This window comes from Perissodus microlepis, chromosome 7 (assembly GCF_051167445.1).
Source record: "Perissodus microlepis isolate ML-2025 ecotype Zambia chromosome 7, ASM5116744v1, whole genome shotgun sequence".
Classification (NCBI taxonomy): Eukaryota; Metazoa; Chordata; class Actinopteri; order Cichliformes; family Cichlidae; genus Perissodus; species Perissodus microlepis.
The window spans coordinates 13,296,800-13,368,888 of NC_140467.1; the positions used below are offsets into that span (position 1 = coordinate 13,296,800).

The 72,089-nt window shown below is 42.5% G+C and overlaps 1 protein-coding gene across 1 annotated transcript; it reads left to right on the plus strand.

The window, feature by feature from the left end:
- The first annotated feature begins 5,520 nt into the window (after positions 1 to 5,520).
- On the plus strand, positions 5,521 to 24,138 carry tle3a (TLE family member 3, transcriptional corepressor a). The gene is made up of 20 exons (XM_084933543.1): positions 5,521 to 6,204; positions 6,778 to 6,963; positions 7,526 to 7,626; positions 7,867 to 7,930; positions 9,268 to 9,312; positions 13,486 to 13,548; positions 13,782 to 13,856; positions 17,000 to 17,221; positions 19,154 to 19,276; positions 19,474 to 19,524; positions 19,603 to 19,755; positions 20,223 to 20,355; positions 20,467 to 20,642; positions 20,770 to 20,843; positions 20,932 to 21,181; positions 21,423 to 21,670; positions 21,766 to 21,913; positions 22,008 to 22,158; positions 22,362 to 22,438; positions 22,748 to 24,138. Exons 2-20 carry the CDS (start codon positions 6,940 to 6,942, stop codon positions 22,853 to 22,855), a joined length of 2,286 nt encoding a protein of 761 aa, XP_084789669.1. The 5' UTR covers positions 5,521 to 6,204; positions 6,778 to 6,939; the 3' UTR covers positions 22,856 to 24,138.
- The last annotated feature ends 47,951 nt before the right edge of the window (positions 24,139 to 72,089 follow it).

The window sequence follows — 72,089 nt, forward strand, 5'->3', positions numbered from 1 at the left end:
AGGAAGCAAGCGCAGTGATGAAGGTGCAGGGAGAACATGCAAACTTCACACAGAAAGAAAGATTCAAACAGTGCGATGCATCGTTATGCGGCTCAGGCCATTTTCTTATCAACAGTATTAGCATGACAAATTCTGCAATTCTGTAAGTCTGAGTTACCTCCAACTTCTGACAGGTGGCTGAAGGAATTAGGAAATGTGCTACACCTAGAGAAAAGATACACTGTGTCAAATAAACCAGGTTTATTTCAGAAAATCTTCTCACCAGTCACCAGTCTGATTGGAAAAACTGGCATGAAGCTTTATTGGTGTTACAGACTAACAATGTCATATTGTAATCTGAACCTTAACTTGGGTAAGTATGTAACAAAAACAAAAAGAAAAGCTCCAACTGTCCAGGATGTCTGACCCTAGAACCTTCTTGTTGTGAGGTGACAGTGCTAACCAGCACCCGGCAGGTTTGTTTTAGGAGCCAATAGCATTTAGTGTTTCTTGTTATAAACTATGCAGTGATATGAGGCCTGTAAAGATATGAATATTAGAAAGTAGGAGGATAGGAACTCTGAAATAAAGTGCAAAGGCCTTAGTGATTTTTTTTTTAAAAAACTACATTTTTTCTTTCTTTTTTTGCCACCGCTGACTGTGATATAGGCTGGAAAGGTGCTACTGTTCTGACCTGTCCCGCACAGCATAGCTCATCATGCCGGTCGACTGCTGGGAGCTGCTCTGCTGGACTCGTGAGCAGGGGTTCCAGCTGGAGGAGCGCTCTGATCTGCTGTCAGACAGCAGCCTTACTCTCCTCTATCCTGATAACTTCCTCAGCTCTCTATTATTCTTCTAGACCCAGTTGAGCTGGGCTTTTTTTCTCTCTCTCTCCCTATCCCTCCACTCTATCTCCCTTTTCCAACTTAATAATGGAATCAAGCGCCCCTCCAGAGCAAGCAGCAATGCTGGCCCCTGGTGAAGGAATCATTTTCAGTGAGCATGTGTCAGTCAGCAGGTATAGGAGCACTTGTGGAGTCAATTTGGCATGGAGGAGTAGAGCTATAATACTGTGTGCCAGAGAATATGAAAAGCTCCTCAGTGAGGCAGAAGTGGTGAAATGCAGTATATTATGACAGAAGCTTGCGGTCTCATAAGAAGATTTCTGAGATACTACACAGCTCACATTCTCATTATGGAGCTAGTTAAAGTGGTCTGCTTACTATTCATTACCCTCGGTGATAAATTCAGCTGTGCTTCATAACATCTCTCACTGCTGAGGTGTTGCCCTTCGTACATCACCATTTTATATAAGTGAATGTAATGTTCAGACGCCTCTTGCATGGCCTGTTACCTTGACAACATTTTTTTTTTCAAGACAGTCACGTGAAGTCATTCCCATGCCATGTGAATGTAATCATGACCCATAACTGAATTTAGCCCCCCACCAAAAAAAATTAATCTTATTAACAATTTAGAAAACTGGATTAGAGTAACAAAATCTTTGTTGTACAGCTCAAGGTCCTCTCAATCAACTGGTACAGCTTGATCCTCTGATCAGTTTAATGTTGACTTTGCCAAGTATTTACGTCTGGATCGTAGTGCACACACAGAAGCAGACTGTCAGCTGGGAATAATTCAATATGTAGACTGGCTGCCTGCAACTAGCTGTAATGTGCAGTTGGTTATGAAAATAGAAGTGATGCAGCTAAAAATGTCCCGGGCTGAGGCTCTGTTGAACAAGCACTCGCTTCAGTCATTCTGATTCTTGATTATACTGAGTTAAGAGTGGGAGTGGAAAAAAAAAGTTTAGAAAGGCTACTGTCTGCAAACATCACCTCTCTGAGAATAGGCTGCTGTATTTAAGTGGATAAGAATATAGCTGGCAGTCCTCCAGCTTGGCACTATGTTGTGGACATAGCAACCAGAAAACAACAGCAGTGCATACATGAGGCTGCAAGAGGATGGAGCTTTCAACCATGAGCGCAGGTTCAACACTGAAGCATTTGGAACACGGAGCACGGACTTCTGAAGCTTTCCTCTGCGTTAGCTCAGGTCCCAAGCACGCCCAGTGAATAATCAGTGTCCTCACAACATATGACACAACTTTAATTGAAAACAAGTGAGTCATGGTTGCAACTGAGATGAATAGATTAACAAACATCAATAAATTGTGAAGACAGATTTATTGTTACCCTCAGGCTGTTTTTTAAGTGCACTGTGGCTCTCTGGGTGTGAACAATGTCCCATCAATTCCCTCAACTACTTTTCTGACAGTCTGACAAAGCCAAATGAAAACACATTGCTGTGGTTTGGTTTCACATACTTATTTTTGGACTATATTTAATATGCATGATGTTAGCAGTTTAAAACATTAAGGTGTTGTCTAGAAACAAAAAGGTTTTACTTGCACAAAGTGAATGTGAAAGAAGTCGCTCTAAAATTGAAGGATCCTGTTATCACGTAATAACCTTGGCGGATGAGCTGCATACATATCGTTTAATAATGATAATCGTTTGCTCTACACTGTCTAATTTTAGTGTGTTAATAACGTGTGAATTTTAAAGAGATTTTTATTAAGTTGTGTTAAGGAGGGGGAAAAAACTCCAACAGTAAAATATGTTTGGCAATTTCTTTTCAGTTGTCTGCTCTAACAGGAAATTAGTGTGAAGCTGATCCTCCTGGAAAAGAGCAACGGCCTTGATGCTATAAGGGGATTTGTTATATTGACCTATCTTTGCAGAATAAAAGAAAGGCTAGGAGACAGATTTACATTTCCCCCATCACTGAAGAACTTACTTCATTTGTATCCAGATTTGAAAACCCAATAGAAATGAAAGTATGCTCTTAAAGAAAAATATGTTCAGTCCACAGATGTTTCAAACTACAAGTGGGTCCACAGTTTAATGCATTTGCTCAGAGAGCTGACTTTTTAAACTGCTGGTTGTGTGTGCATTGTTGTTGCTTTGTGTGCTTATCATTGAGAGTTGTTGATTGCAGGGAATATTAATTTCGGAGTATTGCTTGGTTATGTCCCACCCCTCCCGAGCCGAGGGCTATGTACAGCACCGGATTCCTGCCAAAAGCCTCTTTTTGTTTTGAGACACATTTCATGTCTGCATTTTTCTCCTTTGATAAGACTTTCATCCTGTTTTCATTGATTACTGTCTGATGAGTCATCCTGATAATACAGTGCAGCCAATTCATCTCTCCACCACACACTGTAGGCTCTTTGTTGCATGGAATGCGTGTGTGCGTGTTTTTCTGAATTTCTGCCTCCTGCCTGTGAATGACGTGGTTGCGATACATAGCGCGTGCGTGTGTTTGTTTGTGAACGTGCGGTATGTACGTCTGCGTATCTCCATACAAACAACATGCCAGTTCCCTGAAGTGTAAGCCACTGCAACAAACACCCAGCATTTGCAGTATCAGGGCCCACATTTTCTGCTCCGTGAACAGGAAAGCGAGCTTCCACAAGAGAGAAAAATGGCCAAGTCGCTTATTAACTGCAAGTCGCATTAATGAGCCAAGACTGTGTAATCTACAAATACATCCAATATAGGTTTATGATAAATAGTTCCACTGTAATGTCGATCTTTGCCTCGTTCTCTGGCTGCAAATGGCGTGATTTCAACCTCTGTGCTCAACCATATTTTCCACACAAAAATCCAAGCAGAGTGTGACAGGCATAGCTACCTTTGAACAATATGACCCCAAGGAAATTGTTCTGTGGAAGAAGCAAAATATTTGCTCACTGGCTGTATCTGAGCTATGTGGAAAGTGAGTCGCTAGTAAGTTCAAAGTGGCTGGAGTGAGGACAATCCCCGCTCTGTCAAGAATTAGAGCCACCTCTGCAAATAGGCCCGTGTGTAATGCCTCAGGGTGGGAGTTTCACCGAGGCTGGGGTTTCCATGTAAATAAACAGTGTGGGGGTCTTGGTGGGTGGAGAGCCCCCACCACCACCACCGTTCTCCCTGGGGTTTGGGCCCAGCCTTTTGTTGCCTTTAATCCAAGCACTCTCTATTGAAAAGCATGAGGGGGTGCCTGGGTGAGATTAGCCCGCCAGCTCTTGTGAGTGCTTGAGTTTCTCACAGACTGCCCCCATACTTTTGGAAATAACACAGTTATCCCACATCCTCAAGGAGGCTGACAAGAATGACAAGTAAGACGACTGCTGGGCAATCTCAGACCTTAAGGTGACATAATGACCTCAGCTTTCCCCAAAGTGAAGCATGGCTGGTTGTATTTAAGTCACTTACTGCAAGGCTTTACCAGACTTGTTATAACCATAATTTAACTCCCCACTATTATACACAATTACATCTTGAATATGTGTGAAGATTTCACACGCATCTGTTGCTAATTTAGCATCTTTAAATGCATGTAGCACTTTAGAAAGATCAGAGATAATGTGATTTTCATTTGCAGCTGTATGGATGTGGTGTTGCCTCTTTTGTTTCACAACCGAGAAACACACACAGTTAGTAGCTACTTGTGTATCCATCATATACACAAGCAGTCAAGTATCACATTTCTGCCTTGTGAAGGCAAAACACATATCTATACAACACAACTTTAATATCATGTCTAATGTTAGAACAAGTGGATTGGCCTCTGTGATAAAGGTAAACAAGAGCCTTTTGTCTGCTAGTTACATAGGCCCATATGTAAAGGAAAACTACAGGTTGTAATGTTACAACTGTTTGCATGCTTCCTTTCTTCCTTTGTTTAATGTAGGCTCTCATTACCACGTGGTGGTAACAGATTGTTTGAACTGGAGAGAAAAGCCATTCGAAGCTAATTAAGCAGCCATTCCAGGCTCTATTCACAGGCAGAGGACCGAGGAGCACAGGCATTTGTCAGCGCTTGACCCCGCGTGGTATTGATTGACAACGCTGCCGCGTGAATGACAGGCTCGGCGCCGGCGGGCCAATAGGAAGCCGGCGAGTAAGTGCGCCGCGCGGCCATTGGACGAGAGGCCTTAAAGCCGCAGAGGAGTCCCACGTGGGGGCAGAGCCGAACCTTCAAAACAAGGCGCAGAGGCAGCGCTCAGACATGGCTGATGTTCATATCACACAAAGGCAATCATCTCCTCTTCCCCCGCTGAGCAACTATCATCCAAATGCTGATAGGTAGACGAGCGGGTATGTTGTTCAAGAATCTCAAAACACTTACGAGAAATTATATGGAGACGCTCCCGTGGCTTCAATTTTGGTGGGTGTCGTCGATCGATTGGTCATTATATTGTGCCCTTCACGCTTTGCGTGTAGGAAGAGGTGGTGATAGTGGTGGTGGCGAGAGGGAGGGGGGGTTAAACCCGGATATTTCTGGTTTTGCCCGCTACTTTGTATATTTCGTGTTAGCATTTCTTCGTATTTTGTAACCACGTTTTACAAGAAGCACTCCCCTCATCCGTTTTTCTGAGTGTGGGGATAAAAATTCACCGGACACCCCCACCCCTCCTCCTCCCCCGTCCCGCTGGTGGTCTTACCCCCTCAAAAAAAAATTCATCATCTTATGTCGGAGGCGCGCACACACAGTGAGGGGGGGAAAGGAAAACACCCTAATGAAGCGCGGATGTGGAATTTGTGCTGTCTCTGTCAAATTTGGATATCATAGTCGGCACATCAATGCCTGCTGTTGTTGCTGTTGTACACGGTGGGACGGACGGATGATGCCTTGTGGATCCGCGGGATGATGTCATGTACCGTTGCACCCCACGTGGGGGCCGTCGCTCTCCGATAGGCAGATGTGGCCGTATTCCTTCCGAGTAATGCGATTGGACAGATAGGCGCTTTCACGGCAGTTCAGCCCTGCTGCCTGTGTGTGGCAACCGGGGTAAGCTGGACAACTGGGGGAAACGCGAGATTGTGGAGAGTACCATGTTACGCTTTTAAAGAATCTCCAACCTCTTCGAGTCGGAAGACAGATTTTGGAAGCATATTTATTTATTTTTTTCTTCTTTGTGGGATTAACCAGCCGCAGAAGGCGCACATTCCTCGGAGGTTCGCGGTTGAAGAATAAAGTATAGTTTAATCGAGCCCGACCGCACTAAAAATTTTTCTCCCAGCCTGGCTGGGTGCGTTCTGGAGAGAGCGAGAGGATGCTTGACGAAAACTGCGTCTACCAGGCTTACATTAGGAGGGATTAAACGCATGAATTATAGCCTGCTCAGTATTTTCTTCGGGAGCAGAAGTCGGACGGACGCTTCGGACTCACGCACGGGTACGTATTTACAAGAGCTGTTGATTTCTTTCTTAGTTTTTTTTTCTAATTTTTGGGCGTACGCTCGACCCCGCTTCCACGACTCTGAGCGGGAGTCAAACAGTAGGTGCAAGCCAGCGGCTGTCGCTTGTGGCCTGCCTGTAGACGTCCTACGGACCGGGGGAGGGGGCGGTGGTGGTCATTTCACAAACAGCAGTCAGTTTCCATTCTTTCTTTTTTTTTCTTTTATTATTATTATTTTTATTAAAGAACGAAACGGATCTGAGCATTAAAATTGCACGGCGGATAAGTGGCTTCTCCAACCTCGTCTACGTGTTGGCATCATGTTAAACTGCACGTTGAGATTTGTTAGGATATCGAGTCTGACCACTGACCGAATAAGGTCATCAAGAAGACAGAAGCGCTCGACTGTTGTGCTGCTTCTCTGACTCGGCTCGAACTGCTGCGGTAACTGGGACTAGTGTGCTGTGGTGACTACTTACTTATTGGAAAACAGTGTAAAGTGTATGTGTGTGTTTTTTTTCTATTTTATTTTTACGGTTATAGATTAAACCGCGTCATTTCTCAACACAGGATTTTCACGACCTCCCTCCCCCCCTCTCCTCATCCCCTGCCTCCCCCCTCCCTCACTCCCCTCGGCCCTGTCTGCTGAGACTGGTGTGGCTGTGAGCAAATTTCACCCGTTTTGCCAAAGGATCTGTACACTGGAGGGATAAACAAAGGATACATTTCAAGATGTATCCACAAGGCCGACATCCGGTAAGACTCGCTTCACCTATACTTAGAGAAGATTGCATATTTATTACAAAACACTGGTGCTGGTGTATGGTTCCTGCCTGTGCCGTGTCCTCCCCCACGTTCTCCTGAAACATGCCCTGCAAAGCGTTTTCCGCTCTTAATGCAGGTCATCAGATTTCTGTATGGGTTTCATTACAGTGCATTTATGCTTCATCGGAATATGCAGTCAGTACTAAATGGATGCAGATTGTTTGTATGCCTGGAGATATTTACTCAGCCAGACACTTGCATATGACTGTGTCTGAACGTGAAGACAGGTGGTGGTAGTGGTGGTGGTGATTTGAATTTCTTTTTTGAAATTACATTTCATATTTGGTGTGAAAGCTAATGTGTTATTACCCCCTGGAGGTGTGAATCAGACCCACCTTGTGGTAATGTCTTCCCGCAGAGGAGATGTTAGCCTAAAAGCCTGAGTCTAAATGTGTGAACTGTTCAGCTCTCCTTAGCAGGTCACAATGCAGAATAAAACTTTCTCTGTCTCTCTCTTTTTTTTTTTTTTACAACCACTTTTCTTTTCTTTCAGGCTCCACATCAGCCTGGCCAGCCTGGCTTCAAATTCACCGTAGCAGAGTCTTGTGACAGGATTAAAGATGAATTTCAATTCCTGCAAGCCCAGTATCACAGGTAATGATTATACTCAAAGAATGACAGTGTCAACATTTACTCTATTGGATTTTGAGGTTAAGGCTAATATTTGACTGTTGACTTCTGTAGGAGCATATATATATATATATATATATGTGTGTGTTTTTTTTTTTTTTAAAAGCAGCCCCGTTTTTATCCTGTGCACATCTCTGTTAAGTGTGACTGAGTGATTGAAGTGCCACAGACGCTTGAAAATGACACCTGGTCTCCTATTTTAAGTCTTAAGGTGGAGTATGACAAACTGGCCAATGAGAAGACAGAGATGCAGCGCCACTATGTCATGGTAAGATTGTGTTACAATTGAAAGCAATTATGGTTTCCAGATTGCACGGCTTGTTGAAGATCTAGTTGGGGTGGAGTGAGACGGGGCTATTGTGATCACCTATGTGGTTGTTAGGGCGGGCTGAGTGGCAGGTACAGGCCTGTGAAAGCCCCCCCCCCCCCCCCCCCCCCCCGGGGGTTGATGTAGCAGGTTGTTACAGAGGAGCGCTTCCTGACAGGCGGCCGGCAGTGGGCTGCCGCTCCATTATAGCATGCCCCTGATCTCCAAGGGTCGGCTGCAGTGTTGCCCTCTGTGTGTGCTGATCTGATTATTCTCCTAGGAGACTCCACGCTCAGACATATGCATGGCCATAAATTAGGTGTGAGCTGAGGGCGGAGGCCCAGAGCAGCGTGTGGGGAAAATACACCACAGTAAACAAAATGGAGGACGTGGAGCACACTGCAGTCTCCTTTATACTCAGCTTCTTTGTAAACCTTAATCATTAGCTTGCTTTTTTTTTTTTTTTTTAAAGCAGCCTTTTAGAAAAACATAGGTGTGCCCCTGACGCAAAAATTAGCTCAGACATGACACACTAAGAAGGCTATCCCAGGTAAACACACCGGGAATTATTTAAACCAATGCATGCAGCCTTAAATTAAACTTTTTTTTTTGCTCAGAGGAAAACAGCATGTCGGCCTGACAAGCAGGAGGTTAGGTAAACATGTTGGGAAGTATCCCACAGCCAGTGCTCGGTGTCAGGTTACGCCATGGCTGTGGGGCTCTGATCTCAGACAGAATGGCTCTCTTGTTTGAGAGTAATTTTCGAAGAAGCTAATGGACTGAATAATGCATTGGCCTCATCAAATAGACGCTGACTGGAAAGCCATTTCTGCTCCGGCTGCCACTTGTGGGCTCGGCGGATTACATTTCAGCCAGACAGACTGACCTGGCTGGAAATAAGTGTTGAGCAACCGCGTTATTCTAAGTAAACAAACATCCCAGGGATCTGAGGGCTTAAGCTGATCAATAACTCTAACCCTCTCTTTTCTGCCCACACTGCAAACAGCGAAGCATTGATTTATTGGCTATTCACTCTGAGCTGCTCAAAGAAATCCTTTTGTTATCTGATCTTATAACGTATCTCCTTTTCCTGTAAAAACACTTTTTATATAGGCTTTATAGCGTTCAAACCCTGACCGTGATGTAATCAGCGCAGCGATAATTACATTGAGGTTGCGCCAGTCTCATGAGTGTAGAGCGCAAAAACACTCGCCTGTTGTTACACGTAATAAATATCATCAGATCTTGTAACTGCGCTGACGTCACTAACCACAATTAAATCCCTGCTTTCGTTTCAGTATTACGAGATGTCCTATGGGCTGAACATAGAGATGCACAAGCAGGTACGTATCACAGTGCTGCTCATATTTTTCAGCTCATTGGTTTTCCACGGTGTCAGGGGATGTCAGATCCAGGCAGAGCCACTTACAGGCTGTGAGCTGAACTGAGCATCAGTAATGGTCTGAAAACAGGCAGATCCACTGCACACAAACAACAACACAACCCCAAACTTGTGCCACAGCTTGTACAAGTGCTGTGAGCCGTTATTGGAAATTTGCATATGGTGTGCATCCGGGATTTGACTCAGCTTTCCGATAAGATTAAAGGTAGACTTTGGCAGGCTTAGCCTTTTGACTTAATGATTAAAAAGAGAGGCCCTCTGATAGGTCAGTATTTCTTTTTTTCAGGATGAAGTAATTACACCAGCAGAGCAAATGTCCTTTAGTCACTTCATTGTGGTCTTATCTTTATCAGAAGATCCTATCTTGTATGTCTCCGCAGATAAATCGCACTGAAGTGATAGAGATTGTGTGAATGAGTGACATTGTCTATGTTCCCCCCCCCCCCCCCCCCGCGACTGCCTGGCTTGGTTATAATGACAGCGTTGGCGGCACGGTGGGTTGGCGTGTTAGGGCGATCCATCAGTGTCTGTGCTGTGTGTCACACTTCCACATGTCTGTCAGGGCTCAGGCCCTTCTGATAGCTTCTGTCAGGCACTTATCGCCAACCAGAGGAGAGAGGTGGGGGGGATGGGATCAGGAGACAAGTTGGAAAATAGAGCTGGAGGCGGGGCAACAGCCCAGCTCTGTGTAAACAGGTTAATCGACTGATCCATTTTAGCGCCTGACTTTTATCAGGAACCTCAACAGAGCTGATGGAAGCGCTTGAATAATTCATCAGTGGGGCCCTAACCTGCTGAATGGCGTGTTTGTGAGCAAACAGTGTGGGCCCCGTCCATGCAGCTCCCCCAGCTTACAGCTCAGGCAGGGGAGGAGGAGAAGATGGGGAGCGGTTAACAGGCAGGGTTGGGATGGATTATTGGATGCACACAGGCATATTATTTTCCTGCCAGGAGATTTATTCCATGGTGAGGAAATTCATTCCTCTAACTGTGCCTTTTTCATTACTGTGCAGGGACATAATTCACATTTCAGAATGCGTACACGGGCAAAGCTTAGACTGACGGTGGTGTTATCTGATCCCTCTCTATCAGCCATGTCAGTTTGCCGATGCAAACTGCTAATTTCTGCTGCATGATGTCAGCTGGTAATTATCTTCATATGGTGCTTGTTTTCCAAGAGCTGCATGGGGTTTGGGGCTTGTATGGTGCTAAGATTCAGTCAGATTAGGTCGTTACCTACGGCCGTAACGCAGCCATGTCTGCAGGAATCATTTGCTAAGTAGCAAAGTATCTGCCGTGGCGAGCGCCAAAGCAAACTTGGTCAGCCAACAGGCTGTCTGCAGTCTTCATACAAAAGAGGCGTGCAGTGAAAAGTGGTTGGAGGAACTGTGGCTCTCCAAGCCATCAGTACTTCCATATCCCCAATCTGTCATGTGGGACTGGACTGCAGTGTAATAATTTCAGGGTGTGAACTGTTGGGTGTCAGTTTCACTTACATAAGCAGAAAAGTTACTTGACTGTACTTTAAGATGTGGCGTAACAACGACGGTTATGTTCTTATGCTGTTTTTGTTAGAATAAGTTTATTGTTTTTTAGATTGTGTCATGCTTTGTTTAGAAAAAAAAACACAGCTCAACTGCTGCAGCTGACAAGACTAATCACAGTAATGACTCACGTATTCATTTATGCAGCTTTTCAGCATTTTTCAAATCAATACCAATAACTTTAAATGCCAATTAGAAACTAATTCTGGACTCACTACACTTCTTTATCAAAGACTGGTTTAGTGGAAGCATCATTTTTTGGCTTAAACAAACTCTGATGTTTTTCTTCTTACTCTGAAAACCTGACATGAGGCAACGCTGTCAAAATTGCCGAGCCTCTAAATGTGACTAGTCAAGTATTGTTTATAGATGGATCATGTGACCAGAGCCACCACTTGTTTTCGCTCTACATTTAATACTCATCAGTGTCTCGAGTCCATTTTCCCATTGCTGATAGCAACAGGCGAATACCTCTCTGCACACCATTGACAAGCCAGCCCGAGAGTGCTCTTAAAGTGGTGCTACACAGGTCCGAGTACCTGTAATTGTGTAGCGGCAGTGCAAAGCCAGCCTCTCAAGGGCCAAGCTGTCATCTGCTTAAAGTGACAACAGCCCAATTTTTATCTGCCGGCAGGGGGGAAAAAAAAGAAATCCTCCCAGCTCTGCACCGTATCTATTTTGACAGCAGTGGCGAGTTGAGTTGTTGCCTTTTCCGTGTATTTGCATGTTGTGCTGTGAGAGTGTAGAGACTGCCAGTTGTTTAGGGCAGAGTGGATCAGCCACCTCCTGACCTTTCCCAGCCAGCTGTCACCATGACACTAAGCTACAGAGGAATGGGCCGTGCGCTCAAGGCCTTTCTGCAAATCCTGTCAAATGTCCGACTGCTATTTACATGGCTTATCTGAACAAACATGGATTATACGGGTCCTGTCGCTTTTCGACCATTTCTTTGGGGCTCCTTCAGCTCTTTCTAGAACACTTACTGCGTTGCATTAATACCAGCGCTCGTAAAACATTTATCTTTATTACCTGTAGGTCACATTTATTGTGTGCCAAAGGGGACTGCGGTTCAGTCTCTTTCTTTTTTCTTTTTTCTTTTTTTTTTTGTCTGCGGGCAATAATCAAGTTATAGTCAGCGTTATCTTTTGGACTATTGTACTTCCTGTGACACATGCTGCCATATATTTGTTTGGCATTATTGCATCTGATCCGCGGCTTCATCTGATATTGCATCTTCAGCTTGTTATTGGTTGTCCTGCTGGCTTGACTGGCTAAGTGGCTATCCATGTTGCAGCTTGGGTCAGCAGGTCTCGTTCTGTTGGACATTACTCTCCAATCTCTCTGGCTCTGCTTAGAGGTAATATGTCTGGCTGCCAAAACTGCCTGGCATTTCTGCCATGTGTAATAAATAAGCTAGCGGTCTGCAAAGTACATTGTGTGTGCTGCTGCTCCAAATGAAAAATCAGAGAAAATCCCTGTGATGTGTTTGTGTTCTGCAGTGGCCCTGGGTTGAACTGCGGCTCATAAATTCCAAAGATGATGTAGCTTTGGCACTGTTATTTTTCTGCTCCCAGTGCAGAGCTTGAACCTGAAAGTCTCATCTCCTTTCCCTGGAAGGAGAAAGAGAGGCAGAGCCGGCCGGCTGTGCAGTGTTTTTACAGGAGACTGGAGGGGGTGGGGGGCGTGGAGCATAGCCCCCCCGCCCCCGATCTTTCCCCGCACACCTCCTCCTACTGCTCTTTTTATCCACCATTCATTTGGTACGTTCATGTGATCGACAGGCTGAAAATTCAATTTAATGACCTGCCTCCAAGCACGTAATATGATTTTAAAGCCTGTTACGGTCAAGCAGAGGTGCCATTTGCATAATGATCCCAGCAAGATAGGGCTGCAGCCGTTGCCATGGCAGTTGGTAGACAAGCAGAAGAATGGAGGCAGGGCGTCGTGGATGTTGGGAGGCTATGAGGGTGGTGGGCTGGGTGCTTGATTGCAGTGAGAAACGGCTTGGGCTTTATTCCTGAAAAGCTGTAGCTTTAGCAAACGCCACTTACGACACAGGCTGCTTGCTTAATGGTATTGATCGAAGGTGTCTCCCCTACAATGTTATTACTGTTTGTCTTTGCATGCTCTGTAGTCCTAATTGTTAATGTAAATTCCCCACACCGTTACATGTAAGTAAACAATGCGCTGTAGTTAGTAGGCCTTCCTTCCTGGGGTGTGGTTGTATGGTTTAACTCTGAGGTTAACTGCAGGACAGCACATTCGCAGATCAGGGGAAGAAGGGCAGAGTGAGAGAGGATCCTCTCAACACAGCAGCACTCTGCCTGCTCATATCCGTTTAGCATGGAGTGCACTCTTAGCACAGCTGTGCTCCATCCCCCTGGGCTCTCCTAATGTTTTAAATATTTCAAATGTCAATATCACGCTGTTTAGAGGATGTTGAGTCAAGCAGTTCTGATTGCCGCAGTAATTGACTTAATCGGTGTAAACATTAAAGGCGGGGTTATATGAAGTCACTGTCTCTTTCATACTTTACCGTCTCATTTTGCTCCTCTTTCTTTGTTTTCCAGACGGAGATTGCCAAACGGCTCAACGCAATTTTAGCTCAAATTATGCCTTTCCTGTCACAAGAGGTGAGTTTTGAGCCCGGTTTCCAAATGGTGTCACAGTTTACTACTAAAGCAACACCACTTATTGTTGCCTGTACCCTTAAGATAATACTCCTTGCATTTGGGAATAATTGTGGTTAAGAGCATTTTATCTCACCTTTATAATTCTAGTGTTGCTTTGGAAAAAAACTGTGAAATTCATAGATGAGCAAGTGTGGATGTGTGATAAATAATCTTTTGCAAATGTCTGTCCACAGCACCAACAGCAGGTTGCTCAGGCAGTAGAGAGGGCTAAGCAGGTGACTATGACTGAGCTGAATGCCATCATCGGGGTACGTGGACTTCCCAATCTGCCTCTCACCGTGTGTATACCCCCTTTTATTCCTTTATTTGACCTTGGGTAGGGGCAAACCTTCACATCAAATTCATATACCGAGTAGTCTGAACTGTTGAGTGAACACATTGTAATACACCACTTATAGTGCAGATTTGCCTCTTTTGAAATCAAATGTGTCATCACTATTTTTTTTTTCATTTCATGACTTATTTTTCACTATTAAATTCAAACTAAACTATGAATATTGGCAACTACACCCCAAAAACAAACCAAAAAAAAGACTCATGCATTGCTTTAGCTTTGGCCTCGGTGGCATCTTCAATGCCTTGTTGTGTGTTGATAAATGCGAGCCTGAGAGCTCTCGAGATCCCCCTTCGCAGCTCGTATTGCTTTAATTGGCTAAGGTTTTAATGAGGAGCCTCATCTCTCACAGTTGACCTGGATTGCTGTGGGAATTAAAAGGCTGAGGGTGAACTAAACACAGCCAGCACTGCAAGCTAACTGAGACAGCACAGACAGTCGTCAGCCATCACGGCTCCGCTGCACAGTTCTTTTCACGCCACGGCAGCGAGCGGTAATCCGCTGCATTCATCGCGGCTTCCAAACGCCATCTGCTCCTCATTGATCAGCTGTGCTGACCCTGGCATGCTATAATGAAAGTGATTGGTTTCACCTGCGATAGAAAGCTCAAACTGTCTGTGATCTTGTGACTACTGTAGACTCTCCGGCATGCACAGAAGACTACCCTAAAGGCTCACTTGATGACTGGAAGCACATATTGGAATTCAATTAATAACCCCCTTGGTGACCTTTTGTTCCTGGATAATTGCTCCCTAGAATTTGCCTGAGTGGGTGTCTTGAGGTGATGGAAAACTGTTTGTTACTCCTCTGTTGGACTGAAACGGATGCTTTATTACAGTTTTTGGAAGAGCAGCTGCTGCAGTAGAAGCAGTAGTTCCTAAGAATAGGAGATTTCACTAGTGGGGTTTTTTGTGTTCTATATGATTTTCACATTTGGAGCATCACACTACTAGGATGTTATACATTTGAATTTGTATTTTTCATCATCTGACTGTGCCTTGTTGGGCTTTCAAAGCATTAAGAAAACATTTTATGAGCTATCTGACAAGCTCAGAGTTTTAGTTTGTGGTCTTTTGTGGGAACCAGGAGAGTTTTTATGAAACAGTAAGGCTGCCACCCGGGTCACTCAGGTCACTCACGTAGGAGGAGGAGGAAATGTAGCCACTGTATGTTTTACGAATACCTTGCCATTAGTTATTCATTAAGAAGAAGCTCTGTAGGCATGCCAAAATCCTCATGTATTTTGTAAAGCAAGGTGAAAGAGCGTGCCAGGTAGACAGGCAGCATCCAGGAGCCAGCTGCATGTCTTATTGATGGAGCTGAGGGCCATTAATAGAATGAAACTGGGGCAGCTGCATGTGTTGAGATGAACCTGACAAGCAGCGTCTTCTGGCAGATTAGAAAATACCCAAAATATCCGCATCATAAACAAGGCATTTTAAACGAGCCCACATTTCTCTTTAGCTACACTCAGTTAGAGGAAAAAGGAGCAAAGAGTAGGTCTTTATCTTAGAATATTAAATTAGAGAAAATAGGCCAGACCCCTTTCTTTATTTATTATTGTCTTCATTTATGGCCCCTGTAATGAGGGCTGTTGCTGATCAGCCATGCTTATTACCCATCAGTGCCTCATTAAACACAATGAGCAAGGATGGCTCTCCCCTGCCAATGAACTGGCTCCTTAATTTCCCTCATGGACACAATATTATAACACACTCGCTCTCTTAGGCTCCCGGACAGACACGGAGAGAGAGAGAGCTCCCTGTGTCTGTCTTGGGTACGTTTTGTAATTGGATTGACATCTGCCCCATGTAACAAAGCACAAGGTTGCAAGTTAAAAAGTTAGCTATTAGTCATGCTAGTCCTCTCTACTTCTACAACAGAAAAACAAAAGAACAATGTGGATTATATTTCTAAGGACATATTTAAGCACTAAGTGTATTTTGTATTCCTGCTACAGAATTTAGGAGTTCCTGCTGAGTTAATGTATTTTTAATTATGTGTTAGCCCTGCCCACCACCGTCTTCTATGCGTCGCACTACCTCCCTGGTCATTACAAAGATTCTAATATTCCTGAAATGGCCATAAATGGCCACTGATTGAAATCCGTCTTGTAAAAAGAGAGAGGAGTGTGCTGTAACAGCATCTGAATTATTCAGCTGGCTCGTATACGGGTAATAAATTGCTGATGTTTTTATTGGTGTCTCAGCTAAGTATTATTTAACCTTGCTTTAAACTGCTTACTTCCATGCTGAGTGCCTTTTAACTCCCATCTATTTCCCTGTGCCTTTCAAATATTGATGCTGAGTATTGGAGGGTTGACTGAGTGCCAGCATGGGACCCCTGGTCCTCGCTCCCACAGCAGCCTTCCAGACACACACTCAGAAACACACTCAAAGACTCAGAGTGAGAGGGAAGGCGTGCCAGCTTCTAGCACTCTGTGTTCCCGCAGTCTCTTAAAGTTTGGGTGCGCAAATGATTCATGTTCCGTCAATCCAGAAATGTGAATATGAGATCAGTAAACAGACACTGGGTGTGTTTGAAAAGCGGGTATTGTTTAGCCCACAGACAGATTTCCACAGAGTTTTGTATTCTGATCGCTCAAATCACAGAAGCACAGGAGTTGTGTTGTTGCAGTAGAATATGTGCCAGTTTACCTTTAAGCATAATGATTTTCTCTTTTAAGATGTGGCTGAAGCAGACTTTTTTTTCTTTTTGGATAAAGTAGAATGAAAAATATTTCAGTTGTTTTCAATAATACACTGCGATTAGTGGGTTATTTCGATAACTTGAGCACCTCTGCCTCGTGTGTTACACATGCTGAGAGCGGTCAGTCATAGGTTTTACTCGCCTCAGCACAGATCTAGGGCTTATGCCACCCTGGCCTGGTATGGAAATAGCACTGAGGAGGATTGCTGTGTGTTCCTGACAGTAATAGACGTGTGAATGTGCTAATATCATCTGGGGTTTAGCCTCGTGCTTAGTTGGTGGTTTCTCCTCGCCCTTTCCCTCCAACCCATTTGTTGTCTGTCTGTCTATCTCCCTGTCACCTTACAGCAGCAGCAGCTCCAGGCACAGCACCTCTCCCATGCTGCCCATGGGCCTCCAGTCCAGTTGCCGCCTCACCCCTCGGGCCTGCAGCCCCCTGGCATCCCCCCTGTGACGGGCTCCGGATCAGGGCTGCTGGCGCTAGGAGCTCTGGGGAGCCAAGCCCACCTCCCAGTAAAGGATGAAAAGAACCACCACGATCTCGAACACCGAGGTGAGAAGAAGAGCTCGGCCCCATAGCTTTGTTAGCTAGTTATTATTTGCGAGAATCAAAAGGCATATTAATTTTAGCAGTTCTGAAAAGATGTTAAACTGACATAAACCAATTTAGTGCTGAGTGCTTCTCACTCTCACAATCATAAGGCCCTTAGGTGAGGAGCACATCCTGTCTGTTCACATTCTGTCTGGGTAATGAGCTGGTACATTCCCAGCCCATGACTGCATAAGCTATTCAGCAGCTCCAATACACGCCGATAAGAGGGGCCTTGTGCCCTGCAGTTGATTGTCACACATTCGGCTAGAAGCATCTGTTATGATGTGCTAAGTGACTTGTTTTTCTCTTTGCTCCGCTTGGTTTCATCTTTACCTCGGCCGCCACCGTGATGTCTGCGACACAGAGAGCACGGTAAGTTTCCCGAGCCACACTCGTTTTGCTTTTTTGTAATTCATTACATTTTCATCTGCGCTGCAAGTGTCAAGTAGAGCTCTTCCATCAGTGCATGCATATACTGATTTCATGCGGTGTAATCTGAGTTCAATAAAATGATTAATGGAAAATGAGGTCTGGAATATAAATCGTGTGTGTTTAATCCAGAAGGGGAAATGACTGGTATCATGTGAGAGAGATTAGAAGCCTTGTAATTTCATCACAATTAAAGAAGGGCTTGGACTTCCCCTTCTTAAAGGATTTATTTGATCCCTTCTACTGTCTCCCTTGTTTACCAGCTCTCTCTCTCTCTTTCTTCTTCTTGGCATGTGATGAATATTTATGAACACAAATGGAGTGTTGTTTTGTTTTTCTTTTCTTTTTTTTCTTCTTCTCCACCTCGTCTGGCTGGGCCTGCTAAAGCGTTATATTTGAAATGCTGCGATCTATGATGGCTTGTGATGGGCCTGTGAGATTGTGTTTCTGTAGGCCGGGCCAGCTGAATGGGTGCAGTCATGTCTGAAGAAATGGAAGTCCTGGGGCGATTAGCGGGCCTGTTTTGTTTCTGTGCTCTCGTCCCTGGTCATCTGATAGTAGAATGGTGACTTTGGTTAATGAGTCACGCTAAGCATCTCTTTAAAGGTCAGCCATTATGCAGACAGTGGCTTTTTGCCCAGACTGCTAGTCCATCAGCCATTGTTCACTTCTCTGAGTCGCCGCTGACTTAGTCCATGTTTTCGCTTTGGTCCTCAGATGAGGGACAGAGAGAATCGGGAGAACTTGGCAGTTTACAGGCAAGTGGCAAACTCCTGTGAAAGCTGCTGGACACCTGCCTAAAGCCTCCCATTCTTTTGGCGTTTAGAGTGAGCTGTCCCAGCTTGTGTGGGCAGGCTCCATGAAGAAGCACCAGTCAGTCCCACGCTGCCGTGCCCACTGGCAGGATATAGATTCTCTTTCTTTATCTGAGCTCAAAGCCTCAGCTGACATGGTGCCCAAGCGCACTATGGCAATCAATGCCCAGCACCCAAAACATATAGGTTCTCTCCCCCCTCTCTCTCGCTTTACTTTCGTTTTTCTCTCCTCCCATCTCTATCTCTCTCTCTCTCTCACGCTCAGCCTGACTGACTCCGGAGAAAAGGCCCTCTGTTCAGCTACAACACACTGCTCATGTCCCTGTGAGGCTGTTTGTTGTCCAGTTATGAGGAGGAGGGAGCCCAGCTCGGAAAACAAGCCCTCCTCCATTCAGTTCAGATAACAGCCCATTCTGTTGTGTGGCCAGGGACAGGCTTGTGTGCGAGATTGGGCTTGGCTGGTGTCAGGGTACTGTTTGGAGCTGGCCTACAGCTGCATTTTAAGAGTCCGCTGTATCCATCATTGTGTGAATAAGGCATTTTTAGTGTTTGGATTGGCACAGTGTGTTCTCTGTGAATTTGTAATGGATGAGTGACTTGCTGCGCTCTCTTACAGAAGGAAGACAAAATGGTAATAAAGCGTGTTTGGTTTTTCCCCTTTTGCAGAATAACTCGATATCCCCATCAGAAAGCTTACGCACAGCCAGTGAGAAGCATCGCAGCTCCTCAGACTACAGCTTGGATTCTAAGAAACGCAAAGTGGAGGAGAAGGACAGCATGAGTAGATATGTAAGTCCCTGAAGGAGTAGTTCAGCATGTTGGGGAAATATGCTTATGAATGGTGACTTAAAAAAATTGCTTTAGGTTCACAATTTAATGTAAAAAACTAATGAAGTTTAGACCAGAGAACAACATCCTGGAGTCTGTGCTTTAATTTTTCCCCATCTGTGTGTGTTAAGTTAAATGATTACTAATTATTGTTACAGGACAGTGACGGAGAGAAAAGCGACGACTTGGTGGTCGATGTGTCCAATGAGGTGAGCTGCACAGCAATTGTTCGTAGCACATTGATGTGACGTTGCTGTTTTGTAAATATTACTGGTGTGTTTCTCCAGGATCCTGCCACTCCAAGGGCAAGCCCAGCCCACTCCCCACCTGAAAATGGTATTGACAAGCCCCGCCCCCCAAAGAAAGACACACCCAACAGCCCCGCATCAGTGGCGTCATCTGGAAGCACCCCTTCCTCCAAGGCTAAGGAGCTCAGTCATGTAAGACATCAAAAGAGTTGTGGACAAACTGGGACAGAAAGGGTTTTAAATGACAATTGCCGAGAGACCAAAGGGACATGTGCAAATAGATCTAGGACGTTTTCTGCAGTGGATTAGCAGTGGCTGTCTGTGCTTTAAGTGCATGACTAAACGTCAGGGATAATATTGTCCCGCATCAGGATCAGTCAGGTCTTCTCTGTTAATAGCTCAATGTATTTAACTATTCCAGGATTTTTCCCTCTGCCTCACTAAAAGATTAAAGCCAAAGCAGTAAGGGGATAAAAATGTCCCCATCTCCATTGTGACCATAATAGGTTTTAGAATAAATAGCAGTTTATGGCTCTGCAGGACTATGAGGGTTGTCAGAATTAGATTGGATTAAGTTCAGTTTGCTTTCAAATTGTCAGTCTGCACAGTGCCTGGTTTCCGGGATTGTGATTGTGCTTGCTCTCTCGTTCCCTTGACAGAATGACAAATCCTCCACGCCTGGTCTCAAATCCAACACCCCCACCCCCCGAAACGATGCCCCCACCCCTGGCACCAGCTCCACTCCTGGGCTCAGACCCATCCTGGGCAAGCCACCGGGCATGGAAGCTCTCGGTTGGTACCATTCTCTTCACTTTACAGAAACTGAGATGATCTTTGTTTTTTCCATTCTTTGCAAAACTGTTAGGCCACAAACCGATCTCCATCTGCTGTCTTTGTCTACAGCAGCCCCAGCTTTGCGCACACCTCTATCCATTGCAGGGTCCTATCCTACCCCCTTTGCTATGATGGGCCATCATGAAATGAACGGAGGCCTGACTAGCCCTGGGGTGTATGCTGGTCTGCACATCTCCCCTCAGATGAGCGCTGCAGCAGCAGCAGCCTATGGACGCACTCCCATGGTAAAGGCTTTGCCTTTCCTTTTCTGTAGTTTTGGATCATCTAAAAGTCATGTACAGGATGCAATGAGGGATTTTACTGTGATAACAGTTGAGTATGTTAGTCAAACATTCCCATATCATCTTTTAGGGGTTTGATCCTCACACCCACATGAGAGCCCCGGGCCTCCCAGCCAGCCTCACATCTATTTCTGGCGGCAAACCGTAAGTGTCTCCCCAGATATGTTGCAGATCCATTTTTTTGTAACGCAGCTGATATCAAATACTGACAGGCACGTGTCTTTTCCTTCAGAGCGTACTCCTTCCATGTCAGCGCAGATGGTCAAATGCAGCCTGTGCCCTTCCCACCCGACGCCCTCATTGGTCCCGGTATTCCACGCCACGCCCGTCAGATCAACACACTGAGCCATGGCGAGGTGGTCTGTGCTGTCACCATTAGCAACCCCACACGTCATGTTTACACTGGTGGCAAAGGCTGTGTCAAAATCTGGGACATGAGCCAACCAGGCAGTAAGAGCCCCGTGTCCCAGCTGGACTGTTTGGTGAGGACCTCATCAGTTTTTCTTAATGTTTACACACATGTTATTTCATTAACACTAGAAAAAAATTAACAAGCCAAACACTTATTCACATAGTTCAGATTAGGTTTGAGGTTCAATCTTTGGTTTATTTGTTATGACAGGACGTTTTTTATCCTCCGCCCATGATTTGTTTGTTTCTAAAGCTCTCCCTAGCTCCACTGCCTTGAACATGTATTGATTTGCTTTGTCCTCGGTGCAACAGAACAGGGATAACTACATCCGCTCCTGTAAGCTACTGCCTGATGGTCGCACATTGATTGTCGGAGGCGAGGCCAGCACACTGACCATCTGGGATCTGGCCTCCCAGACACCGCGGATCAAAGCTGAGCTCACCTCCTCAGCCCCGGCGTGCTACGCCTTGGCCATCAGCCCTGATGCCAAAGTCTGCTTCTCGTGCTGCAGTGATGGAAACATTGCCGTTTGGGACCTGCATAACCAGACTCTCGTTAGGTCGGAAACAAAACTTTATTTCCAGTATGTGGGCTTGAGTCAATTTAAAAGATAATGTCAATAACTGTCTGTATACCTTCCGATTGTGATTTTAGGCAGTTTCAAGGTCATACGGATGGTGCTAGCTGTATTGACATATCCCATGATGGCACTAAGCTGTGGACGGGTGGTCTCGATAACACTGTTCGCTCCTGGGATTTGAGAGAGGGTCGACAGCTGCAGCAGCACGACTTCACTTCACAGGTACAACGCTGCATAATGCAAAGAGCCAGACCTGGAGTCTGTTTTCCTTTCGGCCGAAGAACTGTCTGTAATTATTGTCCTGTTTGATCTCCAGATCTTTTCTTTGGGCTACTGTCCGACTGGCGAGTGGCTTGCTGTGGGAATGGAGAGCAGCAACGTGGAAGTGCTCCACCATTCAAAGCCTGACAAGTATCAGCTCCACCTGCACGAAAGCTGTGTCCTTTCCCTCAAGTTTGCCTACTGCGGTATGAAGAAACACACAAAAAGAGCATCAGATAAAGCTGACCGTATTTAACTGAAGAGCCCTTTGCCTGTCCTTATTAGTGCCTTTTTTTTTAAAATAGCGTAAATGCTTGTTGTCATCTCAAGGCTACTCTTCATTTGTAGGTACTTTTCCTACTACTTGTTAGTGAAAAGTGTCCTGATGGCACTTTTTTTGTCTTTGCAGGTAAATGGTTCGTAAGCACCGGCAAGGACAATCTGTTGAATGCTTGGAGGACTCCTTATGGCGCCAGCATATTCCAGGTATGCAGATCAATGGACTCTGTCTGTAGCCAGGCCAAACGTACACACAGATCTCTAAGAGGAAGGGCAAAACGACCGCTGTCTGACAGGACTATCCTATCAGTGAAAACTGAACCTGAATTATTGACCTGACAAAGACGCCTTTTTGAGGCCCGTCAGGCCAGAAGTTGATGTCAGTGCAATCTAATCTTGCCATGAAGTCAGCTCATTTTCACCACTTAACTTACTCAGCAACATTTAAGCTTAACTGCCTCCAAGATTAAAGTGTTTTTTGTGTGTGTGTGTGTGTGTTTGCTTTTCTTTAAACAGTCCAAGGAGTCCTCATCTGTCCTGAGCTGTGACATTTCTGCAGACGACAAGTACATCGTGACAGGCTCTGGTGACAAGAAGGCCACTGTGTATGAAGTGATCTATTAGAAGAGACTGCTTTGGATCGGAGCATGCTCATGCTCAGGAACAGTAGACACTTCCTCCATCCTCCTTCCCTCACACAGACAGCATGGATGTTGCCTGCAGCTCCAAGGTGGATGGGCAGGAAGTTTGGCAGTGCCAGACGAAAATGGATGGTGGTGTTATTGTGGCACTGGATGCTGTGTCCTTCGGCTCTGCCCTTCCTCACTCATACAACTAACACTTGTACAGCGAGTGCAGTTTCCCAAGGCACCGAGAAGAAAATAATGTCTTGCTGTTTCTGTTTGTTGGATATTTCTTTTTTTATTCGTCCTTTTTAATGTGGAGATAAAGTTCCATGACACAAGTAGAAGCGGCGCTTCGCTCTGGAGCTTCTCCTTGGAGGTCCTGTGAAAAGTGTACATAATGGAGTAATAAAAGGCCTTTTATAGATTTATATTTTGGTGTCCAGTTACGCTTGTGATGGTTCTTTCTTGTTCTCTCCGTGATTTTCTGTCCCCTCCGGGGATGGAAATTAGATTAGGACTTTGTAAGAGGATATTCTATTTCAGTTTTTTCCCCCTCCTCGGCTTTTTTTTTTTTTTTTTTTTTTTTTTTTTTTCATGTTCCTTGTCCAAAATGACCTTTTCGGAAATCTAATTTGTATTTTTTTTTTCTCCCTGACAAAGGCTTTTTTTTTTTCTTCGCTATTTGCTGTGTCACAGACATTTGTCCCATGGATTTTTGCAGTCGAGAATTCTGGAAAGGCTTTTTTTTTCTGTAGGGAGGAAAAAAATCATGGTTTCCAGTTATGTTTACCCTTTTGACCCTGATCAGCAGAATTTAAGCTTTGAAATGAAGACCTTTCACTGAACCCTGGCTCCTGTCTATAACATCAAAATGGATTTATATCAACTGTCGGATTGATGGGTTTTACAGAGAAGCAGCTGTGACTTGAGCTCACTCTGTTGACTCAACCACTGTATGAAAACTTTGCTCCACTCTGCAAAGTTTAGCCATCAGTCTATTAGAGATCGTTATTGCCGCTTGTGTTTGCGAGCCTGTGACTGATATGCAAGACTTGGTTACTCATAAAGGACGCAGGCAAAGCCATTACCACGTTCGACATTTTGGGTGTATTCTTTGCTTTCTTCAGTATTTCATAATATTCACTACAATCTTCTCATAGACGGGAATGGTCTCATCATAAACACAAGTTAAGACTGTGTAGCATACATGTGGCATCATCCATAAGGACTGTACAGCTGACAGTTGTTGATAAATCAATAAACTGTTTTATATAAAATTTATCTTGACTGGATTTCTGTAGTGCTGTGGTCTCGCTGTGGTAGATTTCCAAGGATTAGTTGGAGACTTTGGGGTAATATGGTTATTAGCTCTTTTTTGTAAAGCATTAAATTGAGTGTATGACTGAAGATGAAGTTGCCAACAGAATCCACCTTAGCGTCATGACCAAACAGCAGAAATAGCTTAACTACCCGCAAATCTAAAGCGCTGCTTTTTTTAAAAAAAAAAAAAATTTATTTTATTTATTTAATCTCAACAGGTGTATGTGCCCAAATGTTACTATTATTTGTTTGGTTAGGCTCAGTTTAAAAAGAAAAAAAAGCCTCCAGAAAGTTACTGAATCCATCCAAGAAATGTTCCAGAACGCAGCCTGGCATAAAACCACGTGTCGTTTTTGCACTTTGGTTTTTGGATTAAACAAACAAGGCATAACGTGTTAATTGGTAAGCTTTAGAGGAACTGATAAACAGATTTTGTTATTGCCAGACTGTCTAAGGCTACCCGTTTCTCCCTTGCCTGTCGGTTCAAATTTACCAAACAACTCCTGGCAAGAAAGATGCCAAACCATTTGTTTAAGGAAAGAAGCTTAAAGTCACTGATTAATATTTGCTTTTACAGTGCAGCCAACAGTGGGTGTGGTAAAACACCTAAAGCACTTACTGCTGTTGAGGGCAATGCACCGACATGCTGAATGTCTCTCGGGCTTGCTTTTTCCTCTTCTAAAAACTAAAAATGCAACCTCAAAGTCCCCCTTGTCCTGTGTGTTGCTAGTGAGGGATCTCCCTTGCTCTAGCTTGCATCTATATTACATACAATCTTATTCACGGGCTGCTCTTGACAGTAAATGGAAGCACATCAGCAAATTGTTGTAAATGCATTCAGATAGGAGCTGACAACTGTCTCAGGAGAACCACAGACACGATAGAAAAACATTCTGGGTGCTGTTAGAGAGGGTTGCTATGGACCTTTGCCATTGGTTTTAACTCAGAAGATTACAGAGCTTGCATTAATATTTGAGGGATGAACTTGATGCGACTTTCAAAGTCGCATCGTGCTGTACCAACTGTGTTCACTGTCACGGCTAGTGACTTTTTTTAGAGTTTGGATTCATGCATGGTGGCAGCTATGAAATCACACGCCCATCACAGAGTGATACAATAAGGCAGAGGTTTATGAAGTGCCACTTCAGAAATATGACGTAAACACTGCTCTCGAGTTCCCTTGAGTGGTCTTTTGGTAGTTGAATACTTTTGGGCTGGACGGGTGAATGGCCCAATCCCTCCACTCCAGAGCAACGCTCTCCTAGGACTCTGTGCTTGAAGCTGTGAGCCCTTCATATGGCTACCTCTTCAAACATGTTGTTGTTAGATTATAAAAGCGGGGCCGGATGCTTTTAGCATGGAGCCAGCCGCCATGCCCCGCTCTCACGGGCTCATTTGTTAAAGGCTATAGTCTTTCTTTTCCCACATTGCTGAAGTGTGTACTTCCTGTGCGCATTTGTAGCTCAAGTTTCTTGCTCAAGTACAGTTTTCTTCCTCACTTAATCAAACAGTGGAATATCTGCAGATGAAAGGTTGTACCTCTGAGTGCCTATTGCTGGACATTGAAGGGGTCATTGTCTCGCCTTCCGCTGATCTACCTCTGAATGGAAGGCTTTCAAGCAGGTTCTCGTGCAAAAGCCCATGGTGCTCTGTTCTATTTAGAGAAGGGCAACAGTGCAGTGTAAGGAAATAGAGTGGCCTAAGTGTTTTACAGCAGCTCTGAGGATAAGAACGTGGTCCAGTTCTCTTCTTCTCTTTTGCATTGTCAGAGCCAAGACTCAAAGACAATACAGAAATTCAAGGGTGGTCTGTAATGCCAATGTGTGCACTGTGTGAATTTTGTTTTTTGGTTGTATTTTGTTTTGTTTTTTTAGCTTTAACTCTCAGGCACTGATCACAGTCCACCAGATTTCTGGCTGGTTCTTTTGGCTGGCATTCTGTTTTCTACCCTCCCCCATCCATCACACAGAGAATCAGGATTTATTTATTTATTTTTCAACAGCGAGGGACTGGCACCGTGCTGAAATGCAGAATAATAATCCCCTAATCACCTGAGTATTGCCAGTCCTAGGTTTTATCTGCAATGGACGTGAAAGCCCCTAGTGCCTAGTGATTACAGCATTTGATCTGGGTAATAATGTCTTCACTGTTGCCCTGCCTAGGGCCCGAAGGCAGCACAGCTCTAATCCACAGTGCATTCTAGTGGAATCGCATTACACAAAGACCACCAGGGTTCTCCTCTAGAGGGGAGGGGTGTGGGGGGTTAAAGGAGGAGGTTGCCATGGAAACAAGCTTCTCTTTCTCTTTCTCTCTCTCACAGACACACACGCACACTAATACATCACACGTGCATACACACATACTCTCTCCTGGGACAGATAAGCAAAGGACAGGTTCTGTGTTTACTTTCCGCAGACCCTCCAATCCCCGAGCAGGCTGAGCCCTGATAACACGAGGCCTGTACAGCCAGCGACCACTGACAGCAGATAAGCACTCCAGCAGAGCAGAGCAGTCATCACCCTCCAACCAGGATGAACAAACCTGGGAGACCCGGATTCATTTGGATTAGACTGGATTGCTGCTGCCACCGCCGCCGCCGCTGCTGCTGCTTTTGCTGTCGCTGGTGTGTTCAGACTACTGATGTTCACAGGACTTTCTACATGAGAACTTGATGCCGCACTTAATCCTGTGGCGTCCCAGAGTTTAGTCAGAGGACACGGCCACAGTAGTGGACTGGGAGCTATTTTAGACACTGAGGTCAAAGGAGTGTCTGCTCTGGGCAGGTTTACGTGGCTGCAGTTAGAGAACCGCGGAAAAAACTACATTTCTCCTAACATGTCCCAGAGACAAACACCACACATTATTAGTAATCTGCTTCAACATTTGTCCATGTGTGCTGTTTTTGTAATGGAGAAGGTTGGAGATCTGTGAGGACATTCCTTTATATTGGTTCCAAGTATCCACTAAAATCCGGTAATTCAATACCAGGGGTAATTAGATTTGTATGATAGTAATGCCCCAAGAAAGAACCAACACGGTCTTTGATGTTGAGATCAAGACGGCTACAAGTACTTCTTTATTATGTGCATTATGCTAACATGCTAATTATTTTTCCACACACATTCTTTGATTAAAGCACAGCTGGAGGTGTATAAGCAACATGACTAATTACAGAGGAAATGGAGGTACTGAGCTAAAGTGGTGGAAGCTGGATTTCCCTTTGGCCCCTTCTTCTCACTGTTTACTTCTAATGCATACTTCATTTCTTTTGAGAAAGCCAGTTACCAGCTTTGACCACTTACTCTGAAATAATAGAGGGGGACTGTGAACAAATATAAGGTTTGTAAGCCTATATTACCTAAGTAGTTAATATTGATTCAACTCTATATGCCAACTGTGTATAGTAGCTTCTGTTTGTTGTTCTCTGTGGGATAAGATATAGTTGCTTTCAGTGACAGTTAACCACAAAATACAGGGCATATTCACAAGGATAATATTATCGACTACTTAGTACAAAACATGCAACAAGTAGTCTTCTCTCTAAACTTTACAGCACCCTGTGGCTTTTCCCTAATACATATCCCACTTGATATTCACAACTTCAGATTCTGCAGTGAAGCCTTAGAAGGCAGGTGTATCTTGCATGCTCTGTAAATGCTGCTACACAGGCCTGAAGCTATACTTCACATTATTCATTACCAGTGTTGGTCAAGTTACTTGAAAAAAGTAATCAGTAACTAATTACTGATTACTTCCCCAAAAAAGTAATCCCGTTACTTTACTGATTACTTATTTTCAAAAGTAATTAATTACTTAGTTACTTAGTTACTTGGTTACTTTTTAAAAACACGATTTACAACCTGAATAGGTGATAAAGGATAGATCTGTCAGCCCAATTCTACTTTTTCTGCATAATCCATCATACAAAATGTAATCAAATGGAAAAGTCTCTTTTTAAAACTTGTTTTATTAGTTTTAAGCTTTTAACTTTATGCATCAAGCAAAAATTAAATTATATGCACCATTCTCTGACTTGAAGAAATTAGTTTAACATTTAAACCTATTTTCTGCACATTCCAGCACATGAAATAAAATATTTTTTGTTTTTACACTCAGTCTTTCAAATAGATGCAAGTAAAACACAGCAGAAAATAAATAAAATCAAAGACTCAGCGGTCCTTTTGCTCTATTTTCACCTGTATAGCAGGAGTGGCGTAGGCGGAGGTGTGCCACAGCGGTCAGTTGAATAATCCGCGAGTTTCTCTGTGAATTTCCCATTACGTCGTTGCGCACTCGGAGCTTGTTTTGGGGGGGGGGGTTCGGTGTAAAAAGAAGTTTTCTTCCCACGCACAACGGACACTAATGTTTTTGTCACTTTTTATGGAATCAAACTCAAAGTAAGGTCAGTACTTCCACGCTTTAAACGCTGCACGCTCATACTCTCTCCCGCACTCGATATATGATCCATTGTTGATCTGCACACAGCTGTTGTCACGAACGTCGCACTCGCTTACGTCACTGTCATGAGACATTCTCGCAAAAAAAATCACGGTTTTAGTAACGCAGTAACGCAGCGTTCCTACGGCAAAGTAACGGTAATCTAATTACCGTTTTTGCAATAGTAATCCCTTACTTTACTCGTTACTTGAAAAAAGTAATCAGATTACAGTAACGCGTTACAAGTAACGCGTTACTGCCCATCTCTGTTCATTACTAAGAAATAAAAAAAGGGGAGCTTTGTGTTATATCGGTCCACCTGCCAATCTGAATATATTTATTATTGGTTTTCAAAATGAACAGAAGGTCAAATTTAAATTTTCATGTATATGTACACACGTGTAAATAGCTATAAGGTAAATAGCTAAAAGTGAATTTAATTGTCACTTCACGTGGTTATTTGAGATACAACTCCTTTAGATAACTAGATGGTATAACTTTGATCAAATCAGCTAAAAGGTAGGGGTGAGCATTCACTGGGCACCTTTCTAGTATTCGAGTAACTCATCATGTTCAAGAAAACAGTTTGAGGTGATCTTTGTGACATGCTGTGTTATCCAGACATCGGAAAACAGCTGCACTCTGGTCATAAATAGATAGACATGGTGAGCAATAATACTCAGGCAGGCTGTGATATTTAAAATATCATAAAATGAGACTAAGGGGCACAAGAAAAGATCCCCCACACCATTATTAAGATTAGCATGAATGCATGCTTTCATATCGTTTATGCCAAATTCTGACCATACCACCTAAATGTGACAGCAAAAACATAGATTCATCAGATTAGATAATGGTTTTAGAATCTTCTATTTTATAAGCCTGTGCAAACTAGCCTCAGTTTCTTGTTTTTAGCTGACAGGAATGGCCACCAAATGTGGTTTTCTGCTGCTGTAGCTCATCTGCTAGAATGTTTGACTTGTTGCGCCTTCAGAGACGCTCTTCCGCATATTGTGGTTCTAACAAATGGATATTCGAGTAACTGTTTCCACTCTATCGGCTTTTCTCTTCTGACCTCTGAAAACTGCTGCTCAATGGATATTTTCGCTTACCATTTTCGGTAAACACTAGTGATGGTTATGTGGGGAAAATCCCAGCAGATCAGCAGTTTCTGAAATACTTTAAGCAACCACATGAAAGTCACTTAAATCAATCCTTTTCCCCGTTCATATGCTCAGTTTCAACTTTGGCAGATCATCTTGACTATGTCTCCATGCCTACATGCACAGAGTTTGTGCCATATGAATAGCAGATATTTGCATTAACTGCAATATCTAATCATTTGTCCCAAAAAAGTGGCCAATGATTGTTTATCACCCAAACACAGGTACTGGATGATATGAAATATTTTAGAATAACAAAAATATATTAATTAATTATGTGGAGGAAAAACCGTTGTGATTCTGAACAGATACCTAGCTTGAGGTTTTGTTTGTAGCTTTCAACACGTAGCTCTGTCTCTTCTCCATACGTTAGCTGTATTCGCTCCTAAGCAGCTGGAGTAGTTTATAAGGTCGTGTTTAGGGGAAAACATATACCCGCTAGCAAGATCATGTAGCAGGAGGAAGTGTAATGTGCGGTTTTGATTCCTTTCCATGGATGTGTCACCGCTGGTATCATGCAGGCTTCGAGATGCTGCAAGGCTTCAAGCTAACACCAGATGCACCGCTTTCAAGGCAAAACCGTGCCTGCTGAGGTGACGATTTGGCGATGCAGTTATAGCTCTAGATATACTCAAGAGATGTAACAATAACCAGGCAACAATCAAATCGAGTTAACTGGCTAAGGTAAGAAAGCTTTATGACAAGCTACTCCCTGTATTTTTCATTAAAGAGATGGTTGGGTTTGTTTCACCTACATATGCACCTACATATCCCCCAAACATCAGTACTGGTAAACCTTTTTGTGTCATTTGAACTGAAGAATTTAAACGGCAATATGGGGGGCACGGGGGTCTTATTACTTAATCAATGTGCCCATCCTCTCTGTACTCTATTGCTTCTATATGGTGAATGCTCCACTACACTATAGTCATTACTGGAAAGATGCAGACAGTAGGTGGCCTGCTAAAAGGTATTGGCTGTAATCGAGATAGCTGTTTTTGCTTGGCTTTGTTAAAAGTCACATTTAAAGAGGAAAATAGCCGCAGCAGGTCTACGCTGGAGGGCACAAACCTATCCAAATACTTGTGAATCGAATTTAATGTGTTTGCTATTATATAGTGGCTTAGACACAAGAAATTATCACCAGAAATGATTAGCATTTCAAACTAAATCTAAAGTACTGTACAGTACAAAATCTAATTATTGTTCAGTCCTTTTGGGTTTTAACTAATTGCTCATTAAGTTGATAAAATGAGAAAAATATTCAGATTAATTAAGCATATGACAGGAAACAAAATATAAAATCCTTATATTTAAAAAGCTGAAAACGGAATGTTTTTCATTGTGACTTGAAAAAGAACTATAGTGACTGGTTTATTAGCAGAACAATTACCTCCAGATTATTATTCACTCTACAGTCTAATTAATGGTGATGTGGTGGTGACAGTTTATAAGTTATGAATAAAAAAGTAGGCATGCATGGTTTTATTCATAACTCATACATCTGTCTTTTCGCAGGCCTCCTGCAGGATCTCATCTTTACACAAACCGACCTAAAGTTTGACACCAGAGTGATGAGATTCACATGATGAAATTGTTAGAGAAACTGAATTTTCTTGCCCCTGCTTCCGGTCTCTGGTGAGTTTTTTTTTTTCCTTTCTTGGTAAAACACTTTATTTTTATTCCTGTTTGGTTCATTGAAGCATCTGTCATTCCCAGTGCTCCCATTGTGCCTGACAAAAGCAGAGCCATGTTAGATTGGAAAGACAGAGGGGCAATCTTTCAAATGGATCTCTTTTTGAAAATATATTATGACATAATCATGTTTTCTCCCTAAAAGCCCGGGGGAGGCCCGTCTGTCAGATTGCAGTCCTCTCTTGGCTGCCTGGCCTGAACAGAAACAGCAGTTGTGTGTTAATAGAACCCAGAGGCACTCTGAAACCTTACCCATTCTGCTTTACGCTCTCAGCCAGGAGATTAAAGTCAGGGAAACATTACAGGAGGCTGGATAATTGCCCCTGTGTCTCCAGCAGACAAAAGGCAACGCTCCGGCAATTCCCTCGGTAAATTGTCAAGCGAGACTCAAGGATCCTTCAAGGCTGCAGCAAATTGTACAGTGCTGTCTAACAAACTACCAATCTCTGGATATTATGAGGCTTCTATATATCCTTGGCCGTAATGACAGCTTGCACTGCTATAATGGAGTGCAGGCACAAGATAGCTTTTGTGAGTACACTTCCAATAGAAAAATTACTGCCTTGGTTCCCAGTCTGTGCTTTTCATTTTTTCCCTTTGTTCCCATTTGAATTTTGATTTATTCTTCTATCATTTTTTTATTTTTTTATTTTCTGCTTTCATTCAGGGCTGAGTGCTGGCTGCAGCCACCAACAGATGATTGCAACCTTTACTCCTGAGGACCACTTGATCCGCAGACAGGGGGAAAAAAAAAAAATCCGCAAGCAGTTAATGAGTTGCCATCCTTTCCTAGTGTTAAGGGTGTCTACAAATTAGACCCTTTTGTCAGGGCTCTCCTTTGCTCTCTCTCTCTTGCTCCCCCCTTGCCTCCTCTTGCCGCCACTTTCTCTCCTCATCCTTGCGCCCTCCCCTCCATCACGCCCTTCCTCCTGCTCTTCAATTTTCTCTCTCTACCTGCCTGCTTCACGCTCCAGTAGCTCAGTGGCGGGAGCAGCGCTGTCTGGCTTTGGCTCTGAGCAGCATTTATTGTCAGCGCGGTTCATGTTTAGAATTAGCCATTTAATGAGAACAAAAGAAATTAATTGGTGGTTTAAGCCTAATGAGACGTCTGTGAAATTAACAGGCCTCATCAATTGAAACAAATAAAATCCTCCAGCTTGTTGTTGGGGAGCATTATTCTGACAAAGCTTTTGACACAATGATGAATAGCGGGTCAGGAGAGACCATCTGTGCTTTTTTAAACCCCTGCAGGAGGGGGGGGATGGAATGTGGGCTGGCTCTAAGAGATGGTGATAAAGGAGGGAGCGAGGCAAAAAAAAAAGGGGGGGGGGAAGAGGAGAGGAAAAAAAGCTGAGAAAAAAACAAATTCACCAGCTTTATTCATCGCCCTTTAGCATGATACCGCTGTCTAACCATGGTTACAAAGGAAATAAAAAACATGGGCATTAGCATGTGAAAGGCACCGGGTCTCTGACTATGCGTCCAGAAAGCCAAAGAGCTCTGATTTCGAGGGATATTTAACCTCCATTCAGTCAGCAACAAAGGCCTGGCTGTCACGCTGAGAGCAGTGGTTCAGCCTGATTGGGGCTCAAGGGGGAAGGAAGGGGGGCAGAGGAGGGGACAGACAGGATCACAGACCTCATTTGTTCCCCCTCTTTACTTTAGCCTGTCTCTATTCCCACTGAAGAGCAGCATTTCCTCTCTACGCCCCCCTCCTCCTCCTCCTCCTCCTGCTCTCAAAGTTGTAAATGTATGACCTGAGGAATAAATTGGATGGGAAGGAGCCGAGGAGGCAGCACAGAGAGCAGTAATACATCTCTATCATGTTCGGTGACCTTTATTTACTGCGCGTTGAGCATCATCGTCGGCCGTGTTATGTGTCTGCCTGGCTTCCTTCTTCTTTTAATGGCCCGGTGTGGAAGTTGCGGACGTGATGGAAGTGGTTATCTGCATGTCTTCAGCCCCAGCCCGCGTCTCTGCCCGACCCTCTCTCCCCCGGCCACCCAGTAGGGCCTGGCCCAGCCCTGCCTGTTTGTGTATCATGGAGAAACTGTTTGCTTTCCTGTGCTGATCAAATAAACAGGCCATGTCCTTTTGGGTGGGGGGTGTTGGGGTGGAGGTTGGAGGAGCGGTGTTGTTTAGCTCTCTGGGTGAAGATAAGGAATTGTTTGATGGGGTAGAGAGAAACGAGAGCGATTTAGGTCAGCTAATCTGATTTACACAGAGATGGTCTGGCCATTGCAGGGAGCAGTAATTACATAGAGGGATTAGAAGCCCCTGCCACCCCACCCCACCCCACCCCACCCCTTTTCAGAGCTCCCAACCTAAAGAGAGGAGAGAGGGGTGGAGGCTTAAAGGCCTGAGAACTGCTCGAGTATGGTGCTGCAACAACAACAGCTTGAGCAGTTCTCTGTGCAGATTAAAAATGGCTGAGACTGTGTTCAAAACAAAGGGGGCATTTGGCCAAACTAGTATTACTTGGCTTGTTTACATGCATTTACATCTGCTGCTTTTGAGCCCACAATTATCACAATTTGCTTTCCGTGGCCAAACATCACAGCTGCTTCAGCCGGGGAATCCGGCTATCAGCTCAATCATTCCCCAAAACCTGGAAGGAACCTGTTAACAAAGTGCGCACAACATTACATCACATGTTTCGTCACATGCTCGTGGGCCCGATCGCCCTCAATTACTGCTGCCGCCTGTTTTGCATTTCATTTCCTCGTGTGTTTGTGCAATGCGTAATTTGAGGATTGATCACTTTCAGCCCTGACATTCGTTTCGTGTTTAGCTGTTTTTTCCGTCCACGCCGAGCAGATATTCAGAGCCTCTCTCGATGCCATTTGTCTGTGTATTTAAAATGCACAGCTGAATAATTGCGCTGCCAGAGCCATCACTTCATCCACAGGAATGACTTGCACGCTTGGCTGCTGCTTCTAAAGTGTGCTTGGCTAATCCACTCATTGCTTTGTGCATTCAGTGCTGTGAACCATAGGGCACCCGCTTGGATGCCCGTGCATAAATTACTGCCATGGAACATAAAGTGCTGGGAGGATTTTCCTTAACGATCGCCAACGCTTTAAATGCTTCTGCTTCAACAGTCGATACTGCTCAGCCCATTCAATTATTCAGCGGTCCGTCCCTCATTAACAAAATCCTGACCTTGACATGTCTGCCCTATTTCTCTCCCCTGACAGAAACAGCTCTCCAAACGACTCTGTTTGCTCTGATATTGGCTGGGAAATCCATGCATATTGATAAGTTGTTTGCAGTGTAATTGAAAATGTCAGTTATGAGGCCCATGCATACAAAGGTCAGCACCAAGAATAGAAGCTGACAGGCTGCTATTCGGAGAGAATATATAGTAAAGGAATGGCTGGGGGAGAACTAGGATCACAATAGAATATGTTCTGTGTTATAAATTGTTGAAATATGCATCTGACTCCTTGTAGGCTCACAATACGCCAAAAAGACTTGTAGAAAAAAAATGTAAAGTTGTTTTAAGCCGGGTAATTACACAACGTAATTCCTCATTTCTTTTGTATTGTAGTGTTTCGAGTTGGTTTTTGGTCACTTGATTGGAATTCTAATTTGTTTCCAAAGGTCAAATTGTTCATCATTCATATCTCATGTTCTGTTTAAACAAGATTTATGAATATCAAATTGGTAAGCCATAATCTCTTTAGTAGTGGCAGGTGTCCTGTGGGTGCTGCCTCATCTCAGGGAGGTGTTGTACCTTGTGCATCAGTGATGTGATGTGTCAATCAAAAGCTTTCGTGCTCTGCATCCCAGAGCACCACGGGCTCCATGGTTCGACTGTCCTAATCTACACCATAGGAGTGGGATCTGGGGTTAAAGTGCTGGCCACAGTTTCTACATAAACAAAGATTTGAACCTCAATCCCCGGGAGGCTCGGCTGGCTGGCAGGCCCCCACCCCCGCCAGACGCTGTCCTCCCCACAGGCAGAGCGGCGACTGCCTGCTGGTTCTTTAATCGATTGCTAATGGGTTCAATTCCATCGTTGAGGAGCTGCTTGGAACCTGGCCCTGAGACTGAATGAAGTGGAAATACCATTTGCGGCTTTATGAGCCGTTATACTGCAGTGAGAGACCTCTATTCGGCATGCTTCATAGCACTGCAGAGAGTTTTGCACCACCGCTTGATGGTTTTTCTTATGCCTGCTCCTACTGCTTTCGTCTCAGTGCTTCCCATTTACAGCGTGCCCTAAAGCATTTACATCCACTCAATCTACAACAAAATAGCTTTGCTTTGCTGCTTTTTCACAAGGCTTGATGTCTAGGGTAATTACCATAGTATATTTCTCATATGCACACAGGGGCCCAACACATTCACTCCACCTTTAAGCAATGATATTCATCAGTTTTTATCAGTAGCACCACGGCCCCGTGTAAGTCGCAGTGTCTTGGCATCGCCGTGTCTTATCGTCCACAGCGGTGCATGTGCGGTTCAGGAAGTATCGGCAGAGGATAACTCATGAAACTGCAGTTGTTTTATATCGCAGTAGCATGTTTTCACCTTCTGTGGATGTTGCAGGGCGAGTGCTTTTGCCTAACGCTCCATGATTTACAGATCTGCTCAAGTTTCTGCAGTGCTCTTATGAGCGTGCTCTGGCTGTAATGCAAACCTAAGCAGCCAACACCGTTCTACATTTCATAGCCAGTCCCAGCAGACATGTGCTCTTTGAAGCATTCTGGGCCAGGGATACAAGTCTTGTTTGTTCTGTACTTCTAGAGAGAGAGAAGGAGAGCGGAAAAAAATGCAAGCTATTTTTTTCTTTCTTTCGCAACAGTAGAGAGTAACATTCTTTGACGTCTCAACAGCAAGCCTTGTATTACAGCACTTGCTGCCAGATGCCTTGATCGAATCACCCATGTCAAACAGGAAGAGAAATAAATGCTTCATTGAACTAGAGCTCAGCTTAGTGATGGTGGGAGTGAGGAATGGCGAGGGAGAGAAAAGGAGGGTCGAGCAGGCTGCTATGTGGGTGTCTGTTGGTGTCAGTTCACATGGGGAGGGTTATTCTCAACCCGCCGTATAAGCACTTTCTTAGATGTGGTGTGAATAATTAGTGTGCCTGGCCTAGATAGTCTCATCAATGGCCATTTAATCTTCTGAAGAATGAGGGGAAAAAAGGAAGCTGTAATCAAGGAAGCCGATGATTTTGGTAAGCGACCTGGTGCCAGCAGTTGCAGCGGGATACAGAGCACATGTTTGTATTTGTTCTTTCAGGCTCATCTTCCAGCGCCAAGTAGAGTATGACAGGATTTACATGCAGGCTCCTAATCTCTGTAAGCGAACCTGTTTCGGGATGTAATTCACATGGTATGTCTTTTGATTCGGATTAGTCTAGGCAATCCTCTTACCAGTGGCTCAGTATAACTTATCACCGACAAGGCCGTCTCGTGGAGCAGTGCAAATCCTCATATCCACCCCTCCCAGACTTCGAAGTCGTAATTCTAATCTGCCCAAATCTGATCTGAGACTTTAACTTCCAAATACCTCTTGAAAGCCAGAGCTCAAACTGAAGTTCATGCGAGGGCTTTGGATTACATAAATTGAGGTTAGGGATTTCCAGCATGGCCTAATGTTTGCACATAGAGCACGACTTGGATGTAGGATGTAGTGACATTTTATCATTTTTTTCCCTTTAGTGTTGAATCTTAAGTTAAAGGATCATTACCGAAAGTCAGCCCGAAACCATTTGGTAATTAATACTGAAGCGCTGGCATGAATTTACACAGAGGTAGTTGCATTCTGTTCCCCAAACTATACCGTTTATAGCCATTTTGTTATACGGATCATGTATATTTCAACATAAATAAATAAATGGATGCAAAAAGTTTTCGAAGCATTGCATCGTTTCCTTGACGGCGTGCTTCAATGTGAAAATAACATCAAATATTTAAATGTATGAGTCGCTTTCCTGATCCTTTAAGGTTCTTTGTAATTCAATAAACAGGATTTAAAGTAGAGCAAGCATGCTCCACTTTTTCTGCCTCAGCCGGAAGGCCACAAACGGGTTCTTATTAAACGTTGCAAGATTATGCCTTAATCTCACTGAACACATGTTGGGTGGAATAAAAGCAATTTTATTTCTGAAACACTACTCTACACAGCTCTCTCTCTCTCTCTCTAATCTTATCCTAGCTACTGCTACAAAATGAAAAGTCTTGTTAGTGTGCCAAAGCTGCTGTGCGTTTCCGAAGAGGCTCAGAGATCGAGGTACTAATTGGGAGTTGTAACCCATTAACAAAAATGTGGCCAACTTGGACTGCACTTCCAGCCCAAAGACAAACTTGGTTCCCCGTCAGAGAGGATTTGGGTGCCGTGTTCGCTGCTCTTGGTGAGACAGCGGTGTGAAGATGACGATAAGCCGAAGCTTTAAATCCCAGACTCAGCTGTCTTATCTGAAGCTGCTGGGCTGTGTGGCATGCTTTAATGGAGGCGGCTCACTGTCTGAGCTTTAGCTACAATCGCATTAAGATTCCCCTTCACCTCAACTAGGCTTGCTTGTTGTCAGTTTTTGATTGAATCTTGTGAATTAAGGTTTCGTCTCGGTTAAAGTCACCCCGCAGTTTAATTCTCCTGACTTCCTTGCAAGGAACAGTGTCATTTAATCTCTTATCATGGATGAAAATGACAATGATTTTATAACTAATAATACAACAGCGTGCTGAAAAATAATCAAACTTTTAATCTAGTGTAAGATGAAAATTAATTATTATTTTTTTTGCTTCTTTGTTAGCTGCAAAGGAGCAAAACATTAACCACAAGTACAAAGAAATGATCACACATTTATTCACATGAAATACAATCAAGTTTCAGTTCAAACAAAATGCCAGTGCTTTTAGTGTGTGATAGCAGAAAAAAATGACAAGTTAACAAAAAGCTTTTTAAAATTGATGATTGTAGTGGAGTCATTTGAATATTTTTTTTTCCTCTCACCTGCAAAGTGAACCAGAAAATAACTTCCAGCGTCCAGTGAAAGACATTTAAAAAAGTTCTTGCTTTTTTTAAAAAAAGAGCCACTGCCTATTTTGCTTGGAAAATAGAAAATAGGTGGATTTATTGATACAAGTGCAAACATACATGGAAATACAATATATAAGGCATAAACCACGTTTGAAAGTCTGCAACATGGTATGACCTTTGTGATTCTTCTACGTAGTCTGAACTGAATTTTGTTAAGTAGTCTTCAGTGTAGCTTCTTTGGATATTTGCCTTTTGCTCCATTCTCTTTCAAGACAATCCCACACTGCTTCATTAACGTTCTGGTTGTGGGGAGACCAATCCATGACTGGTAGTGTTTTTATATCCAGATGTGCTTTTACAGCATTGTTAATGGGTTTAGGATCATTGTTGTTTCCACATGGTATCACACGGTGGATCACAATTTGATGGTACTTTTATGCATTTATAATCCCATCAATTTTGATGATATCACCAATACCACTGGATCCTGCCCCAAAACATCCAGCATCCATTGTGCTTTACAGATGACTCTAGACACTCACTGTTGTAGTTCTCTCCTGACCTCCTCCATACCTACTGATGATGATATGAACGAAGATTTCAAATTTGGATTCATGAAATTGGTAAGGCCTGATTTCAGTCCAGCTCTAGTGTCATTCTCCCTGTTTCCTTAAAAATGGCTCCTTAAAAGCACCCTTCCACTGAGACCGTTTCTGATGAGGCTTCAATGAATAGTAGATGGATCAACTGAAGGGCCAGATGCATCTCTCAGGTCCCGTGTCAGGTCTTTCAGATGCTGTTTTTATGCTGTAGATGGTTTTTAGGCCTTCTTTTGTTCTCCACTTGTACAGTTTCCTCATGGTGTGTAGGACACACTGCACACCATGCTCACGTATGCCTTATAGATGCAGAAATACTATTTTTTGCCTGTCAAACTGTGCTACCTTATGTGTTTTTTAAAGGTTCAACAAAAGAAAATACAATTTAATCTCTTTATTAAGTTGTCTGTTATGTATAGACATAACACTGGTTCCCTTCCTGAGTTAGGTGCCTTTGTATGTTTGAATAATTCAAGGATTAAGTAGCTTAAACACATAAAAACATTCCTCTGAAAATGGTCAGTACAAAGAGTGGACTGAAAATGAGTGAAAAAGATAAACTTCCTTCAGGAACCCTGGAGGATTATCAAGACCACTTTAAAACAACAGTAAGAGACTCTGGCTGCTTAGAATCAAAATATAAATGTGGCTTGACACTTTTACACAGTACTCTTTGAAGTATGTGGGAATAAAATTTGAACAATTGCAATAAAATAGTTTGCTATAATCAAAAAATTACAATTCGTTAGTTATCAAAGTAATAAGAGGACTGGAAAGGATACAACTGGCCAACAGAAAATGAATGAACAACTTTAATAACTGATAAATGTTATTGATTATAGAAACATCTGAATCACCTATAGGGATTTTTGTGAATATTTGAACTGCTAGACAAACAATTTGATGTTATGATTTTGCCTTCTTGAAAGTGAAAGTGGAATGGAGGTTACTCAGTAGTATCTCAATAGATGCTGTGTAAACGTTCTCAGTTGTACAGGGACCAGGTTGAACTGACCTTGATTGTTATAGTTTGAAATTCCTGCTCTGGCAGCACCACTCCGGCATTGTTATTCTCCCCTCTGCTTATTCTGGCTTTCCTCCCCCCTCCCACCACCTATCCACCCACCAACACGCGCGCACACGTGCACACAGCACACCCATACCCCCGGTGGGTCCCGCTCTGTTTACTCAGGTGCCTGCTCTCTCAGTGCAGTGATGAACTCCTGTGCAGACTTTAACACTCTGCTGCCTCTCAGGCAAATGCCAAAACAAATCTTGTCATAATTAGCAGTAATCCTGCTCATTACCATCTGCTTAATTATCCTATTAATAGCACTTCCTGGGAGAGCTTGTTTGCTACGCAGGCAAATGTTTGTTCCTAAATTAGCAGACAAGAAGACAGCTCCATTGTTCAAACAGCAGCTTTGACAAAGCAGAACAGGCAGGATTAACAGCAGACAGAACGGGCCACGAGCTCATCTCTGCTTGGAGCTGACAGGCAGGGAGGAGGCAGCCTGGGCCAACAACAGCACTCTTATCCTGCAAGCTGCTGTGTAATCTACATAGTCAAGTACACACAATCAGCACAAGCAACTTGTCATATCAGAGCTGCAGTGTACTAGGAAAGAAGTATGAGTGACAAGAATAGAATAAGCTACAGGTGCGTTAGGAATAATGATAACTGCACTGTCAATAAACGGTGATTTCAAATGCATGCAGTGATGCTTTTAAGTTTCAGTTATGATCAGAAGTAATGCCACCGCTGTTCTTGACAGGCTCTGGTCAGATTCTTCCAAACTAAAAGCCAAAAGTCTCACTAAAGAACCAACTGCCAAAACTCATTACGTTGCAGGTAACAATGCACTCATACGTTGCCCACTTCCGTCTTTGTAAGGCGATTGTAAAAATGAACTAGAACTGTCTTGTTCATCAAGCCTCCCAAGTTTCCTTGCACGACTCCAGAGGAAAGCTTTAAAGTAAATAAGGCAAGTGCTTGGAGCAAGGTGAAGACCAGCCACATAGAGCTGTGTGCACTAACCTAAGCAGACTAACCTCACACACCAGCAGGCCTATACATTATAAATGATCCTCTCTCTTTCCTCCCATGCACCAATCCCCTATACATACACAGCGTGCCATAGCTGGAGTAAGCAGAGCCAGTCTGTGCAGCCTGCAGCACTGTCAGCCCATTGATGTACAACACTCTGCCCTTTGTTCCTTGTACACAAACACACTTTCCACATTAATATTTCACAGGAAATGTACTCCGTGCTTGTGATTTAAAGCCTTTTCTTGTTAACAATGCTGTTTTCTCTATTCTGTTGTGCTGAATTATGAAGGCAACTTGTCAGAATGAAGACATGCCCATGAGATTATAATACATCTGGAGATAAATGATTACTGGCAAGGCACATGTGACTTTATCCACTGCGCCTCGCCGTGTTCCAGTTTAAACATTTTTCCCGAGGTTGCACTTGCAGCTATTAGTTAAGAGCAGGGAGATGTGTTTAATGTGGTGTGCATACAGTACGTGCGAGTGAGCACTGGTAATGTGTGTACACATTATGCACATATGCAGATTATACATAGCCTTATTGCAAATGCATTTTTCTCAGATCTATTTGTTGGAGTGTACGGCCATGTGATGTCGCTTGTTTGTTCTTGTTGTCAGAGAAAAGGCAAGGATCAATGGATTTTCCTTGCAAGAGTGAAACATGACAGACATAACGAAAGCCTTTCATGAGAAATGAATGAATAATTCATAGGCGCTCTCTCACTGTGCTTTGTTGTGTCTCATACAGATGGGATTACAGAAGGCTAGATCTTGGAAACATATGAAAGATTAATTTGTGATCTGGGACACTGCTTGCTTACAAAAGGACTAAATAATGATTTTACTGAGAGTGGCAGGGATCTTGGGATGGGTGTGATGCGCACAGGGCCTGGACACAAAGAGCCTACAGAGTACACGCAGCGCTCAGAATAATGGGGCCCGACAGATTTTCAAAAAACTTTGCGCAAAAAAAGTGAACTCGAGTTCTCAATTTTTTTTTTCTCATTACGGTTACTAATTTCTGTTGTGTTGCATGTCAATAAAAGCGAAAGGACAAACTCGTGTTGAAACTGCATTTTTATTCTTTCTTTTTAAATTTGTATTACATATATCCTCTTCCACAGGCAGTTCAGACACTTAGCAGCTATAAAACATCCTCAGCAGCTGTTAGGGATTTGCTCTTGCTCAAGGCCACTTTGCTGTGCAGATGTGCAGATGCCTGCTATCTCTTAAATCTAAGCTTTCCTGCTGAAGAGCTGACTTCAAATTAGCAGCCCATTGCCCAAAATTTAGCAAAAGGTAGACCAGGGACTTCAGTCTTCAGAGTTGCTGAAGGCAGCAGTACGGGGTTGCCTGAAAATAACTCGGATCGTTTCAAAAGAGTCCTCCACTATATCACCAGGGAGTGCAAGAAGCTGTTGTCTGGTCTCCCGCAGATGGCATAGACTCTAGGGTGGCACTGCTTGCTGTTTTTGATGAGCTGTGCATATACAAAAGCAAAACATCTGGAGCTGCCATGTGGCCTCTCCATTTGGCCAACCCCATACCTCCCCGTGCCAGATGCACCCAAACAACTGTGAGCTAAACAGCATGAATGATTCATAGAGGAGTGAGAGGCACGGCTCACACCAGAGACCCGCTAGCTACTTTGATTGGGATTCTGAAAAAGCAATGAATATGCAAGAGACATTAAGGCTGCTGCGGGGGAGGTGATGGGGTGGTGGGTGGGGGGATTTGTCAAATGGTCTGTGTGGCAAATGTGACCGGAGTGGTGAAAGCTCCTGTGGTTTTTATGATTAGAAAATAAGAATTATAATGTCCAATTGCCAGGATCATTAAATTTTTAAGACCTGTAAAGTGGTTAGCAAGGTGTTATGAAAATGTGACTGGCTTGGCACTTGATTGCCCCCGTGTCAACGAGGAGGAGAAGGAGAAGGATTCACACCTGCTCCATGACTCAGTTAAGTCCAACCTAATCAGATTATAAATTGGAGACACTTCTGGTATTAAACCATTTATGTAGGAATTTGTCTGTGGAAATCAAATCAGTGAGAGAAGCGGTTGTGCTGAAATTGCGTGTGGTCATTAGGTTCACTGCTCGAATCACCGAATACGTAAAAAATTAGAGTTTATAGCAAATTATGTGGTGCGCTTTTCTCATTGAGAAAGCTAAAGTTTTTGATTTTAATATCAAATTACAAATTACTCGCATTTTTTCAAGATGTAAATAGAAAGGCTTGCACTGTATATAAAATCTGTACATAAAAGATGTGATGTCACCAACAGGTTTGTGTACTGCCAGCCTGAACATTCACATTCAGAATTTTGGTTTTGTACACGGCCATATTGGCATGAGAGAGTAGAGCTGGAGAGTTACCTGTTAATGCTGGCTATGGCTAGTTAGCTTGATAAGCAGGGTGCTCCTACAATTTTCCATGAAATTAAATGGGATGCTAATTTTGGATGGCATCATGTGTAAAGCAAAATTCAGTTACCCCCAAAGCTGATTACCTGATATTATAAAGAAAAGAGTATAGAAGACAAAATGACACACCAGAATTAGCTAATAAGAGAAAATGTTTTTGCACCAGACTTTAAACATGCTCACATCTCTAGCAAACTTTTGTTTTGTAGCACAAGAGTCTTTAGGGATTGTTTGACTTTTGCCAACCTTGAAAGTTGCTTTTGGTTACAAGTGAGTGTCAGTTTCCTCTGAGATTAGACTTTGATTTGATATTCTGCTGAATGAAATGGAAAGTTAAAATACAAGAAGGTTCTTTCATAAGTCACTGCGAATGCAAAGAAAAGTACATTAGAGTGAAAACAATGAGTCACATCAAAAGGAGAGGACTCTACTGTGTGAATGTTTGGTTTAAAGTATAAAAGCGGTCAGTAACACCACTCAAAGGACCATAAGACTAGTTTCCTCCTAGTGGAAAAAAAAGCATCATTTATACATTTTAAATATCTAACCCAGCAAGCTTACAGTGCCCGGTAAAAAATAAAACGAAAGGATTTACACTCAGGTTTCTGTTTTTTTTTTTACTGTGAACAGAAGCTCTCATGCATACCTTCCCCTGAGAAAAAATAAGCTTCTTTCAAAGCGTTGGCAGCTTTGTCCTTGTAAGTGTGTCACAGATGTTTTTATGTCTTCCTGCTGAATCATGACCTATAAAGATTTTGCACCTCTTCCTTTTTGCTTTGCTCGAAGCATTCGTGCATGTTCGTGCTGGTCATAATCTGTTTTTTAACAGACAGCCTGTTTACAGGTGCGAAAGAATGTAGATGATTCCACATTCGACTGTATAAAAAGACTGTTTTTACATTTATAATGAATATGTGGGCAAAGGTGCCCTTTGAAGCCTTCTGCAAAAATTGCATTTACCTGCTGTAAATCAAACAGCACAATCACACATCAAGGAGTCAGAGTGAACTACCAAGGACACAAGCCTTTTAAAAGTGGCCCTCAATGAACCAGTATGATTTTTTTTTATTCTTCTGCACAATTTGAGTAGTATGGATAGAAGTAAAGACAGTTACAGATGTTTCAAACCTAAATCGCATGGATTATGGCAGGATATGTGCTGCATTGTACTTTCTTATGTGGTTCAAATCATTTAGAAACCAAATTGCAAGCAGCAAGGAGATACCCAGTATCACAGAAAATACCTCAAAATGAGACCTCAATTAATTTTGTAAGCTTAGATTTAGAGTACTCTATTGTGAAAGCGGGAGGGATGTAATAATGTGTGTCACTGTCTATAAACAGACCATATATAAACGCAGAGAGCTGCTGAAGCAGCTCTGTGGAGGAATGTGTTATCAGAGCTCTCACAGCATGTTGTGGACTCAGCACTGATGTCATTTACTGTCTAATGAGATGAGCGCTCACTGCTAATTAATGCGTCCATAAACTGTATTCATCACCACACAAAGCTGAGTGAAAACAGAAACCAATAAGGACAACAATGTTTAGCACCACTCACATTCTCACAGAGGTTTTGCACGTATTTTAAATTAGGTATTTGTTAAGCAGTGAAAGTGTCACTGGACAGATTTGGCGCATTAAACGTTCTGCCTCAGTCACAGTTACGGGGATTTATACTTCTGGGTTAAAGCTACGCAGTAGGTACACAGTAACCAAAAACCCTTCTGAAATCCTACACCGTCACCTGACGTGCACCACCCTGGAAATGTAACTACACGCCGTGTTGACGTGGCCTGTTCAGCATGGTTGATGCATTTCAGGCTACTTTTCCACTGTGATTTGTGAATTTATCAGGAAGAAAATAACAATCATTGATTGCTTAAGTGTAAGGAATTAATAATCAATATAAGGACTCAGTGATGTCAGCAAATACCTGGAGGGAAACTGGAGCAACTGTCCAAAAGGTCATGAGAAAAAAGGATGAGGAAAAACTTAGGTTTGCGTCTGAAAAATGAAAAGACCCAGCATGGAAAAATGTCCCATGATTTAATTTAATTTGTTTCTATTGATCTGGCACTGAGGCTAAAAGACTGAGACATGACCACAAGGTAATTCCCACAAAACACCACATGAAAGCTGATAACACATCGGCCAGTTATAGTGTTTTAAGCGCTGTAGAGATTCACTGCAGAAGTCTGAATGTCTAAATCAGTTGTGACATTGACAGTATAGGTCAATAGAAGGGCAGAGTTTATTTTTTTATTTGTATTATTTATTTTTAAATGATCATAGTTTTATCTGGGACCTGTCCTATGACACAAGCTCAAGGATACATTTTCCTTATCTGCATTCACTTACTCTTAACATCAACAATCAAGTTAATGGTCACACAAAGGTGCTTATCAGCTTGATAAGTAAGCCAAGGGTTGTCTAATCTAGATACGAGCCTGTTCACACGAAAGAGTTGTTGTTGGCAGCATTTGAGCAATCACAACCGTGGACAGGTTCACTAACAGGAGAGTGATGTGTGACTCTCAAAAGGAAGGAAGAAGTTAAATGATTAGTAATGTTCTAATTAAGTGAGGATTAAAGTTTATATGATGTATAGAAACAAGACTTCTTCTCAATCTCAGAAAAGTTGTTTGGTGGCAAACAAATTAATGAGCCAAATGTCTAAATTAGTCCACTGATTATTTTTTTTTAAATTGAGCACAGTTGCTGCTAAAATTCTCACCTCAATGGCTACTTTTAGGCAGAAAAAATAGCTGCTTAGTTAAAGTCAGGGAAAGATTGTGGTTACAGTAGCTATGAAAGATGTAAACTCTAGTCTCTATTCATGTGGTGACCTCCACAAAGTCAGTCTGACTCACACTAATAAATTCTAGCCTCAGATGTAAATCTCAAGATTCACAATTGCTCGCTATGGGCGCAGCTCTACAGATATATGGCCTAATGAAGAAACAGTGTTGTTGTTCATTGTTTGTGACTCGAAATTGCATCACAACTCTTTGACACGAGCTCTTACATAACAACCACCGCTTCAAATTCCATTAATGACGCTCCTACGATGGCCTTAATGTAGTTATGGTTATCTGCCTGTGGTGCTGACATGACAGTTGCTTTACTCTTATAATAACTGGATTATAGTGCATGTAAACTAATTGTATGGTACAATGTCTTCTTGTACAGTGCTCTCAATTTGTTACACAAAGAAGCAACGTTGGATGGTGACCTCAATGAAACTGTGGCGACCTCCCATTTGTGATACGGCTTATTTGATTCTTACATAATTCAGAATTCAACAGAATGTAGTTTTCTAAAGCTGAGGGGGTTTTTTCAGCTTGTATAACAGTATGCTGCTTTGCAGTGAGGGACACAGATGAACAGCATTGGTGCCCTTGTATGAGAATTAGATTGTGCCCTTTTGGTTGTATTTGATTGTGGTTTATTGCACTGATGGCAGCTTTCAATTTCCCACCGTTCCCTTTGGTTTCACAGCTAAGCTGCGTAAAAAAGGATTAAGATTACGCTTTGAATGAGTCATCACTTTAAACTACAGATGGAGTTTACAGTTCAAAAGGGATTATAAATATTAAAGAGGGTGTTTTTTTTTTTCTTTTTTCAAATGATTGGGTTTTTGCTCCAGTGCGTTGCTGAATCACATAGCAGACACAAATTCAAAGGATTAAGCAAACATAAAACTTCAAGGTCTTTCTTATGATTTGGTCTGCATTTGAATTACCTCTGAATAATATCCAATTAAATAATGCATTGTTTTTTAAGACAACAAGGTCTGCCTCGGAGGCTCAGTGAAAGCGCAGGAGGTGGAAGTTCACAGTTTACATCAGATTGCGGAAGGAATAACGTGACCAGATGCCTCAGGAGCATTTTGCAAAGTTTTTAAAGATGATCTCGTTTTTTTGAAAGAGCATCAACCGTTCAACCAAATACTTATCACTACTTTTTAAGTGTCCATTTAGTGTAAAATAGGCATAACCAAAACACAAAAAAGGCTCCTGCACTCACATCATACAAAGAAACATGATAAATCCAATTTTACTGGTTTGCACAGAGGCTAGTAACTCAACCCTATTCAGCTGAGCTATCATTTTAGTCACGTCAAACATAATAAAACGCTGACTCTCATGTTCACACAAAAGCTTGTGAATAAGAGAGCTTGGCTGCTTTTATTCACAAGGGGTAGATCCACTTGTTTGATTTGGCAGATTTTTATGTCAGATGCCCTTCCTCATGCAGGATCAAACCTAAGGACTTTCTCTTGTTAGGCAAATGTGTAAACCGCTATCAGAGATGGGCAGTAACGCGTTACTGTAATCTGATTACTTTTTCAAGTAACGAGTAAAGTAAGGGAGTACTATTGCAAAAACGGTAATTAGATTACCGTTACTTTCCCGTAGGAACGCTGCGTTACTGCGTTACTAAAACCGTGATTTTTTTTTTGCGAGAATGTCTCATGACAATGACATAAGCGAGTGCGACGTTTGTGACAACAGCTGTGTGCAGATCAACAATGGATAATATATCGAGTGCGGGAGAGAGTATGAGCGTGCAGCGTTTAAAGCGTGGAAGTACTGACCTTACTTTGAGTTTGATTCCATAAAAAAGTGACAAAAACATTTGCGTCTGCTGTGCGTGGGAAGAAAACTTCTTTTTACAGCGAAAAAAAAAAACCCTAAACAAGCACCGAGTGTGCAACGACGTAATGGGAAATTCACAGAGAAACTTGCGGATTCTTCCACTGACTGCTGCAGCACACCTGCACCAGGGTAAACCTCCGCCCACCCTACTCCTGCTTTACAGGTGAAAATAGAGCAAAAGGACCGCTGAGTCTTTGATTTTATTTATTTTCTGCTGTGTTTTACTTGTATCTATTTGAAAGACTGAGTGTAAACACAAAAAACTATTCTATTTTATGTGCTGGAATGTGCAGAAAATAGGTTTAAATGTTAAACTAATTTCTTCCAGTCAGAGAATGGTGCATATAATTAAATTTTTGCTTGATGCATACAGTTAAAAGCTTAAAACGAATAAAACAAGTTTTAAAAAGAGACTTTTCCATTTGATTACATTTTGTATGATGGATTATGCAGAAAAAGTAGAATTGGGCTGAAAGATCTATCGCTTTATCACCTATTCAGGTTGTAAATCGTGTTTTTAAAAAGTAACTAATTAACTAAGTAATTAATTACTTTTGAAAATAAGTAATCAGTAAAGTAACGGGATTACTTTTTTTGGGAAGTAATCAGTAATTAGTTACTGATTACTTTTTTCAAGTAACTTGACCAACACTGACCGCTATACTATGGAGCCACGGGGCAAAGTGTTTGTGTAAAAAAGGGTATTGTCCTGTTTTCTGCCCCGACTTATTTTGTTGCTGTAGCAACAGGGTAGTCCGTAAAGATGTTGAGCTAACCCAAAGAGCCAAACTTTCTTGTAATTTTTTTAAGTGGTTTTAAGCGATAGTTTTCCAGACTTTCTGTAGCTAAGTTTTTCTTTAGACAATGGCTGCTTTTTCGCTCATTTCCTGCCCATTTTCAGAGGATTGTTTTTGTTTGATAAGCCACTTAACACTGACCTCTGACCCATTCAAGCATAAAAAGGGCACTTAACTTAAGGGATAAACCAGTGTTGTGTTTACATATAACAGGCAACTTAGCAAAGAACCAATTTTAAAGTGTTTCTTTAGGCACTTGTCACACAAAAACACACAATTTGTTCCAAGTTCTTTAGCTGAATCAACAAAAAATTTTGACAGACATGAAATAGTCTGGGGTTCTTTTCACTGAAGAACTGACATTTCTTGGCATGGTGTCCATGGTGTCCTTAAAAAGACTGAGAAAACTGAAGAAATGAAGGACTAATGAAGAATTGCAGAAGCACTTTGAATGCCTTTCAAGAAGCCCGGAGAACTTTTCAAGAAGACTACTTAAAGAAATTACAAGATATCTTGTTGAAGAAAGTTCAGGCTGTTTTGAAGAATAAATGTGGTCATTCAAAATTTGGACTTTCAAACTTTTTAGAACTGTGCAAACTCAGTTTTTGCCTTATATACTGTATTTCTATGTATGTATCCAGATGTTTCAACCAATCACTGCACCCATTTCCTATTTTCCTAGCAAAATTAAAAGAAATTAGGGGGTGACATCAGCTCAAGACTTTTGCACAGCACTGTAGAATATGTAGATATGTCTCAATAAATCCCTGTATCTAGCAAAATACATTTTTGCAAGTACTATATTTTATCTTCAAAAGATGACTGAGCTTTAGCTCTATGAGTTTAACAGAGATACAGGCCAACATGAATAGAAGCCTCATATATCAGATCTGTTTGGCAGCAGATTACCGGCTGGGTCAATGACCAGAATGGATCAATAACCGAGGGAACAATCTTCACTTAAAATCACAATATATTGACTTTTTCATTACTGTTCATGTTTCAGCAGCGCTAATCATTTTACCTACCTTGAAAATGGATCCCTAACTGTGTGTGTGTGTGTGTGTGTGTGTGTGTGAGGGAGAGAGAGAGAAATGGAGCATGTGTGGTTGTTGTGTTCCACTTAAAACACAAACAGTCAAAACGATCAAGCAAGACAACCAATTTTTACAGTCTTTCTCATAAATAATCAAAGCAGTTTATTTCTTTGAAAACAGTTTTAGCTGAAAAACAGGAAATCTGTCAGGTCATTTTGTCTTGTTGGGTCTTATTACCCTCTAAAAATGTGCTGTTTGCGTGTCCTGATTAACAAGTCTGGAGTAGTGATGGGATTTCCGGCTCTTTTTAGAGATCCGGCTCTTTCGGTTCGGCTCACTAAAAAGAGCCGGCTCTTTCGGCTCCGAACCGGCCCCTAGAGACAAAGCACGTACAAACTCCAAAAAGCACATACAAACTCCAAAACACATTTCTAGCATGAACTGAACTTCCAAAGCAGAGCTACTAGATCACTAAAATTACACAATTGAAAGCATGTGTGTATTGTTTGTGTATTTATACACAGGCACTCATATATATTCAAATTATTTTAAAATGTTCATTTACCTGTTACTACCACACACCAAATCCGGTCGTTGGTACTTGCTGGCTTGTGTAGCCATTAGGTAACAAAAGCTCAACACTGCGCCATAGCATCCTGGAGCACTTCTGTTGTTTTTTGTACGTGTTTTGAGTTTTTATGTGCTTCTGAGTTTTTACGTGCTTCGGAGTTTGTACGTGTTTTTACATGTTTTGGAGTTTGTACGTGCTTCAGAGTTCGTACGTGATTTGAAGTTTGTACGTGCTTTGTCTCTAGGGGCCACCGTAAATATACTTTTATTTATTCACTCCACATAAAATGTAATAAATAAATCATATAATACAAAAATCAACTATTCACATTTCAACTTTTAACTATTTAAATTTTCAGCTTTTTCCTTTTACAAATTTAAAGTGAAACAACACAAAACACTGCAAACCACAACACAATTAAATATAAATTAAAATATGAAAACAAAAAGAACATGCATATTCTCTGTCATATGGACCTGCATGAATAAACTTTCTGAATCCTTTATCATCTGCAACTGAAAATAGTTGTGGATGATTACTATACCTTTCTAATGTGACGTTGTTGTCCCTGGCTCTCTTTCTCTCCCTCTGGCTCTGTTCCTGTGCTACTGAGTGTAACTACCGCCCCTCCCCCCTCTGCCCAGCATAAAGCACAAGGCTGCGTGCTGAGTGAAGCAGAAAAAAAGTGCGAGAGAGAGGCTGAGAGAAAGAGAAAGAAAAGGAAAAAAACCCACGTGACGGCTCACGATAAGGAGCCGGCTCGCGATGTTCACGTCAAAGAGCCGGCTCTAAGAGCCATTTCGTTCGCGAACGACCCATCACTAGTCTGGAGGCGCAGTGGCCAACATGCGCCATCCTGTACTAACAGACTGCACCCTGTGAATATCTGATGCACTGGATACGCTAAAGTTTTGCAACTTTTTCATGCTGAAATTCAGCTGCTTGTCATTTTAGCCATGCTAACATATGACTTTCATTCAGTTAGAATGAAATAGCAACAATTAGTTGGATTGAATTTTCGTACTAACATTCACAGGACCCCCAGATAATAATCTTGGTGGACTCCGCTTTTCTAGTAGTTCCACCAGAGTTTGATATTTTTTGGCTTTGAATAAAATGTTTCTTTTGGAACAGTTAAAATGATTGCAATGAAATTTGGGTCATTCATATCACTCTGCACGAATTGTAAAAAACTTGATTGCACCTTCATTTTTTTTTCTTAATCAACAGGGTATCAACATTTTAATTTGACCAAATGTATCTGTATAGTGAGGTATTTAAAGTCAAATACCTGCAGAGCCTCGACATAATTATCAGCTTCATTTACCACCAACTTCTGTTTGGTGGTGAATGGTGAGAGTTCACATTCTGAGATGGTAAACCTGCAAAACATCAGCATCTTAATACCAGAAACGACCAGTCAGAGAACACCAGCCCATCCACATCAACGGTGTCAAGGTCGAAAGGGTCAGCAGCTTCAAGTTCCTTGGAGTCAACATCACTGAGGACTTCTCCTGGACCCTTCACACAGACACTGCTATCAGGAAAGCTCGCCAGCGGCTTTACTTCCTGAGGAGGCTGAGGAAGTTTAGCATGAACGCCAACATCACCTCAAATTTTTACAGGTGTGCAATTGAGAGCTTGCTGACGAGCTGCATCACAGTTTGGTACGGAAGCTGCTCTGTCAGCAGCCGTAAATCACTACAGAGGGTGGTGAAGGCAGCAGAGCACATCACTGGCACGAGGCTTCCTGCCATTCAGGACATTTATCTCCAGCGATGCCTCCGTAAAGCACACAGCATCATCAAGGACCACAGCCACCCAGCACATCAGCTCTTCTCCTTGTTACCATCTGGCAGACGTTACAGGATTCTGTCTGCTCGGACTACAAGACTTAAAAACAGTTTTTACCACCAAGCCATACAACACCTCAACCACAACACTTAAACACACACAACACAGCACTCAGAAGCTACCCTGCAGCTTCACAAGTACTCTGTTTAATCTGCACTGGTCACTTCACTTTATTGTTATTGATATTTATATTTAAAAGTGCAATACTGTAATTTTCTGCTGCTCATTCCTGTGCAATATCCCATCTGCCCTCCCGTCATATTTCTTTTCAAGATTTTCTTATTTAATCACTAGTGTACATATATTTATATTTATAGATACATATATATTTAGTCATCTTTTCTCTTTTACCATGTCTCTCTAATATTTTGCTCCTTACTATTTTTCTATTTTTTTTATTATTTTATTATATTTTCTCCTACTGTATCATGCTGCTGAGTGACTGCTGCTCGTCAAACACATTTCATTGCAATGTTGACCCTGTGCTAACTTGCATATGACAAATAAAACTGAAAACTGAAACTGAAAACTAATATTGTCACTGTGAGCAGTGTAAGCATGGTAACGCTAGCATTTAGCCTATGCTGTCTCCTTGCCTATAAGAACATCCACTTGCGTGACATGTACGTTCTTTCTGTAGGTGTATAGCTTTGAGCTTAGCCTTGATTATCCTGGAGAAACATTTTCCCTCAGAGAAAACCCCAACAAATAGATGAACCCTCAATTTGAGCAAACACTTGGTAACAGTGAGAAGGAAAAAATCCCTTTTAATAGGAAGAAACCACCAGCTCAGAAAGGGGATCCCACGAGGAGGTCTACGTAGAAAGAGTTGATGATTTGCTGTCATTTATAACAGTTCAGCTTTCACCTGCTTTTCAATGAGGTTGGCTACATTTTGTGGCTTCACAGTTATCACTAAGGTGCAATACCAAGAAAAGTGATGCACAAGATTGCTTTGGGCGTGTTTAATTATTCAGCACCAGCACTGGTTATTTTTATGCCCATGGCTTTCTGCATGTTATGGCCACAGTTTCATAATTGCTAGCTGTTATTGAAAGCTTTAACTTCATTATGTGATACTAAAATGAAAAAAGCCAAGTATGTTTTGAAAGGTAAATCACTCGATTCTAATATTCTTTTGCGTAAAATTTGGGTCTTGAGGTTTTATATTTGTATGAAATTTCTAAATATTAAAAATTTGAATGTGACGCTTCTTTTATTGTATTCATACGTTGTCTCAGCTTTGAGGAATGGCAGAACAGATGCAGGTTATTGCAGGGATAAGTCTTCATATTTCATTACGGCAACAAAAAAGCCAAATTTAGGCATTTGGATGAGAAGCCGCTTTCATTCTCTAGACATATAAATTAAATGTTGGCATAAAGTCATGCGTAGGTTTGAAATACACTGCCTAATCTCACTTGCAAATTTGGACAGTGCTTTTTTCCCCCCTTTTTTTTTGAAAACCTAATTTCCCTTTCTGTGTTTGTGCACAAAGAAAGCATACAACCTTTGTGATATAGGTGTTATACCACTCTACATATTATCTTCTAAATGTCACCCGAATGACAGGCAGATCTGTACATATGGGTGAAAAGCAAATATAACTCAGAGTGCAATTTTCCCTCGGCTACTTGTGTCTGCCTCACTGCAGTATGAATAGAGAGGAGAGGAGCAAGAGGCCCTGTGTTAAGTGTCTTATTAGTGGGAAATGACTGCAGTGTCAGACGAGCCCAAGCTGTCACAGTGCAGCCATCATTAGAATAAGCATGAGAAGCTCTTGTCGTGGATGGAATCACATTTTAATCCCCACCACATTATTACTGTGGTGAGGAAGGTCAGCACTCAGGCACATTTAAGCAGGAATAAACCCCCTCGAGAGCTTATGATAATGTCTTCCCTCAATGGGAGATATTGGTCATATTTTAGTTTCAAGCTTTTTGTAGAATACGGCACGGCTAATGAAGAGCCTAATGTAATGCAGCTGTGCGAGCCGCCATGGTAACCATGAATAATTCAGCCTACTTGTTCTTTGGTTTCCTGGTCTCAGGAGGGTTCTGCCTATATTGTCCATTATGACAGGCCATTATCCAGCCTTCAGCCTGCTAGCTCTCAGATGGTGCGCAGAGCCCATTTGTTACCCCTCTTGCCCCTGGTAACCTTCAACCAGCTGGAGAGAATGATTGAGACTATACTGTTATATAAACATGAGAGCAAGAGGTGCAAGAGGCAAGAAAACGAAGAGACCCCTCCACACCGGGGAATTCAAGGAGGACCTTCCATTTCATTACAAGTGCATATTACATTTCCCTCCAAAGCCATCAGTTACTCTTTGAATACAAATTGCACGCCATTGTGACATACTGTATTAATGTGCAATGTGCATGTCCTGTTTTGATGTATGCAGATGCTTTACATAAATATATATATTCCCAGTACAAGCAAGTTGAAAATGAAAGTTTCAATATTGCATTAGTAAAACTAAAACTACTCCAATTATTTGTGATAAAGGATGGCTCGTGTCAGTGTTAAAGTTATTATGCATTATTGATTTTATTTTATTTTTTTAAAAAGACTGTAAAGGAGAGCAATGCAACCACGCTTATGAGTTAAGTAAGTAAATTCCCTCAAGTGATGTCATTTGGGTCAGCGTTGGTAGGACTGGGCATAATCTGGAAGTGTGGAGCAGGAAGGAAGTTGCCATAACTCTGTAGGTCGTTTCTTATCTGGCTGCAGGCCAGAGAAGGTCACCACATCAGAATGTGTGACCAAACAGTGTGTGGTCAAGTTGAGTTACGTGCATGGCAGGTTTAAGTTTGAATAAGTATGCACTGATTTCAGGAGAGTCATATCAGTGTGCTTGTCTAATTACAGTATTGGTTCATGTCTTAGCATATAAAGTCTAGCTTAGCAACATATATATATATACATATATATATATATATATATATATATATATATATATATATATATCTGGGACAGACTGGCAACCTGTCCAGGGTGTACCCTGCCTCTCGCCCTAAGTCTGCTATAGTAATCTGCAAAAATGCAAAATTTATCTATCTCTCATTCATGGTGAATTATCAGTCAAATCACTTTCTTTTGAGTCCAAGACGGAATTGGTCGTGTGATTGTGTTCAGTCTGGAATGTAGTTAGTATTAGCGCGGCCAGTTGAGGAGGTGTGATGCATTTGATCTAGTCATTAGAACGGGCAGGATGCTCTGGTCCGTGGTACCTCAGCCATTTCAAATCACTGCCTGTGGCGGGTCTTAAATCAATGAGCGTGTTGCATCTCAGAGGCTCATCGGTGGACAGTCCCCTGAGAGCCTGGATAGCATTGAAGAATGAGAGAAAGGCCGAGAGAGGGAGATAGACATTGGCAAGAGGAGGGGGGTACTCTTACCTACTGACCTCCGTAATTACCCCGTGCGACTGCCTGAATCCAAATGCGATCCGATTGAGATAACTGGCTATTGGAGACACCACTGAACCATACTCCACAGCTCTCAGTGATTTCAGCCTGGGCAATCCTGAACCTACGTCTGGCTGTGGCAGAGCTGCTGCTGCAAAGGGCCCTAATATTTTGCAGAAGGGTGAATTGAGACTGATGTTTCTGTTCTTGTGATTCCAGCCTAGCTATTGTCCCAAGGGCAGGGCAGTGTAATCAGGGCTGTGATAGCATCTCTTGGGGCGGTGGAGGAGGAGGAAGCAGGGCCTGTGGGCTGATCCAGAGGGCAGATATATTTATCTAGGTAATGAGAGCCCAAACACTGCGGCTCTGTTGGGAGGGCTAGGGACATGGCCTAGTGCGCTAAGAGACGCCCCGGTGCCATGGCAGCGCAGTCCCCGTGCTGCTCATTAAACTTCCATCAGCGTGTGGTCACCATGTTCCTGCCAGGCCTCCAAAGTGCCCGTTATTAATTCATGAAAGCACACCGCACATGTGATTGAGTCTGGCGAGCAGTGAAGCATTGAGGCACGAGAGATGGGGGAAATATTGTCTGTGTCTGAACACCCAACCATCCACCAAACCCCTCCCACACTTTCCCTCTGGCGGTGTGCCCTTGGAAAAAAAAAAAATCTGAGAGAGAGAGAGACACAGATACACTATGTTGTGAAACATTAATAGCCACTGCTGCAGTTTGCCTACAGCTGGAAAAAGAGCAATGCAGGTCATGTGAGCATGGATGCGCACGTGGGTGTGTGAGCACATTTATGAATGTCAGTGCATCTCGGTGTGCACGCCTGTTTGGAGCCCATTTGCCTTAGTGTTTTATAAATGTGGAGGAGGTGGTTGTGCATTGTCAAGACATTCTGGGTGCATATATTATCAACAAATGTGGCGTTGTTTAGGCATGGGATGCTTGTGTTGAGCCAGCCACTTTTATCTTCGCTCCACAGACGTGCTCTGTAAAGCTTGCGTTGGGAGGGCTGGCTTTAAAAAGGAGACAGCAAATTGGCCTGGATATGGATTGTTGCAATTGAATTTAAAACATTAGCTTCAGGATAATAAGGGTTGCTATAGAGAAAATCTAGGAAATGCATTTGGTCATTAGAGCATAGAGGGATGGGACTAATGGTGTACGGGGGTGGGCTGGGGAGGAGGCAGAAAACGATGAAAACCATTTTTAGGATGAATGGGTTATTTCGGGGAGAGTGCGTGCGAGAAAGAGGGAGAGAGAGGGGGGGGGAAGTGAAATAGAAAGGGGGAGACGAGGGAGACGGCGAGAGAGAGGAGTGCTACATGATTTCAAATTAACCATTATTGTAGGCTGTGACATGTATTATGTCTCCCGAGGCTCAGAATCTTGAGCTCATTTTCACGGAGATGAGGAGAATAGTCCACTGTCACAGTTTGAACGTGTACAGCTGGCTTGAGCTCCTCATCTTAGGGCCAATTATAACTCCTCTTCTTCCAAATCCTTAGCCCAGCTCTCCAAAGCAAATCTCACCATGCATAGCTTATTGTTCGCCTCACTCGATGTCCAATTAACAGAATGTTCTTCTCACTTCTTTCCTCTCCCCCCTTACCCCCCCTGCCGTGGATAAAAAGACACTGACCAGTAAAACTGTGTTAAACTCCAGCAGTCCTCATCAATAACATAACAGCAGTGGGGATATTGAGTTATGATTACATCTATGCACGGAAGACCATATGATTAAAACACCATAATCGTTTCCCCGATGCATTTTGATCTCAGTTATGATGTTATTAGCTCTCTCCTGTTATATTTGTATCATAATTAAAACTGCAGATCAGGCAGTAAATAATAAATCCCTATCTTGTGTTAACTGAAGCACTATATGTGTGCAAATGGCATAGCATCACTTTTGTGTGACTTCTCATAGTTTATATCTGCAGCAGCTGAGCTGTTCTCTGAGGTATGAGCCTCGAGTTATTATTCCACTGTTAAAAGTCCTTTCATAATTAGCATTGTGAGTTACTAAAGATTAGACAGAAAATTACGTTGACCTCATAGACAGGGGCGGCAAGTTACGGCTAGAAAGAGAGAGAAGAGGTTTCACTACATTATATGTCCAATACGTTGATTTACTCAGAAAAGTTTTCCATTTTTACTTTTTCACATGGACTGTAATCACCAAAATTAAGTAAACAAGTATTATGTGTGGGACAAAAAGCTAAAGGGGAAACTTTCATTAGTAAATCATCGTAGGAGACACAGAATTCTCATTAGACTTTAGCATTGGAGGGAGTGGGAAAAGTTTTTTTTTTCCTTTTTTCCCCTGTCTGCAGTGGTGGTAATGTGATGCTCTCCAGGCCAGGAGCATCTCTGTCAGATTTCATCAGTGTTTAATTAATAAGACGGGCTGAACAAGCGCCTCTCGTATTAATAGCCACATTAAACTGCAGTGTTAATGATATCATTGGGTCAGTATGTGGTGTCACTATGAGACTGGTGGATGATGTAGCACTAAAATGATACAGAGAGGTTTAAGTCTGATGCGAGACAAGCTATGATTATCACATGAAATTCATTAGACCTGATCATCTAGTTGTTGTTGTTGTTGTTATTTTTTTCTGGCATATTAATTAAACTGGGATGTTTTGATTTCTAGCTGTCGCAAGCACCACCAGTACTGCAGGCCTTGATCCTTTGTTGTCTGGTTAGAAATCACAAGATACACGATAAGTACACAATAAAGAAACCAAACAGCGTGAGTGCGGTTCATATCACCCATATCTCCAGTTTTATGGCTCATGTGACCTTTAAATGTGGAAAAATATAATCAAATACCTGGAAAAACGAGGGTCACGGTTCTATAAACTGATAAGAGCAAATTATGATGGTGATTATAAATTTTACAGTGACTGTTGCCGTCGTATCTGGGTGTAGAATCACAGACTGCTCAGCGGTGATGACATCATCGTACACGGTTAATGATGTTGCCCGCATATCTGCTTCGAATTTGTCAGGTGCATTTTGGCATCTTAGAGTGCAGCGTAACTGACAGCCGTGCGACAGAAGCCGTTGTAACTCAGTGTCTACCAGCTAAATTACAGGCTTACTAAACTTTTATTGGCAAATTGATCCTCCGTTTCTCAGAGTTATTGACCACGCAGGAATCAGAAGCTGCTGCTGCTGTGTGAAAACTGAACACTATGATGTGGGAAATGTATATTAACCTCCTTTCCACAGTTATTGACCAGTGCATTACTGCGTTAGCTTTTTGGGGGTTTTATCCATTCAGTGTTTAGCAGCTGTCATTTTAAAGTCAACTTGAGTTTACATCAGGATATTTCCTTTAAAAAAAAAACGTGGCTGAGAGTTGCTTAGAGTGGAAAGGTAAGTTGTGCATGTAGTGCAGAAACGAATGAAGAAAGGTGCATTTAGTCTAATAAAGGTTGCTAGCCAGCTAGTTTTGAGCTGCAGGATAATTTTCTCAAGGTACTGATTTGGAGAATAGTAAATAATACGAAAGATTACATTGAGTTTAAGCTTGTGCATTTTCCAGAGATTCCGTTTTTTGTTGCTGAAAATGTTTTTCAGACCACCAGAAATGTTCCAGTTTTATGATATAAGCTGTGTGAAGGTATAACGTGAGCACATATGGCTGCCTGAAATCGGTTGGAAACAAAACAGGTCGGGAGCAACTAAACATATGTACAGAATTAGTAAACGACAGTGCATAAACACTAAATTCTGAATTTGCATGTCCAGTCTATGGCTGCACATGCATTTGTACAGTATAAAGATGCATATGTAGACATAAACTCTAAAGCCATCTAAACACATGCACTGTAGCCCTAGTGGGGATATGAAAAATCAATTGTATCAGACATTAAATGGCTTTTACTTTGCCAGCTCCTAAGAAAAAGTCCTTTTAATGGTCAGCTGTGAGAATTAATTATCCAATTAATTATCCAGAGAAGTTACAGCGTGGGAGTCGGTGTCCTTCCTCCTACACCCTTGATTCTAAAGCAGGCAGACTACATAGCAGTAGTAAGAATTCCTCTGATATACAGGGAGTGCAGAATTATTAGGCAAATGAGTATTTTGTCCACATCATCCCCTTCATGCATGTTGTCTTACTCCAAGCTGTATAGGCTCGAAAGCCTACTACCAATTAAGCATATTAGGTGATGTGCATCTCTGTAATGAGAAGGGGTGTGGTCTAATGACATCAACACCCTATATCAGGTGTGCATAATTATTAGGCAACGTCCTTTCCTTTGGTAAAATGGGTCAAAAGAAGGACTTGACAGGCTCAGAAAAGTCAAAAATAGTGAGATATCTTGCAGAGGGATGCAGCAGTCTCAAAATTGCAAAGCTTCTGAAGCGTGATCATCGAACAATCAAGCGTTTCATTCAAAATAGTCAACAGGGTCGCAAGAAGCATGTGGAAAAACCAAGGCGCAAAATAACTGCCCATGAACTGAGAAAACCAGGAGTGACATGTTTAGCCGCATGTTCTCCTTAAATTGCTGGCTGTCTGAGTGGTGTCCCAGAAACGATGTGGGCTTCATAGATAATTGGCAAACCTTCTGGAGGAAACCTGGTCTTGTTAGGAGAGACGGCATCCATCCCACTTTGGATGGAGCAGCTCTCATTTCTAGAAATATGGACAAATTTATTAAACCCCCCAAAATATGACTATCCAGAGTTGGGACCAGGAAGCAGAGTTGCAGTCTTACATGCCTCTCTGCAGCTTCTCTCCTCCTGCTACCCCCCCAAAAACCCATCTCCATAGAGACTGTGTCAGCTTCCAAAAAGACAAAAAACAAACTAAAAACCAGCAACAAACAACTTAAACATAAACAATCAAAAAGAAAGAACAATACAGTATCCACATCTGAACCAAAGAGTAAAACAGTGAAATGTGGATTATTAAATATTAGGTCTCTCTCCTCCAAGTCTCTGTTAGTACATGACTTAATAATTGATCAACAAATCGATTTACTCTGCCTTACAGAAACCTGGTTGCAGCAGGATGATTATGTTAGTTTAAATGAATCAACACCCCCGAGTCATTCTAACTACCAAAAACCTCGAAGCACAGGCCGAGGGGGCGGTGTGGCAGCAATTTTTCACACCAGCCTATTAATTAATGAAAGACCAAGACAGACTTTTAATTCATTTGAAAGCCTGATGCTTAACATTGTCCACCCCAGCTGTGAAACTCAGAAACCAGTCTTACTTGTTATCATCTATCGTCCACCTGGGCCTTACACAGAGTTTCTGTCTGATTTCTCAGACTTTATATCTAATTTAGTTCTGAGCTCAAATAAAATAATTATTGTGGGTGATTTTAACATCCATGTAGATGCTAAAAATGACAGCCTCAACATGGCATTTAGTCTGTTATTAGACTCAATTGGCTTCTCTCAAAATGTAAAAGAACCCACCCACCACTTTAATCACACTCTAGATCTTGTTTTAACATATGGCATAGAAACTGAACATTTAACAGTGTTTCCTGAAAACCCTCTCCTGTCTGATCATTTCCTGATAACATTTACATTTACAATAATTGATTACACAGCGGTGGAGAGTAGATTTTATCAAAGTAGATGTCTTTCTGAAAGCGCTGTAACTAAGTTTAAGAATACAATCCACCCACTGTTATCATCTTCAATGCCCTGTACCAACACAGAGCAGAGCAGCTATCTGAACGCTACCCCAACAGAGGTTGATTATCTTGTTAATAATTTCACCTCCTCACTATGTACGACTCTGGATACTGTAGCTCCAGTGAAAACTAAGGTCTCTAATCAGAAGTACCTGACTCCGTGGTATAATTCTCGAACACGTACCCTAAAGCAGATGACTCGTAATCTGGAGAGGAAATGGCGTGTCACAAATTTAGAGGATCATCATTTAGCCTGGAGAAATAGTTTGCTGCTTTATAAGAAAGCCCTCCGCAAAGCCAGAACATCTTACTATTCATCACTGATTGAAGAAAATAAGAACAACCCCAGGTTTCTCTTCAGCACTGTAGCCAGGCTGACAAACAGTCAGAGCTCTGTTGAGCCAACCATCCCTTTAACGTTAACTAGTAATGACTTCATGAACTTCTTCACAAATAAAATTTTTATCATTAGAGAAAAAATTACCAGTAATCATCCCACAGATGTAATATTATCTACAGCTACTCTTAGTACCATTGATGTTAAGTTAGACTCTTTTTCTCCAATTGATCTTTCTGAGTTAACTTCAATAATTACTTCCTCCAAACCATCAACGTGTCTTTTAGACCCCATTCCTACAAAACTGCTCAAAGAAGTCCTGCCATTGATTAATTCTTCGATCTTAAATATGATCAACCTATCTCTAATGGTCGGCTATGTACCACAGGCCTTCAAGCTGGCTGTGGTTAAACCTTTACTCAAAAAGCCATCTCTAGACCCAGCAGTCTTAGCTAATTATAGGCCAATCTCCAACCTTCCTTTCATATCAAAAATCCTTGAAAGAGTAGTTGTCAAACAGCTAACAGATCATCTGCAGAGGAATGGTTTATTTGAAGAGTTTCAGTCAGGTTTCAGAGCTCATCACAGCACAGAAACAGCTTTAGTGAAGGTTACAAATGATCTTCTTATGGCCTCTGACAGTGGACTCATCTCTGTGCTTGTCCTGCTAGACCTCAGTGCAGCGTTCGATACTGTCGACCATAATATCCTATTAGAGCGATTAGAACATGCTGTAGGTATTACAGGTACTGCACTGCAGTGGTTTGTATCATATCTATCTAATAGACTCCAATTTGTGCATGTAAATGGAGAGTCCTCTTCACACACTGAGGTTAATTATGGAGTTCCACAGGGTTCAGTGCTAGGACCAATTCTGTTTACATTATACATGCTTCCCTTAGGCAGCATCATTAGAAGACATAGCATACATTTTCACTGCTATGCAGATGACACCCAGCTCTATCTGTCCATGAAGCCAGATAACACACACCAATTAGTTAAACTGCAGGAATGTCTTAAAGACATAAAGACCTGGATGGCCGCTAACTTTCTGCTTCTTAATTCAGATAAAACTGAGGTTATTGTACTCAGCCCTGAAAATCTTAGAAATATGGTATCTAACCAGATTCATACTCTGGATGGCATTACCTTGGCCTCCAGTAACGCTGTGAGGAACCTTGGAGTCATTTTTGACCAGGACATGTCCTTCAACGCACATATTAAACAAATATGTAAGACTGCTTTCTTCCATTTGCGCAACATCTCTAAAATTAGAAATATCCTGTCTCAGAGTGACGCTGAAAAACTAGTTCATGCATTTATTACTTCCAGGCTGGACTACTGTAATTCATTATTATTAGGATGTCCAAAAAACTCACTGAAAAGCCTTCAGCTAATCCAAAATGCTGCAGCAAGAGTACTGACAGGGACTAGAAAGAGAGAGCATATTTCTCCTGTTTTGGCTTCCCTTCATTGGCTTCCTGTTAAATCCAGAATTGAATTCAAAATCCTGCTCCTCACATACAAGGTCTTAAATAATCAGGCCCCATCTTATCTTAATGACCTTGTAGTACCATATCACCCTATTAGAGCACTTCGCTCTCGCTCTGCAGGCCTACTTGTTGTTCCTAGAGTATTTAAAAGTAGAATGGGAGGCAGAGCCTTCAGTTTTCAGGCCCCTCTTCTGTGGAACCAGCTTCCAGTTTGGATTCGGGAGACAGAAACTATCTCTACTTTTAAGATTAGGCTTAAAACTTTCCTTTTTGCTAAAGCATATAATTAGGGCTGGACCAGGTGACCCTGAATCCTCCCTTAGTTATGCTGCAATAGACGTAGGCTGCCGGGGGATTCCCAAGATGCATTGAGTTTTTCCTTTCCAGTCACCTTTCTCACTCACTATGTATTAATAGACCTCTCTGCATTGAATCATATCTGTTATTAACCTCTGTCTCTCTTCCACAGCATGTCTTTTATCCTGTCTTCCTTCTCTCACCCCAACCGGTCGCAGCAGATGGCCGCCCCTCCCTGAGCCTGGTTCTGCCGGAGGTTTCTTCCTGTTAAAAGGGAGTTTTTCCTTCCCACTGTCGCCAAAGAGCTGCAACATCACTGGAGTGCCCAAAAGCACAAGGTGTGCAATACTCAGAGACATGGCCAAGGTAAGAAAGGCTGAAAGACGACCACCACTGAACAAGACACACAAGCTGAAACGTCAAGACTGGGCCAAGAAATATCTCAAGACTGATTTTTCTAAGGTTTTATGGACTGATGAAATGAGAGTGAGTCTTGATGGGCCAGATGGATGGGCCCGTGGCTGGATTGGTAAAGGGCAGAGAGCTCCAGTCCGACTCAGACGCCAGCAAGGTGGAGGTGGAGTACTGGTTTGGGCTGGTATCATCAAAGATGAGCTTGTGGGGCCTTTTCGGGTTGAGGATGGAGTCAAGCTCAACTCCCAGTCCTACTGCCAGTTTCTGGAAGACACCTTCTTCAAGCAGTGGTACAGGAAGAAGTCTGCATCCTTCAAGAAAAACATGATTTTCATGCAGGACAATGCTCCATCACACGCGTCCAAGTACTCCACAGCGTGGCTGGCAAGAAAGGGTATAAAAGAAGAAAAACTAATGACATGGCCTCCTTGTTCACCTGATCTGAACCCCATTGAGAACCTGTGGTCCATCATCAAATGTGAGATTTACAAGGAGGGAAAACAGTACACCTCTCTGAACAGTGTCTGGGAGGCTGTGGTTGCTGCTGCACGCAATGTTGATGGTGAACAGATCAAAACACTGACAGAATCCATGGATGGCAGGCTTTTGAGTGTCCTTGCAAAGAAAGGTGGCTATATTGGTCGCTGATTTGTTTTTGTTTTGTTTTTGAATGTCAGAAATGTATATTTGTGAATGTGGAGATGTTATATTGGTGTCACTGGCAAAAATAAATAATTGAAATGGGTATATATTTGTTTTTTGTTAAGTTGCCTAATAATTATGCACAGTAATAGTCACCTGCACACACAGATATCCCCCTAAAATAGCTAAAATTAAAAACAAACTAAAAACTACTTCCAAAAACATTCAGCTTTGATATTAATGGGTTTTTTGGGTTCATTGAGAACATGGTTGTTGTTCAATAATAAAATTATTCCTCAAAAATACAACTTGCCTAATAATTCTGCACTCCCTGTAGAGACACTCCTGTTATGTGGTGCATGTGAGAAAGTGTGACTTTAGACAACGTTCCAACCTCATTCTCCCAATATTATCATAGTGGGTGGCGTACAGTATTAGTTTACATTCACCGTATTAGTGTTGCTTGCTGAGAAGCATGTTCTTTGCCAGGAGAGCGGAGATTTACCTCAGCCAAATGTGTGCCACCTGTCTGACCTGACTGTCTGCCACCAGGCCTGCCGGCCAAGAGGAGTCATGGTAGACTTCTCTGCTTTCCTCTCAGCTGTCACTGGGCAGCGCATTTAACATTTGAATGTTTCGCTTCGTGCACCTTCATTTGAGGCTAGTACGCAAAGAAATTATGCAGTGTAATAAAGGATAGATGGTAGATGATGATAGATATTTTATGATAGATAATTTGCAAGCTTTATACTGATATTTAAGCTTCCCGCTAACACCTACAAATACACTGCTAAGACTGGGGGATGCAGGACTTCTAGGAGCAGAAGGACATCTGTGTTATATGTGTCAAAAATGTGTTAGCAGTGTAGTTCTATAGTCACAAGGGGCGCTGTGGAGGAACAAGTCCCACTGGGAGACAGATGGCAGTGGCCACAGAAGTACAAGGCGTGTGCTGGCTCTGCACATTCACTGTAGGGCCAGATCTCAACACCTCACCCCTTCCGATTAATCAAGCCTGCCGCGGTTATTTAAGGCTTCCGATTAATCATGCAGAATAACTGAGGTGATAGATTAGGGTTAAAGGGAAGTTTTGGAATTTGAAAAGAAAGGGATTTAGTGTGGAGTTAGTCTGTTTCTATAGCCAAAAAAGGTGCAGTGGGAGTTTTGAGACCTTTTCATTGTTATTTTGCTTGAGTGTCACCTAAATAAATTCTTCTCAGTCATCATTAGTAATGTGATGCTTCTAGCTACTTTGCTACACCAATGCTATCTGTTGGCAAACACATAAATAAATCGCTAAGTGCGCTTAAGAAGCCTGTCTTTCTAGGTAAAATCAGAATAATCCAGATGTCCAAAGGTGTAAATATGAAAAAAAATGTTTCATTTTGTTTCAAATCAGATGTAATGTGAGTGTAATTGGTGCAGTGAGAACTGGAGATCACTGCTCTTCAGGATCCTTCACGGGTTATTAAGCTGCTGCATATGAGAGGATATGCATACATCAACACTCAACATGTCAACACTCGTCACTGGCACGGACTGGGGGGAGAATGTGTGAGGGTGCGTGTGTTTCTGCAGCTCAGCAGAACGTTGGCATTAAATCTGCACAAGGAGTCGGGAGAATAATATTTCAGCCCTTTCTGTGCAAAATGATAGTTAACGGCAAGAGTTGAAAAATCAAGTCAGGCAATTACTTGTGTTTCTGAAAATGTGTTTCATGCCTCATTGTGTGTCAATAAGAGGCTCCTTTGAAGCAGCAGGTCTATCGGTGCAATCGCGGCATTAGAGTGCACTGAATAAAGCGTCTACTTTTTCCCTCTGCACTGCAATAACAAGTCCTTGGTCTGCTAATGAGCATCTAAAGTAAGACAGTCTGGTGTGCTGTTAAATGGCAGGGAGAGCTGTGAGGATCTTATTCTAATACTTAAAGCTGACTTGATCTTCTGTCTGTACTCTTGCCAGCTGCTCTTTGCTCTGACAGACACGAGCACATTCCTCGGGAAAGAAGATTCAGTTTGAGCCATTTACCTGCCAATCAAAAGCAAGGGGGTCATGCCCCCTCCGGAGATAGCATGCTTTCGAAGCCTTGGCTTGTCATGCGCTGTGGGTCTCCAGATGAACCCGGCCACATGTGTGTTGATGTAGGATCATTTGAGCACGTCAGCATGTAGGCCAGCGACCAGCGGGAACCTCATGTCTATAAGGGGCAGCAGTTAAGTTTAAACTAATTAATGGGGCTGAACTTTTCAAGGCAATGCATAGCTTTCCAGGCAGCAGGACCCAATTCTATATATAAAGCTTAGATGCAGCAGGGTTATTTAGAGCTGGGAACATTATCCAACACCTCATTTTGCTGAATCCAAATGAAAACTGCTGCCTGAGCGCACAGATTAGGAGACTTGAGGGCTGCTTGTTTCCTCCCTTTAGCAAAAGTGATTATCATGTAAAAATGCAGGAGTGTTGTCAGCTGCTTAAAAAAACTAAAATAATAATAATTAGAGATGATAACAAAAAAGAGATCAGTTTTTGTTGCTGTTAAATAAAATGTATGTGTGTTACAGCTGTTAATTTCAACTGTATCATAATGTTAAGCTGCTCAATCTATTAAATGACTTTTATATTATTACATAATTTTTAAAAAAAATGAATGTAAATCTTTACTTACTAATAGTAGCTGTCAGATCTGACAGCCAGATTATCTAACAATATTAGCATATGTAGAAGTATTTATATTGGCACATATGGCAGCCATTAAGTAACAAGAAACCAGCAAACATATGTTTATTTATAAACAGAGCTATCATTACATAGTGTTTGTGTGTCCCCAGCACACAAGCGAGGTTTGTAACTGGAAAATTTCTCCTTCTACACATGGCCTGGTCCTTAAAAAGCAAATCTGAAATTGCAAAGGTGTATTTTAATAATTATTTGCTTAAAAATATTCAGATACTCTGGTTTCCATATCCAAATACATGGTTGTTTGACTCTACTACTAACTGGTAAGTGACGCTGTGAAATAAATTTCATAGGGAAAAGGAGAGAAGTGAAAATGTGTAAGAATGATTGTTTATATTTGTGTTACTACTTTTAATATCGGTTTTAAGGTCATATTTGTGTTATGTCTGTGGTACAGTCTTTCTTTCTTTCTGTCCTCTTGGTTAAGAAGCAGTTATATCATGTGCAGTAGAAGAATAGCTGTGCTTTGTTATAAATATATATCTATATATATAGATAGATAGATATTTACTCTGTAAATACTGTATATCTGCACGAAGCAGAAGGCACATACATTGACGGCTGCTGTGACATTTCACAATAGTGCTCTGATCCGAGTTAATGCTCCTAAACAATGTAGCACCTGATTGCTGGCTTATTGTGGACCTGTGGTGACTGAGGCCTGTCGTCCGGCCTGTACCCTGCTCTTCTGGGACTTCAGCGAGGCACTTCAGCTGGGAGAGGCAGGAGAGAAGTGCCCGCTGAGAGGGGTGGAGTGCACAGCAATGTAGGGGTGCTGAAATTTGTGCTCTCATAAGACCCACTCCCTGTCCCTTTCTCAGCGGGGCCCTGTTGCCACCTCCCTCTCCGCCTGTCCCCCTCCTCCGCTCCACCCACATGACAGAGGAGCCGTTGGAGCAGCTGGGGTTAGAGATACTTGTCAGCAGGACGATCGGGTGTCCTCTGAGTCGGTCCCCTGACCGTCCCGTAGTCATGTCGACTGACAGCCAGCATCAGCTGATTATCGCCACTGTGGCAGTAAAAGAAACCCACTTTGGCAGTGACAGGCTTATGACCTGCAAGACCTGCTCATATTGAGTAACCAACACTTCATCCAGAGGCTCAGGGTGTGTTACCCTAGCCTTGAGAACACACTACTGGACAGATAATCTGACACATTAGCAGTCTGTTTAAGGTTAAAGGATCAAATCATAGCCACGGTCATAAATTGCATCTGTTACAAGATGTTTATGTGTTTGTACGCTGTAATTGAATTTTATTGCTTCTATGATACACAGAGCAGCATGATTGCACCAGACTGGATGTGATTCTAATCATATCTACAAAAAACATGTCTAATAGATCATTAATCCAAACTGTTTACTCATTAAACCGGTACTTTGCTCTGTTTGAATAAGTTATGTTGCTGACCGAAGGCAAGTGTGGAAACGACGGTATATGAGCATGACACTCATAAAAGTTATTTTAATCCCTCCTGGCCAGTCGTGCTTGGTGTTTGTGTATTTTGAGAATCTCTGAGAGGTTAACACCCCCTGTGCACAGAGGCTCAGACAGACTACTGGTGTCTGGTATCAAGCTGAATTAAAGCTATGTCAACACATTCAGTCATCCAGGCTTACATTACAGAGGCCCCTAGTCGTCTCTTATCTGAGGCACAGACATACAGTCATCTATATTACACACACACAGACACACAAAAACCATATTCTACTGTTTTTCTCTAATTGTATTTTGTGTTAAAATTGAATCGAGTCTTATTATTGTGGGCCTCGTTTGCAGTTTATGAAGATGTATTGATGAAATTGAATTAAAAGTGCCTTACTTGTGGACAACATCAGGGCTGAAAAATAATTAAGAGCAAATTTCTGGGGTTGTGTGTAGGGTGGAAGCATTGTTCTGGAGTGGCCAACCTTGTGACTCGTTCCTGACTGAGTGTGTTATTGTGTCAACAGCTTCAGGTCCTCATGCTCCAGAATAACAGTAATTGACTCGCTGTTATGTAGAAAAGCCCAGTCCGATGGGAGAGGCGGACTGCTGCCAGCCAGCCTGGTAAATTCAGCGTGAATGAGGCAACGTTGATGTTGTCCTCAGACTTCGGTTGTTTGATTGCCTGTGTGTGTGGCTTGTTAGGTTGCTGAAAGCTTGTGTTTAGCCCCAGAAATGGTGGCTTGAAGGTGACATCTGTCTGGGAGGCGGAGGGGAGAGGAGAGTGGAGTGCAGTGCCATGCGGCTATAAATATACGCAGAGGCCGTGACAGCTCATAGAGGAAACAGCTGAGAAGAAGAGCTTTGCTATGCTGCATACCTCCTAGTGACCCTGTCACTTCCACAGAGGTCTTAATTATTCCACACTGGCAGCTTACCTCTACTCTCTGCTGAAGCTGTGACACCCAGGGACCTGTCAGAGGGAAGGGCTATACGCTGCCCACTGTAACATACTACACTCACACACAATATATGTAAACAGCAGCCTGGTGCAGTGTGCATTCACAGTACTTTCTATACTTTCATTTAAGTGTTAAGTTAGTAGACCTCGGTGTAGTCCGTCACACGTTTTTGCAGTCTGATTCCATTTAGCCTGCAATTATTTTTACTTACTCTTGAGTCTGGATGTTGATTACGTTATCTTTGACTCTGCAAATTCAATAGGTTTCATAATTCATAAATCTTCTCTCTTATATATTTATACAAAACAAATAAGTCATGATTGCAGCCTCTCAGCCTCTAGAAATGTCACTGCTGAAACGATTCGGTTAGCACCACTGTTTTCCAATGTTACACTCAGGGTTGCAGACCATAAAACAAGTCATGTTTTAGCATAGTGTAAATGACCTCTGTTACCCTATGAATGACGTTAGGAGCTTTAATGGCTGACGCTGGTATGGAGGTACATCTTTATCACCTTTGCAGGCTTAATGGCGACTTATAAATGGGTCTAGTGTTTCTAGGCTCAGGTTTCAGCATGGTCAAGGTCACAAGCTAGTTCCTCTTCAATATGCAAAAGCTCAGGTACGAGTGTTATATTATCCAGTATTTTAAGCTCTATTTGTCTGTCAAAAAGCATTTCATAATTGAGCTGTTTACATCCTTGTGTGTCACGTAATGCCTGCATGTTTGCCGCATTGTCAGTATTGCCTCACAGTGCTGGCAAGATAAGTGCCCACTACTCACCCTGAAATAATTCCTCATGTTTTTCCTGCAGAGCCTTAACTAGCACTCTGCCCTGACAATGACTGATACTGTTGTGTTGCCTTTATCTGGGCCCAGTTGTGTACTTATGTGTGAGTGTGCGACACTAACTGGCACTAGTGGATAGATTACCTAATACAGTCCAAGCACGTTATTAGACCCCAGGGCGCTGGCTAAGTCACTTTGAGTTCTGTTTCTGGCCTTTTAATTATTCATCAAGGTATTGCCTGGGATGTAACCTCAATTACTGTGGGCTGTGGGGCCAGGTCACGTGTTGTTAACACTGTGCTGTGATCAGAGCCACCCCAGGGAAGGCTGCCAACGGCAAGAAGTGCTCTGTGGCTTGGCACTCCACCCACCGCCACTGATTGGCTCACATTTAGCAGGATGCTCGATGCACCGTGGGCAGCGGGGAGGGGCATTCCTCAGATTCCCCATAGCCACAATGGGGACGGGAGGATGGTGTAAATACTGTAAATCAAAGCTTGATGGGTGTGATCGGTGTGGCGTGAGCACCAAGCTGAAGGGGGGAGAGAGGAAGAAGTAGGGGGAGGAGCAGCTAAAGACTTTAATGAGCCCAGAGAAGGGTGAGACGTGAGCTCTCTCTCTCTCTCTCGGGCCCACCTGTAGTGGGCAGACAGGCTGTGCACCTGCAGTCCTGGAGCCCTCAGCCAACAGAGCAGTTGGGGAACTGGCAACCCAGCAACACTTGACAGAAGGACACAAGGATGAGAGGCTGGTCTGATGTGAGTTGCTCTGAAAGGTGCCAAAACGAACGCGGTTGTCCATCAAATGCCCCCTGCTTTTCATGTTGTCATGTTGACATGCTAGCATCACCCCACCTTTACTCATGGTTACAAAGAAACAGGAAAATAAACTCACTTGAACATTTCTGCCTCTCAATTTGCACCTTAATAAGGCATCTGCATGTCCATTCCTTACTGAGATGAATTTCTGTACTTCTATCAGATCTGGTGAGAGTGATCAGACAACCCATTACTCGGCTGATTTGTGGCAATCATGTGCGGCTGTCCCCCGTGCCAGCGTCGCTCTGACAACCGTGCCATGCATATCCAGGTAGTGATAATGAGAGCCGCTGTCATGGCGATCTATGACTAACATCAGTTTCATGCTGTGTTAAATCAGGGCTGCTGCCTTGTTAGAGTCTACTCCCTCAGGCCACACCTACCTTTACCATTTCAGACCGAGACCTAAAAATCCTGTGATCTACAATGAAAAGATCGAATGTGACACCCAGATATTTTTTCTGACAGTGTTATTTGCACACACATTAGCACAAAGACAACACTGTTAAAAGTTAACATACAGTGTGAAAATTTCAAGAAATGAAAATATAATGATTTGTTGGATTTAAGATGAAGTACTGCAAAGACAATATACCAAATGTGTTTCTAAAAAAGTTAGTAT

What these genes read in the sequence shown, in the direction of transcription:
- tle3a (XM_084933543.1), top strand. Translation starts at nt 6,940, where the DNA reads ATGTATCCACAAGGCCGACATCCG. An exon ending in TCTATTTCTGGCGGCAAACC is followed by an intron (nt 20,844 to 20,931) that starts GTAAGTGTCTCC and finishes CTTTTCCTTCAG; the next exon opens with AGCGTACTCCTTCCATGTCA. An exon ending in TGTCCCAGCTGGACTGTTTG is followed by an intron (nt 21,182 to 21,422) that starts GTGAGGACCTCA and finishes TCGGTGCAACAG; the next exon opens with AACAGGGATAACTACATCCG.